This window comes from Chenopodium album, chromosome 19 (assembly GCF_948465745.1).
Source record: "Chenopodium album chromosome 19, dcCheAlbu1.1, whole genome shotgun sequence".
NCBI classification, from domain to species: Eukaryota; Viridiplantae; Streptophyta; class Magnoliopsida; order Caryophyllales; family Amaranthaceae; genus Chenopodium; species Chenopodium album.
Window position 1 is genome coordinate 42,191,777 of NC_137852.1, and position 71,368 is coordinate 42,263,144.

The window sequence follows — 71,368 nt, forward strand, 5'->3', positions numbered from 1 at the left end:
ATTGGAGCTTAACTGAACTGAAAATAAGCTGAAGTGAACAGGCCCTAAGCCCATTATTACCTCGGTAACGCTCACATTCAAGTTCATTTAATTTAACTAATGAACTTTTTTTTTCTTCCTTTTTTTAATACTCTGTAAAACTATTTACAAATATTGAAAAACATAAATTCTTATATGTTAGTGTTATAGACAGGGTTGTTCACATTAGGTTAACCGTACTGTCAAGCTTTTACGGTACGGTTAACCGCTAGAGCTGTTACGTAAAAACATGAACCGTAACCGTACCGTACCGTTTAAGAACGGTTAACCATTTCTTAGCGGTACAGTTACCGGTTAATCGCTAACCAATAAATAAATTATAAATCAATACTTTTTGCCCTTTCAAGTGTTTCAGCTCTAATACTAATTTTGATATAAACAAGAATAATTTCTAATTAGTTCATTACAAATAAAAAAAGATTATTTTTGGGTTAACTAACTTAATTATATTTCTCTTTCTTGAAAAAAAATATATAAAAATATATATATATTTTTTATTTAAACGGTTAACCATCGGAGATGGTTAACCGTTTACTCAAAAGTGTAACCGTAACCGTAACCGTTAACCGTTATATTTAACGATTCAATTAACTGTGACCGTTCATTTTTAACAGTACGGTTAATTAACCTATAAAATGAGTCGATTAAACCTGTTAACGGTTATGATTTTTTTGCACACTCCTAGTTATAGGGAATACTTTGTCAGTGTTAATGGATTACGAGTACTTCACTAGTGTCAGACCCTGTTTACTTCACCTTATTTATGCTGAACTGAAATTATTTTTACTCAACTGAAATTATTTTTACTGAATTGAAATTAATTATATTGAACTGAAATTATTTTTAATGAATATTACTGATATTTATTGAATTGAAATTATTTTTACTGAATATTAAAAGTATTTTTTTAAGGTGAAGTGAACATATTTAAGGGTTATTTTGTCAGTATTATAGAGGTTACTCAGTCAATGTTAGAGGAGTTACTCAATTAACATTGCAAGGGTTACTCTATTCTTTTATTAGGGACTACACAGTGTGGGCGACCGCAAACACACTAATTAGAAAAATAATCTCAATGCAGCAAATTCAACTTTTTTTGAACTTGATGAGCCAGCTAAATGAGCTAACTAAACTAGCAAACGGTGAAACGGCGGTCATTGGGTCAGCTTCCACATTTCCAGCTTACTATTCTTTTTCTTGCAACTTAGGAATTTCTCTTTTTTTGCTTTCTCTTTCTTCTTTTTTTTTTTTTTTTTTTTTTTTTTTGTTAAATAAAAAATAATATTATTGAATTTCAAATGTCAAACAATTGGAAAATTCCATGGTCTTCAAACCATTTATTCTAATCACTTGAGGCATGAAAACTACATAGTATCATCCAACTGTATATAGATTCATCATTCATAGAGTTGATTAAAATCTCAGCAACCCAGAATATGTCAAAAGTCAAATTTGGCCATCTTATTATAAATATTATATTATCCCCTTTCATTTTATTATTACATCATAGTTTTTTATTTTAATTTTCCTCCAAAAAAATAATCTTTCCTGAAATCTTCAACTCACTTACTCACATTGGTATAAAAAGTCTCTATTTTGTAGAAAAATACACACAAAATCAGCTCAAAACTAGCCTTTTGTGTATATTAACTGGGCAACATTTTCTGGGGGTGTCCCAAATTTTTCTGGGTATTAATTATTTCTACAAAAAATCAAATCTTTTTATCTGGGTTTTGTTCAGATTGCCAAAAAAATTAGTCCCATTAAAAACATTTCGACTTTTATATTTTTCCCTCCATTTTTTTTGGAAGTAAGAAAAAATGGAGGCAACAAGTGCAGCAGAGTTATACAGAGTAGCAAGTGCAAGAATAGGGAGAAATTCATCAGCAGTTTGGAGAAATAGTGGAAGAGAAGTATTTTCGACATCGACTCGAGATGAAGATGATGAAGAAGCATTAAAATGGGCTGCAATTGAGAGATTACCAACTTATAATCGAGTTAGGAAAGGTATTTTGACTGATATTTCTGGTCCTGCAAGAGAAATTGATGTTAATAGACTTGGTTTTGATGAAAAAAGAGAGCTCTTAGAAAGGCTTGTTAAAACTGCTGAAGAAGATAATGAGAACTTCTTGCTTAGGCTCAGACAACGTATTGATAGGTATGTGTGGTTTATTGATCTCTCGTCTCTGTATTTCTTTTCGGGTGTCCTTGTGTGCGTGTTACTTTCTTTCTCGGATTTTATGTTGAGGTCTCATGAACAAGTTTACGTGTTAGTGAAAGTATTGTCGCACATTTCATGTTACTAACATTACATTTTACTGTGCGCGGGTTATTTTCTTTTCTGAATTTTATGTTGAGGTGTCATGAACAAGTTACGTGTCAGTGAAAGTATTGTCGCACATTTCATGTTACTAACATTTCATATTACTAATTGTATCATTGTGACACTTGAATTTTTGCATTATACAAAGTCTGTTGAGTAATGTCTATTTTGGGGTGACAAAAGTTTTGAATATGGCTATAAAAGTTGATTTTGGTTTTTTTAATAACAATTTTTGGACTAATGAAGATTTTGCGTATCATGGTAAATAATTTTTTAATATCATGCAGATTTCGATGTATCCTTGATTGTTGATTCTCTCAATGATATTCATCTACCTTGATACTCTATCTTACAATTCCACATCATCTTAGCTTTGCAATCTTTTATTGGTTGCCTAATTTGCTGTATTCATGTATATTACACGCATTGTAGCAATATAATGGATCACATAGTAAAAGAAAATGAAAAAAATGAAATTCATAAACGTGACATGTCAATTTAAAGGAGGGTAAAAAGGCAAATGATGTTTACCATATTCGATCATAGCATCATACGAATAATAACTAAATTAGTGAACATTCACATTTTTTGTCCAATGTAAGAACTTAAAATAGTTTAGGTTAGTGAGAATATCGTATTCTGATTGAGAGGTTAAGCATTTTATATTAATGTGATTGTTGGGCCTTGCAAATAAATTGTGTATCACTCAAGTAATTAAGTTGATTCAATTCATCGTTAACGACCCCATCTTTGGCTTATTGTAAGAATATAATGAATGATTGTCATAAACCAATTGAAATTGTCTGATGGGTCAATTCATAAAAGATTTTAAAATAATGTGACAAGATCAGATGTGACATTAAATTGACTTTTCGGTATTTTTATGCTTAGTGTTCTTTCCTTGCGTTGGTTAAGAATCCAAGAATAATTGACTACACTACCAGTAAATTAAGAGTTGCAACTGAGGAAAAAAGGCATGGGCCTTGGTATATATGGTTCAGTACTCCAGTATAACCCGACCTGATCCGAACCAAAACAGATAAATCATGTACTGCCTAGTGAGCCTAGGCTGCAAGCTTGATTGGGTCTAGGGTCTTTGAGATAGGCATGGCATTACATGGGCTAGCAACCTATGCTGGCCCATTGGCATAAATAGCACTCCATGATCGTTTTATTTAACCGGTTGCATCATATGCATGCTACAACTAAGGTTATTAATTTGACTTATTAACTCATTTAGAGCTCTCTCAAATGAGCACACGAGTTAGAAATATTAGCCTTGGGCGCCATTGCATTTTATTTTGAACTCTTCTCTTTTATGGTCAATACTATGTACTTCATCACCCTTGTATTTATTTGTAAAATTTCCTATTACATGTTGAATGTTAAGTTATACATAAATGTGTATCTTAAATACTTAATTTAAAGGACGACACCACTGACCTATAGACTTGGACCATAGGCATCACAATTAGACCCGACACAACCCAATGCGATTGACTAGACGACTATCAAGTCTCAGGCTTATGTGAATTTCTCTAGTGTACAAATTATATTATTGTTGCAATTTTGGTTTGTGTGTAACTATTACTTCAACAAGTAATAAATTGTAGTCCTTTTTGAGAAAGAATATCATAATGTTTTATGTTAAAAAGACTTTTTTTTAAAGTTCATGTTTAAGTTGACTTGTTTAGAGTTATTGCTAAGTATGAATCATACATTTTCTGTAATCAGAGTTGGAATTGAAATCCCCACAATTGAAGTAAGATATGAGAATTTGAATGTTGATGCACAAGTTTTAGTGGGAAGCAGAGGTTTGCCTTCTGTATTGAATTTCTTCACCAATACAATTGAGGTAACTAATTGTTTCTTGATCATTAATTAGGTTGAGATTTTTTCTTTCTTTTTTATATTTATAATTTTAATCTTCTGAATTTTTTTATTTTCTCTTTTAGTTGATTATGTAGTAATTTGTGTGCCATTTTTCATGGGAATGTCTTCCAGGGTTTCTTGAATCTTCTCCACATTCTACCAAACAGGAGAAAACCATTCACAATTCTTCATAATGTCAGTGGACATATTAAGCCTGGCAGGTAAAGATGATTTGCATGCTCATCTTAAGTTGAAAGTAGTTATAAATCGTTCGAATTTAATTTACTCCCATTGTCACTTGATAATAGGCCACATTTGATTGAGGGTCATTTTTGTAGAATTATAATGTGATACCAAATATACTTTCACTTTGATTGGAATTATGACATAGAGGCATCATTAAGGGTAATATGGGAAAGTCCTAAGGTTTAACTCATCATATTTAGGAATTTCCGTGTAATGGAACAACCTAAAGTATAAATGTGGCTTATTATTTAGGGACGATCTCATATCAAAATTCTTTGCAGGTTGACATTACTTCTAGGCCCTCCTGGCTCCGGAAAGACTACTTTGCTGCTAGCATTGGCTGGTAAACTTGCCAAAGATCTTAAGGTTAGACTTAGCAGTAATATTGTATATCCCACTAATGGCTTCTAGCTCTTAATTTTTATTTTCCTTCTCAAAATTTTTAGCTAAATTTGTCTGTAAATTCATGGAACTGTAGTTTTCGGGAAATGTCACCTATAACGGACACACAATGAACGAGTTTGTTCCACAAAGGAGTTCAGCATATATCAGTCAACATGATCTTCACATTGGAGAGATGACAGTCAGAGAAACTTTAGCCTTTTCAGCTAGAGTTCAAGGAGTTGGAACAAATTATGGTTAGTTATGACGCTAGCAATGATAATTTTTCATAACAGCTTGGTGGCAGCAGAACTAATAAGTAAAACTGGAATGTGTTTGATGTATACAGATATGCTGGTAGAATTGTCAAGAAGAGAAAAGGAAGCCAATATTAAGCCAGATGCTGATATTGATGTCTACATGAAGGTAAGAAGTTTAACATGGACCTCATTTTTACAAAAACATGGGAAAAGTTTCTTTTCTTTTGCTACAATCACCTTGTAAAAACTTGTTTAGCAACAAAAACACAGCAAACAGTTCTTATTAGGATTCTGCTTTCTTAAGTTGTGTTATTTTTATCATTAGGCAGCAGCTATTGAGGGGCAGGAGGCGAGTGTAGTCACTGAATACATTCTCAAGGTAATAGCTCAGTCTTAGCATTTTTCTAATACAGTGGTAATTTTCATTGAGTTGATCAAAAACATCAAAATCTGATCATTTGGGTTCTTTCTGCTTAAACAGATTTTGGGACTTGATATCTGTGCTGATACTATGGTGGGAAATGAAATGATAAGGGGTATTTCTGGTGGACAAAGAAAACGACTTACCACCGGTATGAGCAAAGACTATTCAGCATTCACCACTAATTATTGATTGTCTCCTACTCTCCTTGATGATCTGTGATTTTGTCATTGTTTTTTTTGTCTTCTGCTACATATGAGTAAGTTGGCTTTTATAATTTGATGATACAGGAGAAATGCTGGTTGGGCCAGCAAAAGCACTTTTCATGGATGAAATATCGACTGGTTTGGATAGTTCTACAACATATCAGATTGTCAATTCAATCAGGCAATCTATCCATATTCTGAAAGGAACCGCTCTCATTTCGCTCCTCCAGCCTGCTCCTGAGACATATGACCTCTTTGATGATATAATACTTGTTGCTGATGGACAAATTGTGTATCAAGGTCCTCGAGAATATGTTCTAGAGTTCTTTGAATTCATGGGCTTCAAGTGTCCTCAGAGAAAGGGAGTTGCTGACTTTTTACAAGAAGTAATATAATTCTTCCTGTGACATGATTTAAGCATTGGATTTATTTATACCATTTAAAACTGCTTTTTACTAAACACTTTTGTTAGTTAAAGAGAAGAAGGCCTTATTCTGATTCAGGGATCTTTTTCATTTTCAACAGGTTACATCAAGGAAAGATCAAGAGCAATATTGGTGTCGTGAGACTGAACCATATACCTTTGTGACTGTTAAGGAGTTTGCAGAAGCTTTTCAATCATTCCATGTTGGCAGAAAACTTGCCAGTGAGCTTTCCGTTCCATTCGACAAGTCAAAAAGCCATCCTGCAGCCTTAACAACAGAGACATTTGGCCTTGGTAAAAGTGAATTGTTTAAAGCATGCATGTCTAGAGAAGCTTTGTTGATGAAGAGAAACAAATTTGTGTACATCTTTAAGGCCTTTCAAGTAAGTAACTACACAACAGAATGACATATGATATCTAGCTACACTTTTACTTTTGTTTGGAAGTTCCACTTCTATTTCAGTTTGCTTCACAAGTTTTCATTTGCATGATTTATTAACTTAGCTGATTAAGTGATCCTTGTCTTTACAGCTCGTTCTGACGGCACTAATCACCGCAACATTGTTCTTGAGGTCTCATATGCATAGAAGAAATGTTCAAGATGGAATGATTTTCATGGGTGCACTCTTCTTTGCTCAAATTCAAATCCTTTTCAATGGGTTTGCTGAGATGGCATTAGCGATTGTGAAGCTCCCAGTCTTCTATAAACAAAGAGACTTGCGATTTTATCCTGCTTGGGCATATGCCATACCCTCATGGGTTCTCAAAATACCAATAGCTATTATAGAAACAGCCATTTGGATAGTAATAACTTACTATGTCATTGGCTATGACTCCAATGTGGGAAGGTGTTTTAAACAGTATCTCATCCTCTTAGGTGTTCACCAGATGGCTTCGGCGCTGTTTAGATTTAATGCAGGAGTTGGAAGAAACATGATTTTGGCTAACACATTTGGCACTGGTGCTCTGGTTACTCTTATTGTGTTGGGTGGATTCATTATATCTCGAAGTATGTTTTTTTTATGGGTTTATAAATTATTTATGTTTAGTTGGTGATTATATCATGAGGCTGAAAACTGAACATTCAATTATTCTGTGTTTTTTTTTATCTTAGAAAATGTAAAGAAATGGTGGATATGGGGCTACTGGATATCTCCACTGATGTACGGGCAGAATGCACTTAACGTAAATGAATTCCTAGGCCATAGTTGGAGCGATTCATCTTTAGGAATACAGGTCTTGAGGTCTCGTGGGGTGTATACCCATGCATATTGGTATTGGATTGGACTTGCAGCACTTGTAGGATACGTGTTGCTGTTGAATCTGTTCTATACATGGACTTTAACATATTTGAATCGTAAGTTCTTTCGTCTCTTTATCTTTCAGGCTTTGTATTTTCACTTGAAAACACTTATCTGAACTTTCTTCGTAGTGAACTTATTGGCGCTAGTTTGAACTTGTGTGAACTTAAGTTAGCTGATGAACTTGGATTGTGCTTATTTATATATAATATCCTGTAATCCTATTGTTTTTTAAGCTAAAAGAACAGAACCAATTTCACAAGATACATGTGATTGTGAATTATATGTGATAAATATGATTTCTTGACTGCAGCTCTTGGGAAACCTCAAGCTATGTTATCTGAAGAGGATTTGGTAGAAAAACAAGCTAATTTAACTGGTCGAGCTATTGAGCTGTCTTCCAGCAAAAGGAGATCCTCACGTTCACGTTAGTCCAATACCTTAATATAATTTATTATTTATAGAATTATGTATGTATCTGATTTTATTGACTCTAACTCAATCTTTTTATGTTTTTCTATTATACAGAAAGGAGAGTAGAGATTCAAGAACAAGCTAATGAAAACTCAAAAAGAGGGATGGTTTTGCCTTTTGAACCTCTTTCTGTTACCTTCGATGAAATCAGATATTCAGTAGACATGCCTCCTGTAATCTTTCTCACTTTTACAACATTATGAGAATGTTTCCCTCACTTATATTGTGATTTTGATCTTCCCCGTCTAATTGTTGACAAATACATGTATATTGATCTTTTCAGGAAATGAAAGCACAAGGTGTCATTGAGGATAAACTAGAACTCCTAAAGGGCGTGAGTGGTGCTTTTAGACCAGGAGTGTTGACAGCACTTATGGGTGTTAGTGGTGCTGGAAAGACCACCCTTATGGATGTGCTAGCGGGGAGGAAAACTGGTGGATATATTGAAGGAGATGTCAGGATATCAGGGTACCTAAAGAAGCAAGAAACCTTTGCCCGAGTCTCTGGATACTGTGAGCAGGCTGATATTCACTCTCCTCATCTCACACTTCATGAGTCCTTGATATTTTCTGCCTGGCTTCGGTTGTCCTCTGAAGTAGATGCATCAAAAAGAGAGGTAACTTTTATTTATCATATGGAAAATCTAAGGCCTTGTTCCCTTCACATGACTTTTACAAAACTGAAAATATTTGTACCTATTAAAACTGATTGTTTCGAAATATAATTATTTTAAAGCTGAAAAGAATGGAACTTAACATAGAAAAATATATGTGGATATATTCTGAGGTTAGATTAAGGATTCTTATGTATATGAATAATGATAATAATGTTAGTGAAATATAAATGCCTGAAGATGAAAGTATTTTGCAGATGTTTGTAGAGGAGGTCATGGAACTTGTAGAGCTAGACACTCTAAGGAATGCACTTGTAGGACTTCCAGGAGTAGACGGTCTCTCAACTGAGCAGAGAAAGAGGCTTACGATTGCAGTAGAGCTTGTTGCCAACCCATCTATAATCTTCATGGATGAGCCAACTTCGGGGCTTGATGCTAGAGCTGCTGCCATTGTAATGAGGACTGTCAGAAATACAGTTAATACAGGACGAACAGTGGTTTGCACAATCCATCAGCCTAGCATTGACATATTTGATGCTTTTGATGAGGTTTGATCCTAAAAGAACTGAAAACTTTTATTCCATTATAGTATAAGAAACCAAGGAGACTCAAAATTTTCTATTAAATTTTTGCAGTTGCTACTGCTCAAGCGAGGTGGACAGCAGATATATTTTGGTCAATTAGGCCGCCATGGTGTCCAACTTATCAAATACTTTGAGGTAAGGGAATTAAAAACTTGTCTCTAATTGCAAAATAGTATGGCACAAGGGACTTTTCTGCTTATATTGATCTAACGAGTCATATTTGTTGCATAAAGGCGATCAATGGTGTTCAAAAGATCAAAGAGGGCTATAATCCAGCAACTTGGATGTTGGAGGTAACATCAATGGCTCAAGAAACTGCACTTGGTGTTGACTTTGCTCAAATATACAAGAATTCCGATATTTATAGGTAACATATCTGAATAGCACAATTTTGATTATGTTATAATTTTCAATCTGCTAAAAATGTTACTTGTATTTCAGGAGAAGCAAGGCATTGATAACAGAACTTAGTGTACCAGCTCCAGGATCAAAGGACTTGTACTTCCCTACTCAATACTCGCAATCGTTCATATCCCAGTTTATGGCTTGTTTGTGGAAACTACATTGTTCATATTGGCGAAACACCATGTACACCGCAATGAGGCTCCTTTTTGCATCATTTGTGGGAGTTATGTTTGGATCCATTTTTTGGAAGATCGGGAGTAACAGGTACTTAATTGATGATTCTTTTGTCCCTAGATAATAAGCCACAATTCTATTTTAGATCAACCAAAAACAATAGTCCTCGTACTAAATAAAATTAACTTAAAACTTTCCAATGTTACACATACTCTCTTGATATGTGCTTAACAATCCGAAAGAAAGATTGTCTTGTCCTCGATTTTTTCCATTTCTGTACTCGTATACTGGCTAATTCAGTAGGGAGCATTTTCAGTACATACAAGTATAAGTTACTGCTTTGCTATAGCTAATACTTGCTAATATTACAGGGAAACTCAACAAAGCCTTTTCAATGCAATGGGTTCTATGTATACCGCCGTTCTTTTTCTTGGTATTCAGAATTCCTCAGGAGTTCAGCCAGTTGTGTTCGTTGAAAGGACAGTTTTTTACCGAGAAAGAGCAGCAGGAATGTATGCTGCTTTGCCTTATGCCTTTGCACAGGTACAACTAGAACTTCTGTTTCTTTATTCTTGGTTTGTGATTAGTACCTACTAAACTAATGATACTAAACCTCTGCTAATCATGTTTCGAAACTGGTAATACAGGTTATCATTGAGCTTCCATACACATTCTGCCAAACAATCTTCTATGGTGTGATAGTATATGCTATGATGGGATTCGAGTGGACTGTAGCCAAGTTCTTTTGGTACATTTTCTTCATGTTCTTCACCTTGCTTTACTTCACATACTACGGCATGATGTGTGTTGGTCTGACCCCTAATGCAAGCGTGTCTGCTATCATTTCCTCTGCCTTCTACGGAGTTTGGAATCTTTTCTCTGGTTTTCTTATACCAAGACCTGTAAGTTCACTTTAATACATACATTATGTCAGCGATTATTATCAAATCAAGTCCATTTTATATCATACTTTTGTAATATCTTACAAAAATTTTCCTTTCCTATAGAGAATGCCGGTATGGTGGAGATGGTATTATTGGGGATGCCCCATAGCGTGGAGCTTGTATGGACTGTTGGTCTCACAATTTGGTGACTATGACGGTATAGGTGACCGCCTCCAAGACGTTCCTGGAAATCCTACAGTGAAGGAATTTTTGCACAGCTATTTTGGTTATAAGCGCGACTTTTTGGGACCTGTTGCTGGTGTAATCCTAGGGATCAATGTTCTGTTTGCTGTGGTTTATGCATATTCTCTTAAGGCCTTCAACTTCCAGAGAAGATAACACTATTTTTCGAGGCTGCTTACATACAGTGTAATTGTATCATAAGTAGAATTGTTCATATATAATTTGGCTTGCTTTTACATACTAGAATATAGATTAATTGTAGTTAAGGCTTAAGATCAGTAACTGTGTACAAGCTTTTGTTAAATATTATTAGATTTATGCAACCAAAGAAATAGGCCATTAATATCACTAGGCTCACTAGCAGTAATCAATATTTTCGTATGTGCGGTTACAAATTTATTAACTCTGTTTCTCGTTATGTGTAACAATGAAATGTTTTTTATGTCTTGCGCAACTAGAGCAACTAATAAGAATCAAATGTCTCAATATCACAATGTGAAGCTCCCACCCTAACTACGCAAATTTTCATGTGGTTAACCGCACTGTGTGATCGGGGCTAGTTATCTAGGAGTTAGTCAAGGTAACCTGATCGGTCAAGGGTTACTCTCACTGTCTCACACATAAAACGCGTTAACCGACTGAGTTGCCATAGAATAAATAAGTAACTTTCGCCACACGGTGGGGCCAACCATACAGAAAAACACCATACATAATCCTGATACACTCCGTAACAAATTATCCTCGATTTAGCAAAAATTCTTGGTATAATTAATTACCCTCGATTTAGTAAAATTCTTGGTATAATTAATTACCCTCGATTTAGTAAAATTCTTGGTATATTTGCTTCTGGAATCCTGTAACTAGTGGGTTTAATACTTCAATTTTTTCCAAACGAATAATCTTTACCATTCACATGACAAACTTCACAATTTCCAAAAATATTCATATTTAATATTTCCAAATCACTGATTTCAGTACAATACAATACATTGATTAAAAGAATAAATGAATTAATTAACTATCACTAAAAAACATTTGATCACTAAAATATTTCTAAGATGTAGCAGTGCATTCAGCAGGAAGACCTTCAGGAAACCTTGGAAGATCAGCACAATAATTATAAACCATGTAATTCTTTTGGGCCCACCTCATTCTTTCCAAACTTGCTGAATCCAACTCTTGGGTCAACCACTCTGACCCGGATTTGGGTACTGAACCCGACCCGCATGAAGATGATCCGGAAGCCCAAACACAAGCATCAGCTTTAAAGTTTCTATATGAAGCAGTAAATGGGGCTTGGGCCCAATCGGTCTTGACCCGCCCACCTTGAGTGGCCCAATCTTCAGCATTCCACAAACTAGAGTAAATCCTCATTGGTTGATTCTTAGGGAATGGGATTCCCTTTGATTCCATATTCTTGTGTTCTCTAATTGGAGTTCCATCAACTAGGAATACTATTCTTTGGGGATTCCAAAGAATTGAGTAAGTGTGGAAATCTTTAGTGGGGTCGAACCATAAGTGGAACTGTTTTTCGCGGTTACCTTTTCCTTGTGCAAACACATTAGTATGAAGAGTGTAAGGCTGTCCACTAACATTACCTAAAAACTCGAAATCTATCTCGTCATGGGTAGGCCCCATCGACGATAGATAGTAAGCCGTAACAGTACCAGCAGAGTTACCAGGTACGAGTTTTAACTGCATATCGATTTTACCAAATAGGTACTCGTTTTTAGATTGAAAACCCGAACCCGAGGATTTGTCTAGGGAGAGGGTGAGGTCGTCCCCGTTGCCAAGGACCTTACCTCGACCATCTCCCCAAGTAATGGTAAACTCATTGTTAAAGTTGGCCTTAGAAGAGGCAATAAAAGTGGCTAAGAAAAGTGTAATGTAAAGAAGCTTTGAGAATGCCATATTTTTTTTGTGACAATGTTTTTTTTAGTGGGGTAAATTGTTTATGATATTTGAAATGAGGATGATGAAATTTAGTTGAAGAAGTGGGAGTTATATATAGGGGTGTATAATTGATAGGAAAGTTGTGAAGAAGTGAGTAGATTTGGTAAGTGAAGAATGAGCTGTAGGATTAGGTGAGTGTAGTAATGGCTAGCAAGCTGGATTTTGGTACATCAGTCAAGCACTCAAACAGCTTGCAAACAGCTTTTAATTTAATTAATTGTTAACGCGGATCTAAGGATTTCAAATTAAAAAATAAGTACAGTACTTCGTAATTTGGTACCTTAATTTATGTTAAAGTCTATGAAATTAATTGTTTTACAAAAAGAGTATGGGTATATATTATAAGAGGTGTTAATTCGGATCATCAGTTGAGTTTACGTGGAGAAGTCGTATAATAATGATTTTGAGTCATATTGAAATATCATGCCTATGTAGATTAGATTTTAAACAATAATGATTTTGAGACAAATTGAACAATTCACATGTATTTTGATCTTATAATAGTTTATACGAGTATTATTTTAATCTAAGCTCTTTAACGTTAACCACTAAAGTCAAAATGTAACCATAGAAAAGCGACAAAAGAATTAGTAGCATTTTGTATTAAATATCATTTGATAGGGTAATATTAATACTTCCACTTCTGTTTTTTACATGAATCATAAAATTTTTTTATTCCTTGCTTCATATAATTTATTATCTTACATTTATTAATATTTGAAGTGCATTATCAAGAACAGGATAAAAGTATTTCAACTCAAAATACATAGGGTGAACATAATAGTCATGTATCAAGTCATGCATGAGGCTTAATGGGTATTGAGTATTGTTATAAATGCTTTTGTTCTCTTCGATTGGAATGTGAGGGTCAATTTCTAATTTGTTAAAAATTGTTATTAATAATTTGATACAATAGTTTTAACCATGTTAAACAGATAAAGGGTCTCTTTTTAATGGTAACGAGGATATTGATCAAACATCGCCCTCATTGTAAGTGACTTGGCTCGCTAATTAAAGGCTAATCAACCCTTTTTAACTTTTTAAGGACTAATAGATCTATAATACGGGATACAAAATTATCTACTGAGTTAAGTATCGGTTGGTGTATAATAATCTTGTGGGATTGTAAAGTGATTAAAATAGTAAATGATGATATTTTGATGAGTTCTTATCCTCTTAAATTAATCAATAAAAATCTAATTATAGAAAATTAAAAAGGGAAATCTGAGATGGAGTGGAAAGTGTGGTGTGGCAGCTTAGTAGATTGTTAGCTGGGAAAAGTGCAAAAGCATAACGAGTGCATACTAAACTGTTAGCAGGATTTTGGGGCACTAGGAACCTAGGAAAAAAGACCACTGCATGAATCTAACAGCTTGCAAACTGCAAAGTATCCATCAACAAAAAGTTTTATACCCTTCTAACATTTCCATAATTTTGGGCCACCAATATTTTGAGGCTATGTGTGGCTGGTCTATGTTATTTTAATTTGGTAAGTAAAATTTTGATCGGACCTCAACTCTTATGGTTTGTTTGATCTAATGTGTGTAGGCCAGACAGTTGAGAATTAAGAAGAAGTAAGGGAATCCTTAACTCCTAGCATCATCATTTGATAGGATTCGAACCTCTGACGATTTTAAGATAAGAAAAAAAAATACCAAATGAGCTAATACTTTGTGAATATGTGTAACTATATGTCTGGCTGGTCTACTTGCACATGCTTATAATATTCATTTTGAATGTATGTAGATGTTTCAGTTCTAAAAATTGGGTCGAGTATATTTAGACGGGTTGGATCTAATTTGGGTTTAAATCATGTTAAGTGATTATGCCCATGCAATTTAAAATTTAAATTGGTCACTTTTGGGTTAGGTTGAGTTTAGTTAGATCGGATCAATTTTTGACACTTCTAATTGCATGTACTGTGACGACAATTTAAAATTCAAAGTCTTCTCGCAAAGTACAAAAATATTTGTGACCAATGGAAGGTTTTTGTAACAACAATTTTCATTTCTCCTAAAGTATAGCCTTACGCATAGTAGATCAAGTGGGCGGAGTTTATGCCAGTCTCCATGCATGGTGACATTATCAAATCGTTTCACGGGCTTTGCGTCCAAGATTGTATAAACCAAAGTCACGATCTTTAAGTGTCATCCTTTTTCAACTCTAATTATTGTCTTTTATAAAACTCCGCAACATAAATCTCATCTAGACAATGATATGGTATGAAAGTATCATACGCTATACTATACCAAGCTTTGCTTGGTGGGGAACTTGCCCAAATTCACAAATTCGAGCTAACCGACTATGTTTGCTTGGGAGTAGGAGATTTCCTTTTCTCCCCATCTATTTTCAAGCGTTGACCTGTGCAATCAAAATGTAGGGATTTATAGGTACTACGTAGCGGAAATAACATGAATCATATTCATACAGTACCTAATCCAAGGATCTAATGCATAACACATAAAGAAAAAAAAATTGTACCTTTGAAGCGTGATTCCACGTGCGATCGAGCAAGAACAAAGGGAGATAAAGAACCTCAAGCGTGATTCCTCTACTTGGTCCACGGGCACAGATTAAGACCTCCACTAATGCTAGTTAGTTGCAATTGAAACCTTCAATTGACCTTCTATGGAGAAGAGCGACATACTAACCAAGAACCACCACACACGCCACCAAGGGGTGGCCGGCCGTGAGTCCAAAAGGGGGGAGGAGTGAGAGCCGTGAATGTGAGAGAGGATTAGGGTTTTGGGATTGGTTGCCTTGATGTCAAAATTCACAGTGTGTGAATTATGACTACTCTCTGCAAACCCTAGGCATGGATCTTATTTATAGATCTCATCTCTAAATAAGAGCCCATGTCAAAAGCCCAAAACCTAATTCCAATCTAACTATGCTAGCCCAATCCAATTCATGATTAGTTAATTGCTCATGAGGCCCATTAATGGGCCTCTTACTTGCTTAACCCAATACCCTTGTGTGTGACCAATATAGGATCCATTCTAAAGGGCTTTGGACTATTTGACTAGCCTAAAGATCATCTCTCATAGTCTAGCAACAGAGGATGACGCCCCAATAGAATGAACTTATTATCTCCATAATAGTGATCCTTGATATATCTAGTAATTGCACTTATCGAATACATAACTCCTTCACAAAAGACTCTACCTTAAACTGTTCTCAAATATTGAACAAATAGAACTAAGATATCACAATATGAGAATAACATTTGTATATTTTACTAATAAGAATTTGATTTACACCACATAGATTATACATTAATCAACTACAAAGAATAAAGAATTTAATCCAATATTTGGTTTTTTGGGGTGACTAACTAAATGTGTTTAAGATGTAGCAGTGCATTCAGCAGGAAGACCTTCAGGAAACCTTTGAACATCAGCACAATAATTGTAAACCATGTAGTTTTTCTGGGCCCACCTCATTCTTTCCAAACTAGCTGAATCCAACTCTTGGGTCAACCACTCTGACCCGGATTTGGGTACTGAGCCCGACCCGCATGAAGAAGACCCGGAAGCCCAAACACAAGCATCAGCTTTAAAGTTTCTATATGAAGCTGTAAATGGGGCTTGGGCCCAATCGGTCTTGACCCGCCCACCTTGAGTGGCCCAATCTTCAGCATTCCACAAACTAGAGTAAATTCTCATTGGTTGATTCTTAGGGAATGGGATTCCCTTTGATTCCATATTCTTGTGTTCTCTAATTGGAGTTCCATCAACTAGGAACACTATTCTTTGGGGATTCCAAAGAATTGAGTAAGTGTGGAAATCTTTAGTAGGGTCGAATCATAAGTGGAACTGTTTTTCACGATTACCTTTCCCTTGTGCAAACACATTGGTATGGAGAGTGTAAGGTTCGCCACTAACATTACCTAAAAACTCGAAATCTATCTCGTCGTGGGTAGGCCCCATCGACGATAGATAGTAAGCCGTGACAGTACCAGCAGAATTACCAGGGACGAGTTTTAACTGCATGTCAATCTTACCAAACAAATACTCGTTGGTAGATTGAAAACCCGAACCAGAGGCTTTATCGAGGGAGAGGGTTAGATCATCCCCATTATTTAAGATCTTAGCTCGACCATCGCCCCATGTAATGGCAAAGTCGTTGTTGAAATTGGCTTTAGAAGTGGCAATGAGAGTAGCTAGAAGAAAAAAGGCTAAGACAATTGAGTGTGATAATGCCATACTATATTATGTTTTTTGTTGTGTATATTTTGTTATGTTTTTGTTTGTGTTGGTTGATGAATTTGAATGAAGAATAAAGGGGTTTTATAGTAGTAGAAGCTTATACATGTTACATGTAAAATTAGGAAGGTTCTTATGAAATGCATACATACAAAAAAAAGTGTTAAGATAGTGAGCTGGAAAAAAGCGTAAAGGAGTGAGTTGGTGAAAGGCTGGATTTAGAAAATGATGTGAGTCCAAAAAAGGCCAAATCTAGCAATATTATTATAAAGAAAATAAATTGGGTAACGCGGATTTGGGTATCTTATAAAATAAGTCAGATCACAAGCAATAATTCGTACACCGCCATGTTTTTAGTAGAATGTTTGTGGTAGATACATGTCTTAAGGAGTAAGAATTACATTTAAAAAGAATGATATAGGAACATCATTATGGATTCGCATATGCAATTACTGATACAATACTGGGGTAGCAAGTGGATGGCTATAACAAGTGTTTGGGTTAACGTTGTGCGTTTAAGTGTTCTGAGCATGGAGTATTAGATTAGGCTTTGATTTAGTGGTAAAGGTTTGACTTTGTAACTTAGTCGTAGTAGAATCAAATTATACTGGAGGTAATGTCGATTCCTCCTAGCTTTGATATTTGGGGGAAGGATCTCTTATTCTTCTCCTTCATTTTTAAGTGTCTAACTCGTAAATATTGAACCGAAAAACCGTAAAGTTTGAGCTCTACTCAATGCATTACTCTCCTTAACTTAAAAATATACTATACTTCCTTTTCATTATATACTCATTACTCTTTCTGTTTAAAATAAAAGAGTTTAAATGTATTAAATATTTTGGAACGGAGTAGGGCATGTTCTCATTGACTGAACTCAGCTGAACTGAACTGAACTGAATTGAAATGAATATTTTATAAGAGAAGGAAATTAGGAGCTTAACTGAACTGAACTGAACTGAACCGAGCTGAACTGAACTGAATTGAGTTGAACTGAACTGAACTCAGCTGAGCTGAACTGAACTGAACTGAATTTCAACGTAAGAGAACAGGCCCTAAGGGTTTGTTCACATTTACTGAACTGAACTAAACTGAATTTATTGGAGCTGAAATGAACTGGTTGGAGCCGAACTGAACTGAATAGAGCTTAAATGAATATTTTATGAGAGAAGGAAATTAGGAGCTAAACTGAACTGAACTGAACTGATTGAAGTTGAAGTAAACTGAAATTAAGCTGTAGAGAACAAGCCCTAAGTACCTCCATTTCACAATGCTCTTAACATGTCAATTGTTTAAAATTTATTAATGTAAGAATTTGTACTCCATAACACTAATTACTACCTCTGTTACATATTATTTGCAACAATTTGACATAAACTAGAGAGGGAAAAATGTCCAATCGTTGCAAATAATATGTAACGGAGGTAGTATATGTTTATCCGATGTTTTAGAAACATTATATGTCTAAGACAAATTTTACAAGATAACAATACTATATGCGGAGTACTTCGTAGGAGAATATTTTTCCTTACATATTGCAATCTATCTATCTATCTATTAACTTATGTTAAAAGCGAATAATCAATGACACTTGTTATAATGTGCTGAAAAATTTTCCCACCATTTTCGTTTTTTTATTAAAGTAAACTATTTATATCTTATGATATTTTCTTTCCAATTTGACAATCGTATTCTATATATACCTAAATAAAATATTTTTGCATATCTTTTATAACTTCATACAGAGTATTATTATAATATATACTACCTCCGTTTTTTTTTAGTTGACACGTTTTGACTTTAGCACTATTCATACACTCCCCTTTGATCGTGTTTTGTGCTTTATACGTAATGAGAAATATAGTCATGTTGGATCTTGTTAGATTCGTCACGATATATAGTTTCAAAATATCAACTTTTCATAATTTTGCGTATCATCAATTAAAGATATGAATGGTAGAAAGTTGTGCATTAGCAAACGTGACTAAAGAAACGTGTCAACTAAAAAGAAACGGAGGAAATATTATGATTAAAAATATTTAACAATGGGATTTTAATCTAGTAAGGAGTAATATAATGAAATCAAGATAATACTCGAGTTCCTTCTCCCATGCATAGATCCGCGTATTCAACTTTATTTGTCGAGAATATAAAAAATAAATATGGTTGGGTTGGTTGCAACCTTATTGACCCCATATTTTTTAGATACGGTTTTCCACTTGCATCTTTGTGCCCCAAATTCCAGCTATCTCTTACCATTTCCCTATCTTTTTTCTCCTTTCCAATCACATTCCAGCTAACAACTTCACCAGCTCACTCTCCACTCACTCAACAACCTACTCACTTCACTACTACTAAAAACTTCCCTTTCAAACAACCCTATATATAACTCCCTCTTCTCTAACTAAATTTCATCATTCATTCAAATACCATAAACATTTATCCCACAAAAAAAAAAACATTGTCACAAAAAAAATATGGCATCCTCAAAACTTCTTTACATTACTCTTTTCTTAGCCACTTTTATTGCCACTTCTAAGGCCAACTTTAACAATGAGTTTACCATTACTTGGGGAGATGGTCGAGGTAAGGTCCTCGGCAACGGGGACGACCTCACCCTCTCCCTAGACAAATCCTCGGGTTCGGGTTTTCAATCTAAAAACGAGTACCTATTTGGTAAAATCGATATGCAGTTAAAACTCGTACCTGGTAACTCTGCTGGTACTGTTACGGCTTACTATCTATCGTCGATGGGGCCTACCCATGACGAGATAGATTTCGAGTTTTTAGGGAATGTTAGTGGGCAGCCTTACACTCTTCATACCAATGTGTTTGCACAAGGGAAAGGTAACCGCGAAAAACAGTTCCACTTGTGGTTCGACCCTACTAAAGATTTCCACACTTACTCAATTCTTTGGAATCCCCAAAGAATAGTTTTCTTAGTTGATGGAACTCCAATTAGAGAACACAAGAATATGGAATCAAAGGGAATCCCATTCCCTAAGAATCAACCAATGAGAATTTACTCTAGTTTGTGGAATGCTGAAGATTGGGCCACCCAAGGTGGGCGGGTCAAGACTGATTGGGCCCAAGCCCCATTTACAGCTTCTTACAGGGGCTTTAAAGCTGATGCTTGTGTTTGGGCTTCCGGGTCATCTTCATGCGGGTCGGGCTCAGTACCCAAATCCGGGTCAGAGTGGTTGACCCAAGAGTTGGATTCAGCTAGTTTGGAAAGAATGAGGTGGGCCCAAAAGAATTACATGGTTTATAATTATTGTGCTGATCTTCCTAGGTTTCCTGAAGGCCTTCCTGCTGAATGCACTGCTACTTCTTAAATGTGTTTTGTTACACTTGATAAGAAGTTAATTCATTATTCTTTGATTCTTTCTAGATGATTGTAACTTTGATTCTTAGTAATATGATTAATGAAATATTCTCAAGTTGAGATGATTTTACTGTGATATTTAAATTATTTTGGTCTAAACTATAACAAATGGTTAATTGATCTAAACTTTAACTTGACCATGCAACTTATTTAACGTGTTATAACATAAGGTTATTTGAACTACACCCGGCCTGAATGACTACGTTTGAGTACGGACTTTAATGTCCAAGACTTGACTCACTTGACTACTTGAGGTATTATAAAAGTTGAACGTCTTTATTCAAAAGGAAACTTGGTTTGAGGGAAAGCTATCATATATGGAAGAGTATGGAATAATAAAAAATAAATTGATTAAAAGGAAATCTAAGGACAAAGAAACAAAGGAATATCAATGCACGTGGTTTCTGGTATGTGAGAATGTGACCCATATTCTGCTCACTATTCCTTCTTTGTGTCCTTAAGCCAATCTAAAGAATGTTTTGTAGATGCAGTGGTAATATTAAATACGAATATTGTACTATAATGAGAATATGAGATTGATATATGGGATCTATATTTGATTATTTGACCTTACATTCTTATAATATTGATTTTGTACACAACTTATCCTAATCACATGACCCAAGTTGATATGAATTGAAACTATGTTAAACCAATTGAATATAATGTGTAACATAATATTTTGATCTATATAAATTGATCGAAAATGAATATAAACTGAGTACGACTCATATCGACTTAAATTTAATTGACTTGAAACAGAGTACTTACACTATAAGTCTATAATTGAATATGAAACAGTCCAAAAACACATCCTTTGAAGATATAAATGAAGAAATTCTCTACTAGTGTACTTAGATGGTATTACCATGGTAAAGTACCAAAATACTCATACTCCCTCCGTTCCTAAATTACATTCCTCTTTGGAAATTTACACGGGTATTAAGGAGGGAAGAATAAGACAAATAACAATAATTAGATAATGCAATGGAAAATACAAATATTGAATAGTCATTACTCATAACATGCCATCAATCCTTTGCAAAAAAAAAGGACCAATCACATGCTCCTAATTGAAAATTTTTAACCAATCATATTCATTGTAATTTGGCACAAGGATTGCGAGTGAGATTAGGAAAGGATGAGTGAGAAAACATTAAATATAAAACAGAAAAAGAGAGTTGATTTATTAAAAAAAAATTACCAAAAATAGAAAGGAGGAATGTAATTTTAGAATACCAAAAATAGAAAGGAGGAATGTAATTTAGGGACGGAGGGAGTACTTTTTTTTTATTACTATGTAATACCATCAAACACAAACTTTGTCGGAATCAAGAGAATTCTTTATTACTATTACGATAATAACATTAAAGTATAATTTTATACCAACAAGTGCTATTTTTTATTTTACTTTTTATTTTTTTTTTTTTTTGTGAGAGAGAGAATACCAACAAGTGTTATTAGAGCTATTAATTACTCAAGGTTGAGAAATGCTCATATAAATGACCTTGTCGATTAAAATTAAAATAATAATAATAATAAAAATAAAAATAAAAATAAAAATAAAAAAGAAAAAGACCTTGTCACTTCTTATTATGACTTTAGTATTAATAACTTTGGTATTCATACCTACGGAGTACATGCTACTAGCTATCACCAGATCCTATTGCTTTTTGTCCAGTCACACGAACATATGATGATATATTTAATTTCTAACAACATTTAGTTTAAAGGTCTCTTCTACGTAGTTTCTGACTTTAAATTTCCTACATGTATGAATTATGATGTATCTTAACCAAAATTACTTTATTTAAAATCTGCTAAACTTGTGAGCACTTCATAACTTTTTTTGAATGAACCATATTAATTTAAGTTATTAAAATTTTCTTAGAGTAAATAATTTAAAGTCAAACAAATTAGAACGAAATTAAATAAGTAAAGTAATGTCATTAAAAATAAAAAATAAAAAAAAAATAATAAAAAAAAAGTAAACCAATTTCACACCGCCTAAGTGAAGCCAAGAGATATAGTTGGATCCTACATTGCTTTCTCATTTTATTTTAATTTAAACATTTGACATAATTACATAAATTCAGCTATTAATATTTAATGTAAAAAGCATTGAAATGCTCCTGACATCAAGGGCTTCATTTTGGACGGTTGGATCGTTGTTTTGAGCTCTAGTTGGGTTAGAATCGTCTTCAGACAGAACTGAACTCTACTCTTTTGCTCTCTAATTTCGATCCCTTATTGTTTGTTGTTGGTGGTGGGTTGTTAAATCTTGTGTACACTGATGTGAGTTTATTTTACCTAAATTATCTATAAGAGAAGGTAGGGTGGAGTCCTTAAATGGTCCCGTGGTTTTTATCCTTCACATCGAAGGGTTTTCCGCGTATTATCTGTGTGTGTTGATTATTGTTGTTTATTCCGATTATTGTTGTTGATTTGCTACTGCTTAACTGTTGTCTTGATTGTGTGAGAATTTGGTTTCATTGGATTGAATTTAGGTTGATTGCCATTGTGTGACATAGAGGGTGTCGTAGTGACCCCCTCCCGATCCCTACAGTCACGAGATAGAGTTGGATCCTCACTGATTTCTCAATTTATTTTAATATAACATTTTTACATTCATATATTAGTACATAAATTCAATTATTTTTATTAATTTACTCATACTTTGTTATTTATTTAATGTAAAAAGCATTGAAATACCATGACGGTGAGCCAATAGTAAACTACTCGTAGTAACGATGAAATCCACAATCATTGTCTAAGAGGTCATACTTCTTTTTTGCATAATCCCGCGTCAAAAAAGAACGAATAATATAAAAAAAATCACAAGTGTTTTATATATACACCTTAAAACATGAATTAAACACGGTTTTTATGTTCATGTCATTTTCTATTGCTTTTTTTTTTTGACAGCAGTGAAAAAGGGCAATCAGGCCCCTGGAAAACCAATAACTAAGATACTAAAACAATGGAAGTTAGGAATCAGGTCCCTAACTGTGCTTAAACTATCTCTAAACGAATGAGCTCCAGCGAGGTCTCCCTGTAACCATCTTGACAAACTGGTAGAAGAAGTCCTAAGCTGCAAATGCCAAATCTGCTGCCCTATAGCTGCTCTCATACCTGCAAGTACAGCACTCATACAGTTGCTAGACGAGCCAGCTTGAATCCAGTCCCTACCCTGCTGGTCCCTGTCGTCGTAACTCAGCAGCTTCCACTTCCAATTTGGCCTTCCCCTGCATCTCACCTTATTTAAAACCAAATTAACTTGAGAGCACTCCCTGTTTCCTGCAATTAGCTCAGCCTTCCCTGCTGCTTGGTGAAGAAGTCCGCTACCAACCTTAGGCTCAAAACCAGGGGGGAAATCCTCTTGGGTGTTACAGCTGCTGTTGTGCCTATCCCTGGTGACAGTGTTGCGGCTGAAGCTCACCCTATTTTCCATTTGCTTAATTGTGCCCCACGCATTTGCTTGCTTGTTTCGAATAATTCCACCAAATAATTCCAGCTATTCCACCCACTTTGCAAGAACCTTCGTAGCATTCATCCACTCATTCATTCACTTCCTATATATAATCTCACTTCAAATTTAGAAAATATCAACCAACTCAAAAAAACAATACTAAAACATAAACACAAAATATGGCATCATCTACTCTTGTTTTAGTCACTCTTTTTCTAGCCACTTTTATTGCCACTTCTAGAGCTAACTTCAACAATGACTTTACCATTACTTGGGGAGATGGTCGAGGTAAGATCCTCGGTGATGGGGATGACCTTACCCTCTCCCTCGACAAATCCTCCGGGTCAGGGTTTCAATCCAATGACGAGTACCTTTTTGGTAAAATCGATATGCAGTTGAAACTTGTTCCTGGTAACTCTGCTGGTACTGTCACTGCTTACTATCTATCGTCGATGGGTAATACCCACGACGAAATAGATTTTGAGTTTTTGGGAAATGTTAGTGGAGAGCCTTACACTCTCCATACCAATGTGTTTGCACAAGGGAAAGGTAACCGCGAAAAACAGTTCCACCTATGGTTCGACCCTACTAAGGATTTCCACACTTACTCGATCCTATGGAACCCTCAGAGGATTGTTTTCTCGGTTGATGGGATTCCTATTAGAGAACACAAGAACATGGAATCACAAGGGATCCCATTCCCTAAGAATCAACCAATGAGGATTTACTCTAGCTTGTGGAATGCTGATGATTGGGCTACACAAGGCGGGCGAGTCAAGACCGATTGGACTCAAGCCCCGTTTACTGCATCATACAGGAAGTTCAATGCTGATGCTTGTGTTTGGGCATCTGGTTCATCTTCGTGTGGGTCGGGTTCTTCGCCCTCATCGAGCTCCGATTGGTTGACCGAAGAGCTGGATTCAGCTAGCATGGAAAGGATGAAATGGGTGCAGAAGAATTACATGGTCTATAACTATTGTGCTGATGTTCAGAGGTTTCCTGAAGGGCTTCCTACTGAATGCACTATTTCATCCTAAATGCATTTACACTTTTTGTTTTGTTACTAAATTCTTTATTCTTAATTCTTTGTAGCAAATTGATGTACACCCAAAAGTTCATATATTGTAGAATTGATTTACAACATATTGTGCTTGTAATTCTATATGGAACACTATCAAAGTGAAATTTTAAAGACCTCTATATGTAACTAAGCAACTTATTTCCCCTCAAGTCGTGAAAAGTAAGTTCAGAAAAAGTTTAGATAAGTATAAATAAGTTTAGATTGATTTTCTAATAATACATGGTTATAAAGAGTTTAATACACAACAAAATATGATCTAATTAGTTTAATTAAAGTAGAGAAAACCATGTAAATAGAACGTGAACTACATTTCAGCTCGCATTTTCTGTATTCTTCGCTTAACTAATATAAAGATAGTTGTCACATTATCTCATCCTCGTCTTATTAGACAGAAGTACTTATAAAGATTCGATTAAGGTGAGGTCAACTCAAAAAATGGCTCAACAAGATGGGCTGTGCGCTGTGCCTGACCATACTAAGTAAATGAGGCTAAATTTTCCACAAAATGTAGCCAATACTAATGGCAAGATCAATTGGGTACTGAATACTGAATGAACCAAAGGAAACGGTTTCGCAATGAAGCTCGTTGCATCATCAATACAAAAGCGTTGTTTAAAATGAAATTTATCTCCTTCAAGATACAAAAGAGATGCTTGATCACGTAGATCATACATACTCCATAGTACAGAGTAGTACATACCACAATGAGGATGAACTAACAAACAAAATTAATGAGATTAACAAACATTGTATAAGCAGCAAAACCATAGAACATTTTGTACCACAATTTGTAGTACGAGTAAAGTCTTGTATTAAGAATCATGAGGAAGCTCAAAGAATATGGCTCCATCCCCTACAAGTCGTGTTTATGAAGCGTAAAGCATCCTTCATAAAGCGAACCAACATTGCCAAACTACCAACTACAAAAATTTAACCTTACAACGAGGTGAGATACTAAACTCGATGCCTAAAATATAAATCAGCCATAAAACTAGAGTAGAACAGGAATGAAAATGTCAACTTACTGCCGCATAGGTACAGTTGGACAATCACCTCGATGACTTCTCCGATCTCAACAGGACTAACTACGAAACTACGACAATATGAATCTGAAAGGAACTAACTATTCGTCGTCACCATCTTAGCTAAATTTCCAAACCATCCAAAAAGCTCTGCAACTCTCGCAACCCTTCAGCGGAAATGCTCCTTTGGACTCTAGGCCTTGGGGCAATCAAGTTAGGGGGTGGCTCAGGCCGAAAACAAACTACCACGACAGAAAGATTATCCCCACTTTTCCTCTTCAAAGCCTCATCAACAAGATCCTTGCTGCACATCACAGGGTCATTGTGCTCTTGAAGTCTTCGCCGTGCAAAATCAATAGCATTCTGGCTTCTAAAAACATCCCACAATCCATCACATCCTATGATAAGGAACTCATCCTCTTGAGTCAACTCGATTGTTATAAGCTCAGGCTCAGCAGTTAAGGGCCCACCATCACCACCCTTTAATCCTTCCATATGCCAGTCTCCAAGAGCACGGGCAACATTGAGTTGGCCGTTCAGGTAGCCATCATCAACATAGCCTCCACATGCTTCAATTCGTTTCAGCTCCCGAGAGCAGTGCGGTTTATGATCCCTTGACATTTCAACTGCTTTGCCCCTCCGACATAATACAGCTCGACAATCACCAGCATTAGCCACAACCAATGACCTGTGGTAAATCGAAAAATGAGTTCAACATTCAGGCATCTTGTTTTGAACCAAATACTGCAACACATGCAAAGATATTGTTTTGAACTTAAATTCGCTTAGATTAAGCTTTTGTCAGCTCATGTGCTTAGAACAAAAGAACAGACAACATTTAAAACTATGGCATATACAACATTTAAAACTGAACCATTCAACTGCCTGGCTAAATTCAATTGTATGAAAATTAAAACACAAGATTAAAAATCCAAGCAAGGAAAAGAACTGTAAACATGAAGCCCTTCCTCCATCCTAAAACATCCTTTGCATTTTTCCTATTTGCGATGTCCCAACATAAACTTCATTATAATGTTGAGTTAAAAGTGACAACTGAAATATTATTTATTGCCTCCTCTCTCCAACATATCAGCCCTTTTTCACTCTCCATCCTAACTCTTGGTACCTATCCAATTCCCTTCTTTCAGTATTACTCTATATCTTCATGCCAAACTAAAGCGTAACGGGGTAACTTTCAACAATTTCCTTTCATTTAGAAACCCAACTCAAATATCACGGGCTTTTGAGTCTCCAATTAGCCAACCGGATAAAATTCATAAAAAGGAGAATCCTCATTTTTAAAAAATGGCAACATAAGAGCTATGTTACTCGGACTCGGGTACCAATATCCGACACGGGTACGTGTCCAAGTATCCGACTCGGCTATTTTGTGAAAAAATTCTATGATTTTCAGCTAAAATGAAGTGTCCATGTGTCATACCCATGTCCGAGGGTCGAGGGTCCGACACGGGTACTTGAGGTAAAATGAAGAGTCCGAGTAACATAGCATAAGAGAACCTCTGCCAATAACTACTCTAGTCATTAATGACAATAACATGATGTTTATTTGGTACTTTTAAACCTTGTGTTTGTAAATTATTTTACCAACATGAAGTCTAAAATACATACCAACTTGTTGGTACTTTTACACCTTGGGTTGGTATAATATTTTTTACCAACATGAGGTCTAAAAGTACTAATCTGCATTTGTTATTGTCATTAACGACAAGAGTAGTTATTGATTTAGAATCCCTCGACAACATAAACACATTTCATACAACTAACTCCAAATGAGATATGAGCCCATTATCAGACAGATTTAGGATTTTGTTGCTCATAGGCTACAATTGCCCAACTTATTTTTTCCACTCTGATTCTAGGCTCATTTATGGAATATTTTTGTGTCATTATGGAAGGGCTGTAAATCAGTAAATTACCTTCAATCACTATCCACTGTAATCTCTCTCCTAATATCAGACGAAAAGAGGAAGTTAAAATCTTTAGGCCCAAATTAAAGGTCCAAAAAGTTGTTCTAACCATAAGTATTATCCTGAGTCCTTATACTTTATATCTCAAATGAAGTCCTATCATATCAACAACTCCATTGATTTTCTATCCAACAGCTTATCGACAACATTTTAAAGTACCTTCTACCCAACCCAAATGACATACTTTGATGACAGGAACAAAGGCTCTTAATATATAATTCATATTACTCAAAAGTCAAAACCTGTATACTACGTACTTCGTATATGTTTTCCTATAAAAGACTAGCATAGATTACATGAAACAAAACCAAAAACAATAAAGAAAATAGGTCCACATATCACTCAGAGTTGCATAAAATACCCTCAAGCTACTGTACTATCTTTAAATACCTAAGTAAACTCAAGGCCAAGTAATATAAGTACAGCCAAAGTCTCCAAACAAAGGAGTGCTGGGATAGGCCAGCAAGGGGTAGGCTAAATAAACAACTTGCTCACCAGTATCAAAAGGCAGATGGAAACTCAAACAGAGTTAACAATCCAGCTACTATACATCACAGCCAAAAACAACAGAGGGACAATTAGAATGCCGGATGAAAAACAGAGAATTTTCAGCCAGTGGTATACCAAATATATGCTGAGAGAGGATAACGAATAAACAGACCAACCTGCCAACAACAAGAGCAGCCAATGCAGTTGTACCAGAGGCAAGCCCTGAATCCAATGTGCATGCTTCAGCAAAGGCATTGTCAGTCTGCAAAAATGCTGAGCTGATGACCCTTTCCATTTCACTGGGAAATTCTGTGTCCTCAAAAATGAACCGGGGCAGATGGCAACAGGCGAAATCAGCAGCATGCTTGCCCCCGTGACCATCAAAAACCTATTATGTTAAGATTTAGATTAAAAACGATCATTAAAAAAATCTATGTTACTCGGACACGGATTAAGTGTACTTGGATACGAGTGTCCAAGTATCAGACTCGGCCATTTTGCAGAAAAAAATCTAGGTTTTAGTTAAAAATGAAGTATCCAAGTAGAGTGTCATGTCGGATACGACACGATACGACACTCCACTTTTGAGGTAAATGAGGTTGTAGAATTAACAGTAAAAAACAACAAACATCAAGGCATACCACTCAAACTTACAAGTAAATTTCGACTTGCATGTACAAAATAATTTAGCATGATTCGTTTTTGAAATAGACCCGACCCAACCTAACCAAATTACCCGAAATAACACCTCTACATACAAGTACCACTAGTACACACAATAAATAAATAAAATAAAATAACTCACAGCTCTGCATCCCACTACAAAATTGTCTACAACAGCAAATGGATTGCTAAATTATAATCATTATATAAACTAAAGAACTGTCCTACAAATTATGAACACCTAGGCTCCAACTTTCTGCACCACAGCATCTAGGTTTGCAGGAAGGAAATACATCACACGTAATTCAAAAATAAAAGAAGATATATAGTTGGATTTGTACCCCATAAAAGGCATGTGGTCCTTCGCCAGTATGCTGAAGCCCATAATGAAGCATAAAATCATCAAGACATACATATACATCCTCCATATTTGAGCGAAATCCAATATCTGTCCATGCTCCAGAACGAACAATAGGAAGGAACTCAGACTCACAATCACCAATCAGGGGCTCAACAGGAATGTCTGGCATTTTCACCTGCTAAATTTCTAATTAGAAACTTTCGAACACATAGAATAATACGTGAAAGAAAAGTTTCTTCTACTGAAAAATCTAAGGAATATAATACATGAGAGAATAATTGAAAATGTGGTCCTGCTTCAGCACCCCCACCCCCAACACACACACACACACACAAAAAAAATGGAAATTCTAATTTTGTATTCATTGTGCATTAGTGCCGTACAAAACATCAAAGGGTAAGGAAAATAAACTGACAGAACCCATTACGATTGAACCAAGTCAAGTGCAGAAACCTAAAACAGCAAAAGAGACCGTGCAACAAAAATAAATAGACAAGAGCATAAGCAACTTATAACACAAAAAGAGAGCATATACTGTATATAACAAAAACAAATAGACATGAGCATAGGCACCAAAAGTGCTTCTGTCTCTTAGATGGCCTATAACAGCTATTCTTAAAAGCACGGCTTCAGAAAGAAAAAACACCCACCAATAACAATATCTACAGCCAAAATGGAACAAATAAAACACAGAAGAATCCCCACATATTTCTACCTTAAAAATTGCAGTCCGTCACTTACCCTAGCTTATGGGCATATATTTTTTTCTCCAAAACCATCCATAAATCTTATGATAAAAAAAGACCACAGCATCAATCCCTCAACTCTATGATCAACAACCCATAGTCACATGGTGCCTGAAAATAGGAACTAGATTACCTTAACACTAAGAGACCATTAATGCATTCTTCCCTGTTTAAAGAATTTCTTAGTATTCATTATATATTTGGTAGAGTAACACAATAGCATGGTCCAGCTTACATAGGCTTAAAATGCAAGACTTAAATTAGGCCTTAGATTGGAAGTGCGCAAAGAACCAAGCCCTGAGCCACAACATACACAGCCTGTTGTAATCCAACATAACACATGTCCATCTAGGCAACAAGTCTACATAATAGCTTCAGCACTCCTTTACAATTACTTCATCACAAAGTTACTCAGCTAAAAATAACAAGGAACAGAGATATACGCCCAAAATTTGAAATGATGACACCAAATAAATACTTACAGGCTAACACCAGCAATGAGCCTATGATTATACCCAAAATATACATTGATCTTGCACCCTAATTTTCAAAAATGAGGGATTAATTACAGCAGGCTTAAAATCATGATGAGCCCAAGAGAGGATGTAAGAAAAGGTCTAACAATTCTGAAAGACTACAGGATTACTAAAGGTAAACTAAACTTGGCTGTGCACAGAAGACTAGCATCTGGCATCAATCTAATACTGAAAAAACTGACTTCCTTTTTCCTATGGCTAGACTAAGCTGTAATGCCTAGATCCGTGAAAATGATTTCAAACAAAAAGATGACTTGTAACACTAGAACTGTGATGCCAGTTGTTTAACTAAATGAACACAAACAGGCAGCCATAACCCAATATTTAAGAGTCAAGTTTCATGCTGGAGCTAGTCTAAGAACCACATGCTGCAGGGGAAAAAAGTATGCCCTATGTAATGCACATGAAGGACTAGTACCAAGAAAAGTCGTGCAATTTCAGTTCGATAATCATCAATAACTCATTTAATTAATCCGTTATAAGACTCATATTGGACATATCCTGCATTGGATGTTCTCACTAAATATCTACATAAATCCAAACAATAGGTAGAGAGATAGGAAGTACTTCATTTATGAATAAACTCCACACTCATTAAACAACTAGAGTCCAGTAACTTGCTGAATGCTAATGATGAATTATCATCTCAATTATTATGCATAACTTGAATCAACCAAACCAACCAACCTAACACGAGATCTAACCCCCCCCCCCCCCCTTCTACAAGGTCTACAACCCATCCCCCTACATGATCACTCCTAAATTTCCACATTACTCGAATCTAAAGAAGCAACAAGTCAACTACTCTTAAAATTCCGTGTTACTTGAATCTAAAGAAGCAACAAGCCAATTACACTAAAATTCCATTTAACTTGAATCCAAAAAAAACCACAAGCCAATCAATCACCATAAATTTTCGACTTTTCGGTTGCATCAAGTAAGACTAGCCCCTAATTCTCCAACCATATTCAATTTTTAGCATACAACACTCTTGTACAAACACAATTTCATCAAATCAACAGCAATTCAGTCACAAAACAAAATCTAACAAATCTAGAATAAAACTCAATAACCAAAATTTAAACAGCAATATACATAAACATAAGCTAAATTATCTAAAATTTATTAAAACTCCCTAGATTGATAAGCTTACAAGAGAAGGGTGTCGCAAAAGCGTCTTCTTTCGCAACGCCGAAGATCGAGTAGCACTGAAGCATTGCCGATACGCAGTTGCAAGAGGCTTCGGCGGCAAACCCTCGCTTGAGCTGCCATTTTCACCACAACCATTAACCTTATTAAATTCCTCCATTTGACATACCATCACACATTCTCCAATTTTCTCTAAAACGAAATTAACAACAAACCCTAACCCTAGTTTCTTCAATCCCCAATTATATAACTCCTCCTTCAATAAAAACTCAAATTCAATTCAATTCAACACTCAAAGATCACGCCTTTCTCAAATTCTTGGAACAATGAATGAAGATAATTCTCCAATTTTGCTAGATCTAAACCCTAATTTTACAAGACGTCGGAAAAATCAGATGGAAACCCTAAATGTGAAATTTTGGCATATAAATCAAATTAAAGAAAATAGCATAATTCGGGGGAGATTGAATTGAATTGGGATTGGATTAAATTTATGGTAGGATTCTGTGAACGAAATCAAAGATTTGAAATTTTAGGGAAGTTTTGGGGAATACGTGTCTAATAAAGGAACGGTCTTAAATTCGTGTAAAGGGTTTTAAGGGTGAGGATTTTTTGGGTTTTTTTTAATTGGAAAGATAAGGTTAATCTCAATACAAAATCTATGAAAAATGTCGGTTTATCCATGCAATCATAGATGCATTGTCATTAATTTACTTACGTTTTAAGTATGATGATCCAAAAAAATCTTGATCATTATCAAGAAAAAAAAAAACTTTGTACATGGAGTACATGAGTTTAAGAAAAAAATATTTATAATATTTCATACGGTATTTTTTGGATTGTATATGTAGATAGATACAATGTATGATTTTTTATCGGTCTTGTAAATATATTTTGAAAGTAATTATAATATGATAACTTGATAAATACCTTATGTAGATGTAATGTAATCATGGTTTAGGAGTTAAACACAAACACTTAATTTATTTATACGTAGTAATTAATTTATTTTCATTTCATATGTGATTATGATTTAAGAGGTTTAAAATACAATTCATTTTCTTTCAAAGTAATTGGTCATAATACTTCGTAGACTATCTATATAAAGTTAATAGAAAATGGTTACGACCTCAATATAAGTATTTGAGAAATGGCCTCATTTGAAGTTTTACCTTATTATTTGATAGATGGTATAGGGTAATATTTATTTTTTAAAAATATATAAATTGTAAAACACAATCAAAGTTAATTTTTACATCAAGAGAGCTACAACCCGTCAAAAAAAAAAAAAAAAAAAAGAGAGCTACAAGGTGGATGATGAAAAAAATGAATAATTAGTAGTTAGAACAATAAGGAATGATATGTGTATCTTTAAGATTGTTAACCGCTGATTGCAATCCATTTCAAAATTTACGAATCTTGAATTTTGTACTTAACCTTTCTCATTTTGTTATCTTTTATTCAATATTTCTTATACGAGTCACGCCAATCAAATTCGAAGGTTTAGTCAAGACTCCTTTGGTTATGTTAATGTACAATCTAATGGCTGATGATTTATATTACTGGTACATAAATAACATTCACAATATGTGGATGAATTATAGAAGTAGATTTATGAAGACTTAATTTTTTTTCTTTTTTTTTTCACCACAAAACACATCAAAATTCAAATTAATCCATAGATTTATTAAGAGAACATTGAATCTTAATTTTTAAGCCGTTTAATTTAATATGGACTATTCCATCATATGGAGTACAAAACTAAACCTTTAGAACCTTCCATTTTTCTTTTCTTTACAATGACAAAGACATGCCCAAATATCGTGGAGGTTTAAAGCATTATTCACAATTTCACACTATTGCATGTATTATACGCAATCCAAGTTCATTACGTTTTCATCAAACAAAGGAAATAAAGTTCATTACGTTACACCTTTATGTTAGAATTAGACCTTTAAAACAAAGGACAAACCAACCCTCTATTTTGGAAGCAGTTGATTGACGGTAAACTAATTAAGAAGAAAAATTGAAACTTCTTCTAGAAAAGTAATCGAGTAAGTTAATTGCCTTTGCTTCTTCCTTTGTTAATTGGTTTAATAAGTAAGTATAAACCAACAAGATGGGTGTTCAATTGGCTCAAGAAGTTCCAAAATTGTTGGGCCACCTTTGGGAATTGACCATTACACAAGTTTTGTCATTAAATTCTAATTAAAGAACATGCTCAACATGAGCCCCTTGATTTATAGTACAATGAATCCAAACTACCGTAATTAGCCGAGGGATGTTAATGAGCCGAGACTATTAGACTAAGCTTGAGGTAGTTTGGGCTCTCATAACACTTCATTTGAATTTGAGAGGAGTCTCAAATTTTTATAAGCTTAAATTCTCATGTCTAACACATCTAAAAACTTGAATTATAACCATTGTACTTTAAAGGTTGTAATTACTTAGCTTCCTTTGTTTTTTAAAAGTGTCATTTTGATAGGTGTTAAGTTTTAAGAGCGTAAATTAAATTAAGTGAAAATTTGGATAAGTGGTATTTGTTGGGAATCAAAAAATTAGAAAAAAAAAATTAAACTAAGTAATAATAATGTATTGTGCCGTGCTTATATCCTATCCTATATATAAAGTGAAAGAGGGTTTTGGTAATTAGTTTCGCATCCAAAATATCCCTCTCATTTAAAAAAAAAAAAAAAAAAAAAAAAAAAAAAAAAAAAAAAACCTACCATCTACCATTTGAAAAACAGAGAATATATAGATATGCTTGATAGATTCACACGCACGAAGAGATCGTGCATCTGTAAATTTGTTATAAGCCCTCTCTACTTCTCCTAAAAAAAAAATATGCCGTGCTTTTTTCATGTTAGGATGTTGAGTTTGGACTTGACCCGTTTCCATATTTAGTTTGGACCATTGGATCCACTCTCTTTTTGTACTAGTATTTTATTGGATCACTCATAAACATCCTCTTGCTTGTAAGTACTATACTTCCAAATAGAAGTACAACCACATTCCTTGCAGTACCTTTCACTTTCCTATAAATACAACAAAGTTCGTACATAGTTGATCAAAACTTCAAAAGGCTTACAAATTTGAGAGAAAAGTAAGATGAATTTATCAACGTATTGCTGCCACAATCCATTGCCTCCAAGTTCACCCCTTGATCGTACTTCATCATCATCTTCGCCTTCAAAGAAATATTTCTCTTATACTACAAGGTAATTATATCAATTTTGAATTGTTTTATTGCTAAGTTTAGCCCAATACCCGAGTTTCACCTAGACATATAGCCGATATAGGTTTTGAAACTCGGGTTTTGAGCTACAAATATCATTTGTTAAGCTCTAAGTGTGGACCGTTGGGTCCACTCTCATTATTTTAAATTATACAAAATGAATTTTTTTTAAATATTTAATAAATGAGTTTACTAAAATACCCTTGTTGAAAGCGAATTATTTTTAAACCATGACTAAGATTAATTGTATTGATTGATTTTTTGATTAGGAAAGGTAATGAGAAGTCATCATGGAGGAGCCAAAAGTTGATGGCAATTGCAACTACCATAGTGATTGGTCTAGAAGTAGGAGATATTTTAAGTAACGACAACGGAAATTATTCGATGGCTAGTGAACTTGAAATCGAATCTCATTTACTCATATCAAAGAACGATAAGAAAAGAAGTGTTACAAGATGGAGTGACAAAAGAATGTGCCCACCATGGAACATTAATTCATTGGAAACAATTGTACCTGAAAATTTACCTAGGCCATCTTTCCATAGAAAATGGGAGGGAGTTTCTTTATCTCCTAAATCTGCTCCTTCGGTTAAACTTTTTGTTATTAAGCCAAGGAAAAATTGTTTTTCATTGTGAAAAAAGAACATGTACTATACATTCTCTCTTGTACATATATATGCAACAAAATGTATGCTAGTTTGGCTTATAACGTGTTTACATGTACGCGTATATTGTATATTTGTATATATATATTCTTTTGGATGAATTCATGAATTTAAGTATGTAACTATCTCAATTCACGAATTTCTATCGGATTACATTGTTGATACATTGCTAGTGTGTGTAACTTTTAGTCCGTCGTGCACCTAGAGATGGAAACGACTAAGGTGGCTTGAGGATTGGTTAGGCACTCCATGAAAATGGCCCGACTCATTGTCTATTTTTTATGTGTCGTATTGCCGGGATGTGCTCTTTGTTTATGAAATTCAACACGAGCTCAGCTGCACAACATGATTAGTATTTTTTTTTACTCATTTTAGGTATTATCCACTTAAACACGAGACACACTAACACAATACAAGTACACCAAAGAAGTATATGACGTTGTGTTTCGATGTTGTTATGGCTGAATATTTTTATTTTATTTTAACGTAATCTATTTTAAGCATGATCCACTTAAGCACGAGATACACTAACAAAACACTCGTGCATGAACTACTCATACAATAATACAAGTATACATTGAAATAGATCAAGTAGAATACTTTGTAGTAGTTAGTACAGAAATTGGCTGATCTAAGAAAAGGGTGTACTACAAAGTAGTACAAGTTTGGAAACTTGTTGGACAGATTTTGGACATGACGACAAATTCTCAAAGAAACAAAACAAGTGGTTCGTTGTTGGGGTCGGCTAGTCGCTCACAACCTCCTAAGGCTCCTATGAATATAATCTTGATTAATTAATTTGATCCTATGATTCAAAATTAAGACCTCAATTCAGTTGTAGATTAAGGATTTCTACTAGCGGTGACACTATGAACGTAGTAGATAATTAAAAAAAAAAAAACCCAAACAAGTAGTAACCTGTAATACAATATTTTAGGTAGCATTTCAAAATTCATATTGTATATATTCTTGTTTCAATTCAAGACTCTCTCTCTTCATCTTATACTCTCTCCTCAAACCTTCTCTTTCTTTATCTAAATTTAAAGACGATTCGTGTAAAGAAATGCAGACCGGCTAATGACGAGTTAGAAAGGGAATTATGCTTATGTTCAAGCATGAAAACTACTACTCCCTCGGTTCCTTAGAAGGAACTTAGAAATTTTGAGGTAAAGTATAAAATAGGCCCTAACGTTTGGTAAAAGTTTGGTTTTAGTTCCTTACGTTAGAAAAGTTTGGTTTTGGTCCTCTACCACCACTTTTTGTGGTCACTTTAATGACTGAACCCTTAACATTAGGGAACTTTGATACTGAATGTACCAAACATTAGAGACTTTTTTTGTTTTTTATACTATTTTTTTAGGGACTACATAAATGTCACATGGAATTTTTAACAGCAAAATAAACTGAAATTCCAATTGCTATTAATAAATATGTTAATAAATCATACACACCTTTTAATGAGCGCTGCCCAGTTAATATAGCATATTAACGAAATATGTTAATATAGTGGCAAAGTTGCAATTATGATAGGTTGCTGCTATTATTTTATTATTCTTCTATTCATGTGCTGAGATGGCAGATAACGTCGCTGTACGGAAAAAAGTAAACGTGTTTTTCAATTCTGTTAGGCCTGAAATTTCGGATTGTAATCCAAAATTAAACCCCGTTCTGTAAAAGTGTTTCTTCTTCCTCTCTCAGCTATCGTTTTAGGGCTTTAGCGAATTGGGGTGACTTCGAAAGCTCTGGTGGATTTGAATAGTTGCAGCATCGAACTCGTATCAAGTGTTCTGCGGTTATTTGGTATCGAAGATCGAACCACTGACTCCATGAATCGACATCATTAGTATCACTCATAACCTCTAGGTCCTACAATTACACATGAAATTAACCACACAACCACAATTCATCCAGGAACAAGGCCAAAATATGCAAACAATACATTCAAATACCGACTAAAATCCACTGGAGCAATAACATTGTCAGATACCAATTCAATTAATTCAATGTCTAGTACCAATTACATAAACACAACTAATACAAATAAACATGCAATTACCACTATCAATCAACAAATTCTTTAACTACAAATGGTTGCATAAACAATATCACCAGCAACAGATTACATTATAATCAGCTGCAAAAACAGTAAAACCCCTAGCTTAACAATGCACCCTCGTCGCAACGCCCAATAATCAGTCCACAAAACCGTAATTTGTTAACACTAGAAGTCGAATTTAGGTTACTCGACCACAATTGATGCTTTATTCACTAGAGGTTATGAGAATCGTTCTGTTGAGGCTAATGAGGAGAGGTTTGGAGCTGCTTAATGGGACTGCTTGCAATGGAGGAGTTAACGTCTGTTTGTTGCTTGTTAAAGGTCCAGAGGCTACTTTACACATATACCCTTACTAAAGACGCGGAAATGTCGAGCGTTTCTCGTTAATATGCTATATTAACAGAGATTTTCTCCCTTTTAATTGCTACTCTATATGTTATAATCTACTTCGTATAATGCAACGTTATTAATCATCAATTAACCTATACTAAAAGCGAACCTAAAATGACACTTGTCACAATGTCATTAACAATTTTCCCGCCCATTTTACTTTCCGTTTTTACGAAGATTCTTTAAAGGAAATCATTTTATAATAATGAAAAATATCTTTCTTCCAATTAAAATTCTTAACAATAATAACTATCCATATAAACCCAACTAATATATTTTTATATTTACTTTTGAATTAATATTATGAATATAATTTTTTTTAAAAAAATTCAATACAATAATAATTCTTTAAAAAATTTAAAACAACCGTGCATTGCACGGGATTTAATCTAGTTATAATAAAAATTTGTAAATTTTGATTTCCAAAACGTGTTGTTACTCTAGTGACCAAAAATGCATCAAAATGGAATGAAAATGAGGGGATCTTGGGAGGTCCATTCTCCTCCATCGTCTCCTTCTTATGCTGATGTTTCTGGGTTTAATTGGCTTTGCATTTTGGTGGGGTAAAGTCAACTTCTTGTTTGCTACGATTATGATTGTTTTTTCTTTCAGAAGAGATTCGGTGCTGTTAATTCTTGTGATTGCAGAAAAAGGGTATGATTTCTAGCTCTCTGAAATTCATTTTTAATTGGCTATATATGCTTGAATTTTCGAGATTAGAACTCAATTTTAGGGAATTGTGGAACTAACAGTTGTCTATGTGTGAATACTGGTGAAAGAATTAGTTTGAGGTTCATATTGTTATGGCTGAATTTGGTTAAAAGTTTGTGGATAGATAATTTGATTGTGTTGAAAAATTGGCCTAATGAGTACTTACTTGGGTGTGAACAAGATTGGGAACAACATAAGGAAGAGTCCGTTGCACCAACCTAATTTATTTCAATATTCTACACGGAATAATCAAATTTGGTTCATGTTAGCCGACCCCACTTATGGGATTAAGGCTTTGATTGATTGACTATGGAGATATTGGTTTAATGAGTTTTGTGACATAGTAGTTACATACTTTGATGTTCTCATGTATTATGTAGCTAGGTAAGCTAGCAGCATTCCAATTCTTTAGGGTATATTTGCTCTTCACTCTCAACTTAATCGTCTTCTTATATTGCATTCTTAGTTTATTTGGCTATAAGTCTAAATGGAGGTAAATTGGTTTTAGTTATATATTGTTGCAACAATTCTAGCAACAAAATAGTTTTTTGTTGGAAGAATCTCCTTCATATGCATCTGACTTGTGGAATTTAATTTGGAAAGCTAAGGTGCTTCCTAGAGTCCAGCTTTTTGTGTGGGGAGTATGTCTAGAAGCAATCCCAACTAGGAAAGGACACTTCCTAACTCCGAAGCTTGATGTTGTATATGTAATGCTGATGAGGAAAATGGCTATTCTTATAATAAAAGACTGCACTTTACTCCAAAGAGTGTGGAGTACTAGCGATTTTACGAGCTTTGTGTCAATTTGATGTAGTTCAGTGTTCAAGTGGCGGCTGGGAACTGAGGAATTGGAGGTCTTCTTGACAACCTGCTGGGCATCTTGGGGAGCTTGTTGTAGGTTCATTATGCAAGAGCTGTTGGAGCCTGATAAATTTACATGTATGCAGTGAAGGCACGCAAAGAAACAAAAGATGCAGCACAAAAACAAAGCTCAACCGCTGTAGGTTTGGGCATCATCTAATGTAAATTGTAATGCACAGTTGGTGAGGTACTAGCTGCAGGCCTGCAGCTTTGATACCGCTTCTGGCAACTTGGGAGATTAGTATAGCAGAAGCAAAGGCGGCTTTTTGGGGTCCTCAAGTGGCTTCCAACCTCGGCCTTTAGGAAGTCATTGTGGAGACTGAGTGTCTACCAGTCACTCAAGCTCTTAAACGATCCAGCTACTTTCGTTTAGTTCTTAATGAAATCATGGAAAAATTGAGTTTCTAAGGACTCAACTTCATGATGCTCTTTCCCGAGGATAAGATGATAAGAGTCTGGTCTCTTCAAACTAAGACTGGCCGGTATGCCTTTATGATCTTTTTTTCAATCTTTTTCTCTCAATTGTGCTGGGTTTAATCTTAGGTTGATGTTATTATTACTCGTATTAGGGAAGCTTTTGGGTTAAAATGTCAATTATATTCGGTTAATTAGTTGTGTAAGTCTTTTTTGATGTTAATTGATATATATAGTTACTCACTCGAGGAGCATGACCGTAATGTGAAACTTAATCATGATGATTTGTTTGATGCTAATGAGAAGAGATTGAGCAGTGTTATTTGCTAATCAGAAATTGCCTCAATTACAGTGGGTTTTATGGTTCTAGTCTTCTAGATCAATACTTATGTTGAAGAAATTATCGAGACCTTCTCGTATATGCTCTATGATTATGGAGAGAAATTAATGGGTAATGATATCAATAAGAACCTAAAACAAGATTCAAATGTTATAAAACAGAGAAGTCCACTTCTAACAAATAATTGGAAATTCTGTTTACTGTAAACCTTATGTGCAAAATGTATTACAGCTTACTTGAAGATACTATTTCACAGGGACACAATTCTCATTCAGGTTGGAGTTGTTTTCTTCCTTGGTGACTGCAATAAAATCACTATGTGTCACATTCCGCTTTTATTTTACATCTTCCATAAACAGTTCATGTAAACTGCCTTCAATTCATGGGAGGTCAGGTCAGGCTGTTGGTTATGCTGCAGCTGATGCTGTTCTGGTATGTCAGATTTCATCATAGACTTGCAAATCATTGGGTAAATTCTGAATACATATAATAAACTTGAATTAAGTTTTGATGTTTTTTAACAGGCTGCAATGGCTATTGCTACCTAGGGAAATCAACACGTCCTGGTTATGGCGGTTTTGGCATGCTCTCACATTCTTCATTAATTATTTTTCCTTGTTTATATATAGCACTGACATCATGTTGTCCTGCTCCTGATTTCAGTACATCAATCCCTGAAGCTATATAAGATAGCACCAGTTAGGTAAATTGCTGTTGAAATTCCTACTGCTCTAGCTTGGTTGCTGCTGTTGCTGATAAAATGTTTATGATCAGATCTTAATAACAGTTTTCAAAGTTATATCTTGGAATTTTGGAGGATATGTTCTTGATGCTGCCCTCAGTCCGCTCTAGCTACTCTTGGCGAAGTATTTGGGGCTCAAAATCTCTTGTTCTCGAGGGGATTCTTTGGAGGGTTGGGAATGGTGATAAAATCAGTATTTCGGATGACCCTTGGTTATTTGATGATGGGTCTCGTTTTGTTACTCGTGTGTGTGGTTGCTGAATTAATTAACGTGGAAGACAAGAGCTGGAATCTTGAGAAAATTGATGGCCTGTTTAATGAGAGGGACAAAAATCTGATCCTTGGAATTCCTATTAGTGATTGTCTCCCTGATGATTCACTCTCTCGGGCTTGGTCAAAAAATGGGTGTTACAAAGTTCGCTCAGGCTATCTTCTTGGGAAATCATGTAATTTTGATAACTTTAATAAGTTTTGGGTCGATATCTGGCAGGCGAATGTAACTCCTAAAGTTTGCCATTTTTTGTGGAAATGCTGCTCATATTCACTTACTACCAGAAGTATTCTTGAGGCTAGGCATTTGACTGATGACTCTCATTGCCCATGGTGTCCAACTGAGTGTATTCGTGCTGTGATATCCTGTCCGAGCACTCATAATTTATGGCAGAAAAGTGGATGTGAGGATGCTTTGTGTTTTGGGGATGTTGAAAGCTTTGGTGAGGTGCTGAATGTTTGGTCAGAAAAGTTGTCTGAAAATGTCAGACAAAGATGTCTCTTCTTAGCCTGGTTCAGCTGGTTCCGATGGAATAAATGGGTTTTTGTGCACCAATGTGAACCTGATGAGGTTATTCTTGACAGGCATAGGAGACTGGTGGTTGATTTTAGCAATTACACAAAGCATATTTACAGCACGGTCACTGCAAAGCAGCCTGTTAGCAGGGGTCTGTGGTCTCCTCCACCCCCTGAAGTGGTTAAGATTAACATGGATGCCTCAACTTGGGAGGATGGTTGGATCAGTGTAAGTGCTGTGGCTCGTGACAGCTTTGAGGCTATTATATATGTTTGTTGCGGTCAGGAGGGTTCCTCTGGTAGCAGAGTGCAGGGCTGCTCTTTTTGGGATCAGGAAGGTGAAGGAATTTGGGTTCAGCAATATCATCCTTGATACGGTCTTGCAACTGATGGTTTTAAAGCTGCAGAAGTGCTCTTTTAATCTTCTGATGGTTGATAGCGTTCTGGAAGACATTGTCTCGTCTTGTAATAGCTTTGTTTCAGTTTTTTGGTCTCGTGTGAAGAGAGATAGTGCCTTGCGGAGTTGAACAATGTTGGGTGAATCAGGTTCCTAATGAGATTTCCCCATACATATTGTTGCCCTGTTTGACGATATTTCTAATTAATTAAATGCACCATCCCCTTTCAAAAAAAAAAAAAAAAAAAAGGCGGTGTACGATAGTCGTTACCAATATTATTCTTCATAGTATTAAAAAAAAAAAAAAAAAAAAAAAAAAAAAAAGATGAATATGAATATATGATGAATGAGCAACCATTGGAAAAAAGCAACCATTGAAAAGATTCTCAATAGCATGTCTATTTTATTTTTAGATAAAATCAAATAAGCTTACATTACATAATTAAATACATGAATAAGAATAAAATTTAAAAAACGCAAATTGTTGCAAGATTACTAAAGAATAGCTACTGTTGAAGTAGAGGCTCGACAATAGGGGCATGACTTGTTGGTTGATAGCCACTTGAAGATGCAATGGCAATGAAATACATGGTTGCAACGAACCAATCTGACGACATCCAGCCCTTCCGACATCGTATCGAGGCAAATCGAGCATGTATCATTATCACCCGCTTCCATGACTATTGTAGGACAGATCTTTTCGAAAATTATTGGTAGCATAAGCTGTAAATGCTTTCTGGGAAATTCTAAGTTACCATCTCGAAATACATCGATATATAACGGCGTGAGTATATCAACATCTTGTTTCTCTAATTTTAGTTGAGGAAGATAAGGGTCGCTATCATCCCGATAAACATCAAGCGATTGGTTTCCGTCGTAATCATAATCATCGACATAACAATCATCATCGTGTTCATGTACTTGTTGTTGTTCGTGTTGATATGCCATTAAATTAATATCGAGTACAAAAATAGGCCTCGCTTCATCGTAGTCATGACGCCTACAAAAATCGAAGGAACTCTTGAAATAATCCGTGATTTGTTGAGCAACTGCTTAGAGGTACAACTCAACCCTCGAATTTTAGAAAAGACTTGTTTGGCTTAATTAAAATATTCTTTTTTAAAAAGGACTGACAATTTGAAGTATACATACACGGGACTACCAAAACCAGATGACGATGACAAATTGAGGATGAACAACCCACGCCGTGTGGAGCCATTATCTATCCTTATCGTAGGAGAATCATATGAGAACATAAGTTGAAAAAATCGAACATCACTTAATTTTGCTTCGAATAAACCCATCACACAAATAATAATTCTGATTCTAGTATAAAAATTTAGACAAAAAAATATTGGTGAAAACAACTTAAATAATAACTCTGATTCTAAAAATAGACTAGTATAAAAATTTAGACAAAAAAATATGGGTGAAAACAACTTAATCTTTGCATTTATAATGAATAGAAATCCTAACTTGTCTAAAACTCCTAAGAAAATAAACTTTTTTTTTTTTTGGAATAGCCTAACAAAATAAACTTAACATAAATACAATATTTACATAAATATAACCAAACAACTCTAACATAAATGCACTTTTGCCCGCTTATTTTTTTGGAAAAATTGCAAAAAATAATACAACATTTGGTCGATTCTATTTAAATAATGTAACCTTTGGATTATTTCCGAATATTAACATTTGGGGGTGTTCATTTTAAACAAGACAAAATACTTGTAACCTGATAAATCGGTTGCACATGACACATGTATTTATGTAACTGGTCTAAATATTAAATTTTTTATATAAATAAATTTTTTTTTATTTTTAATAATTGATAAGACTGTTTAACATTTAATTATGCCTAATTATAACATTACTTATGATTTAGTATTTTTAAGCAAATTATAAATTTCCTTCAAAAAAAAAACAAATTATATATATATATATATATAATCTCAACATCCCCCTCCCCCATCAACCACCAGGCCACCACCACGTCTTCCACCACCCAGACAACTCTTTTCCCCCACACGCATCAACTCCTTGGCGGTCGACCTACCCTCTAATATTTTCCTCCTTACCCCGACCTCACCCTTACCCCGTCGCGCCACCACAGCCGACGAACCAAACCCCAACCAAATTTTTTTTTTGGTATTTTGAAGTTTGATTTAAATTTTGATTGTTTTGGGTTAGGTTTTGATTATAGAGAGGAATTGTTTGTGTTTTTTTTTTGTGGTAATTAGTGGGGGGCTTTTCGCTACTGTTGGTGCGAAGACCGGGAACGACAACGGTTTGTGGGAGTTTGGTTGTAGTCTGCTGACTGCGATTTGTGGGAGTTTGGTTGCGGTTCATATTCGCTGGTGTTAGTGGTGGAGGTTGGCTACGAATCGGGGCTGCTGAAGGTGGTGTGTGTCGGGGTACTAGGAGGTTGGTGGGCCGGCGGTGGGTGAGAAGGATACCGGCCAACTGCGGGAGGCGAATTGCGTGCAGGGTATAGGGAGAGGGAATGGTGGCATGATGGTGGGGATTGGGAAGGTGGTGATAGGGTGGTGGTTTTTTTTTTTTTTTTTTTTTTTTTTTTTTTTTTTTTTTTTTTACTTTTTTATTTTTACAATATTAATAATAATAAAAGTAATCTTTATTATTTTATATCTTTTAAACATTAAAACATTAACTAAATTTTTAAAAATCTATACCTAGTATTTAAAAACTCTAACCAAGAAAGACATATGTTCACATCATAATATCATATTACACTTTTCTATTTTCTTCTCTAACCAAAGTGCCACATGTCTTTTAACATACACTTTCTTTAATTATTTATTCCATTAAACTTATACTTTGGCCTTGTTTAGTAATTGGCTGTTGGCTGCTGGCTGCTGGCTATTTAACTTGGCTTGTTTGACTGGCTGTTAGTATTGGTTGTTTGTAGTGGTTGTTTGACTATTTATTGTATGTAAACATGTTTGGTAAAATCAGCTGTTAGATATTGGCTGTAACTATGAAAAACAACCTTAAAGGGCATTATTATGTATTCTTATACATTTATTATCAGTATTATTAATTATTAATTAATACAAAATATTAACTAATAATTTATAATTACTTATTATTAATTATAAACTACTAGTTATTAAGTACTAATTACTAATTATTAAGCACTTATTATTAATTACATATTACTAACAATTGTTAATTACTAGTTATTAATAATTAAGTACTAATAATTACTAATTATGGAGTACTAACTATTAATTTTTAAGTACTTATAACTACCAATTTACTAATTATTAAACAATAATTATTAATTACTAATTATAAATTATTAATTACTAATTTTTTATTACTAATTACTAATTATAAATTATTAATTCAAAAAAAAAATTATAAATTATTAATTAATAAGTATTGATTATGAATTACTAATTATAAATCATTAACTATTGATTATTGATTATTAATTACTAATTATATATTATTAATTACTGATTACTTATTATTAATTACTATTTACTAATTATTAATAATTAATTATTAATTAATGATTATTAATTATAGATTAATAATTAATAATTATTAATTAATGATTATTAATTATTAATTATAGATTAATAATTATTAATTATTAATTACTGATTATCAATTATCAATTATCAATTACTAATAACTGATTATTAATTATTAATTACTAATTATTGATTGATAATTATTAATTATTAATTATTAATTTAATTATTAATTATTAATTATTAATTATTATTAATTATTAGTTATTAATTATGAATTATGAATTATGAGTTATTAGTTATTAATTATTAATTAAGGATAAAAAGTAATTTGTTTAATGAAAAGCCAAAAGCCAAAACCAAAAAGCTAGTAACACTAGCTTTTTTTTTTTTGGCGGAAAAGCCGGCTTTTTCACCTAGCTGAAAAGCTATTTACCAACTATTTTGGCTGTTTGACCAAAAGAAAAAGCCAAAAGCCATAAGCCAACCAAAAAGCCAACTAAAAGCCAATTACCAAACAAGGCCTTTATCTTCCATGTACACTTCATCCATTCATCTTCATCTTCCCTATTCAATTCAACATTTTCCTCTTCTATCTTTAATTTTAGAGAAATTTGTGAAAAAGGATCTGTTAAGTGAAAAGCTATTAAAAATGACCTTTTAAATTGTATTATATCTATAGGGGGTACTTGGATGAGTTTTCTTGGTGGTCGATGCCAAAGCTCCTACATTGACTTTCACGTGTTAGTCCGGTGAGTTAAAAAATAAAAAACAATTTCCCCCAAAATTACAGAAAGAGAAAAGGGGAAAAATGAAAGGGGTAGTTCGAGAAAGGAGGGAAATTTAGGGGGTGAAAAAATATATATATATAAATAACTCATGTGATTAACACGTGAAATCAATGGCAGAGCTCTGCCATTGACGACCAAGAAAACTCACCCAAGTATCCCTAAAAACATAACACAATTTAAAAGTTCATTTTTCACAACTTTTAACTTAAAATGATCTTTTATAAAAAGTCGACCACTTAAAAGGTCATTTTTCACAAATCTCTCTAAATTTTTTTTTTCCCATCTTCTTTCCAATTACACATTATACCTCTGAATGACTTATTGATATTTCCTAACTCATCTCTCAATGCAATTTTCTAGGAATAACCTGTGAATTGCACGGGCCAAAAGACTAGTTAAATTAAATTAACAAAACCAATTAAATGATGACACGTGTCAAGGTAACCTCTAAAATCAGGTTACCAACCGATTTTGCCTGTTTAAAATGAACACCCCAAAAGGTTGTAATATTCCGAAATAATCCAAAGATTATATTATTAAAAAAGAACCGACCAATGGTTGTATTATTGTTTGTAATTTTATCTATTTTTTTTGTGCCGTATTGCTGGGATGTGCTCTTTATTTATGAAATATCAACACAAGCCTAGCACAACATGAATAGTATTCTTTATTTAACTCATTTTAGCCATTGTCCACTTAAGCACGAGACACACTAATACGACACAATTAAGTGCACCAAAGAAGTATATATGTTGTGTTTGGATACACGGGGCAGGGCAATCGGGGTACCCGCCCAGAGCTCCAGATTTGAAGCCTAGTTTGCTGCTAGATTGATAAGGCCTAAATTATTAAAGGTATCAAAATTAATTTCCAATCTTTAACTAAGCAAAGAGGTGGTGTATTGGCTAAGGATTGTTTGTTTTTCCTAGAATTTTGTAGCACCGGTTCGAAACCCATTAGCCATATCTTTTTTCCCAACAAGAGTCCTTTCCTTTTTATTTTACAAATTTTTTTTGCACTACATTTTTGAGCATTTATATATATGTCTAATACTTTATATTTTCGTATGACTCTATTTTATCAATTTATTATTATTATTATTATTATTATTATTATTATTTGGTAATAAGATTTTAAGATTATATCATATTCACATTAATAATAGATTATTATGAAGTATTCTTTGTATGAAGTTGATTATAAATTTTTACTTCCTTTGTTCATTTTTAATCACAATATTTCGCAACGTTGGGGATTTCACGTTTTTCATTGCAATGCACATGTTATAACTTACATAACTCAAGATGTATTATATATAAAAGTAAATATTATGTACAAATTTTTGTATATGGCTGGCCACATAGTACGACAGGGGTTACTTGTAGGTTGTTACTGGTTTTGTCAGGGGTTACTTGTATGTGTTACTTGTATTCTGGGGTTACTTTTATGGGTGTTACTGGTTTTGATTAGGGGTTACTTATAAGGTGTTACTGGTTTTGTCATGAGTTATTTATATGTGTTATCTGTATGGGTGTTACTGATTTTGGTCTTGTAGGGTGTTACTGGCTTGGTAGGGGGATTTGGTCTAGAGTTACTTGTAGGAGTTACTCATAATACAAGTAACCCCACGATACAGGTAACCCATACAAGTAACCTCATGATACAAATAACACCACAAATAACACCTTACAAGTAACTCATACAAACCCCAAAATACAAGTAACCCTAAAATACAAGTAACCCCTGTCGCACCATGTGGATTGTCACACTGAAAAACCTCTGAATATTATGAAAGTATATTTAGAAGAAAATCTAACAAGATGTCACATGTATATATAATTATTCAAACCTATAAATCAAGAAATGATCAAAAGAGTGTACGTAATGAGATTGAAATCGAAATGTTGGATTTTTTTTTTTAAAAAAAAAGATGAATGTAATATAGTTTAATAAAAAGTACTCTTCATATGCAATCAATTTTTAGTGCATATGTATATATGATTAAATTTATAGGGCCCCTAATTTTTATTATGAATATATATAGGCCTCACAAAAGTCAGAAACGGCCCTGGTTATGGCCGGAATAATTTTATTTTGTTTTAACGTAATCCATTTTTGGCATGATCCATGTTATGACGGATGTGAGGGAGAAACAAAATAAGAATTTATTAACAAGAACACACAGATTTACGTGGTTCACCAATTATCAAATTGGCTACCTCCACGGATAGACGAGAGAACAACTTTTATTGATCTTTTATTGATCTTGAGGATCTTTTCCAGATTATATATTACAAAGTGATATTGAATATCCCCATTCAATATCCCCATGAATATATCCCATGATTATTCTCGATGAGTATCACCATATGAAATATTACCTATGGAATGAATGAATAAATATGACTAATCCTAAGGGGTATTTATAGACCTCCTAACCTTGGAGCCCAAGTTAAACTTTACCAAGCTTGGTGCCCAAGTATTACCAAGATTGGTGCCCAAGGTAGTCATATTCATGTGTCATATAATCTTATTCAAGACATAATTTAACAATCCATTTAAGCACAAAGTAGTACAAGTTTGGAAACTTGTTGGACGGAATTAGTTTGTAATAATTAGTTTTAATATTGACCCATTATTTTTAATGACCAATCTTGTCCATCCATTCACTTGAGTTAACTATTTAATAACAAATGAAAAAAAAAAAAAAAAATTCTAGATTTTGATTCAAACGAAACAGTTTTTCGATCGGTTTCTAAAACAAATAACTTAAATTTGCCGTTGATACCTATACCTGCAATTTCTAAGTTCAAAGGATTCTTCAATATCCATTAAAAACCAACATTTGATTTTAGATTATCAATAATACTTCTAATCCGTAGTACTCTACTCCCTAAAAAAAAAAAAAATGAGTATGAATATATGATGAGAAAGAATTGAATCATCCTACATAGTAGTCGTTACCAATATCATACTTCGTATGGAGTAGTATTTACCAAAAAAAAAAAAAAAAGAAAAAAAAAAGAAAAAAAGATGAGTATGAATATATGATGAATGAGCAACCATTGAAAAGGTTCAAATAAGCTTACATTACATAATTAAATACATGAATAAGAATAAAAATAAAATTAAAAAAACGCAAATTGTTGTAAGATTACTAAAGAATAGATACTGTTGAAGTAGAGGTTCGACAATAGGGGCATGACTGGTTGGTTGATAGCCACTTGAAGATGCAATGGCAATGAAATACATGGTTGCAACGAACCAACCTCACGACATCCAGCCCTTCCGACATCGTATCGAGGCAAATCGCGCATGTATCATTATCACCCGCTTCCATGACTATTGTAGGACAGATTCTTTCGAAAATTACTGGTAGCATAAACTGTACACGAATTCCGGCATACTCTAAGTCACCATCTCGAAATACATCGATATACAACGCGGTCAGGATATCAGCATCTAGTTTGTCAAATTCCTGTTCAGGAAGATAAAGGCTACAATCATCCCGATAATAAACATCAAGTGATTGATTTCCTTGGTCATCATCATAATCGTTAACATAACAATCATCATCATAACAATAATCGTCGTGTTGGTGTACTTGTTGTTGTTGGATTAAGTTAATATCGAGTACAAAAATAGGCCTCGCATCATCGTATTTACGATGCCTACAAAAATCAAAGCAACTCTTGAAATAATCCGTGATTTGTTGAGCAAGTAACTGCTTAGAGGTACAACTCAACCCTTGAATTTTAGAAAAGACTTGTTTGGCTAAATTAAAATAGTCTTTTTTGAAAAGGGCTGACAATTTGAAAAATACATAAACTGGACTTCCAAAACCAGATGACGATGACGATGACAAATTGAGGATGAACAACCCACGCCGTGTGGACCCATTATCTATTCTTATCGTAGGAGAATCATATGCGGGCAAAACTTGGAAAAATCGAACATCACCTAATTTTGCTTCAAATAAACCCATCACACAAATAATAATTCTGATTTCTGAAAACAGGCTATGTCGTATAAAAATTTAGAAGGATATATAATGTTAAACTCAAAAATATATAGGTGAAAACAACTTAATATTTTCATTGATAATGAATAGGAAACCTAACTTGCTTAAAACTCTTAACAAGATAAACTTAACATAAATATAATATTAACATAAATATAACCAAACGACTCTAACATAAATGCAGAATTGTCTGCTTTTTTTTTTTTTAAAACTCATTTTAGGGCATTGTCCACTTAAGCACGAGACACACTAACACGAAACAATTAAGTGCACCAAAGAAGTATATACGTTGTGTTGGGATACTGTTGTTATGGCCGGAATAATTTTATTTTGTTTTAACGTAATCATTTTAGGCAAATTCCAATTAAGCATAGAGAACATTCTACAACTATACGCTTATGATATTCGTTACCAATATTTTACTTTCATATTTGCATATCCTAATAAGAGATTGAGTTGCTGCGGTTAAAAGTGTGTGGCGAAGATTAGGTGTAAACACAAATTCTGCTAAAAACCCAGTTGATGCTAAGGCTTTCCATCAACTTTGGAAGATGTACCGCTTATCGTGCTGAGGCTATGGCACTCAAACGAGGCATTGAGCTAGCACGTAATCTACAAATAAGCAAGCTTGTTTGATAATCTAGCATGTGTGCAAGCTATGAATTCAGATGCTCAAGGTAGTGCGTGGTGACTGGTGAGTGTACTCACTTCATTCATAAATTCATGTCGCTCTTTAATAAATGAATCCGATTGGGAAGTGAAGGTGGTCCATGTTTTTCACGAGAGAAATCAAGCTGCTGATTGGCTAGCTAATCGGGGAGTGACTCAATCAACTGGTCTTATCATCTTAGGTAATGCTCCTATGGAGCTTAGTAGGATTTTGGAGGAAGATGTAAGAGGAGTGGGTTTCCCACGCCTCATTACCCCTGCCTAAGCTAGCTGATTGGTTTAGTTTTGTTTCTGTTGTTTTCTTTTATAAAAAAAAGATGAATATGAGTACAAAAACTTTTGTATACACGCGTTTTACACTAATTTTACTGTATAGCGAGTATAAGGGTAGCTTTTACCTAATTTTAGGGTAATTTTTTGCTTTTTTTGGGTAACTTTTAACATAATACAATTTTTTATATAAATAGGCAATAAGAAAAGTTTTATAATGGTAATTTAATTACATTTAATCACAAATAATTGATTTTTAGTTATTTAAAATGTGATTCTTTACTAATAATTTTTATTTGTATTGGATTACTTTTATGCATATATGGGTAACTTTTATTTATTTTAGGGGTAACTTTTGATCAATCTAGTCTATCTTTATAGTGGATGTACAATAATTATTATACACTTGATTTTTTTAAAAGTTTGTGTTGCCGGGATGTGCTCTTTGTTTATGAAATATCAACACAAGCCTAGCACAACATGAATAGTATTCTTTATTTAACTCATTTTAGGCATTGTCTACTTAGGCACGAGACACACTAACACAACACAATTAAGTGCACCAAAGAAGTATATACGTTGTGTTAGGATACATGGGGTAGGGCAATCGGGTCACCCGCCCAGAGCCCCAAATTTGAAGCCTAGTTTGCTGCTAAATTGTTAAGGCCTAAATTATTAAAGGTATCAAAATTAATTTCCAGATATCTTTAACTAAGCAAAGTAGAGGTGGTTTTTTTGGCTAAGGATTGTTTGTTTTTCCTAGAATTTTGTAGCACCGGTTCGAAACCCATTAGCCATATTCTTATTTCCCAATAAGAGTCCTTTCCTTTTTATTTTACAAATTTTTTTGCACTACATTTTTGAGCATTTATCACTACAAAAAAAAAAAAAAAAAAAAAAAAAAAAAAAAAAAAAAAAAAACCCAATATAGCATCAACTAAAATTTGTTGCTATTCACCAAAAATCTGTTGCCAATCAACTCTATTTAACAATGGGTTGGAAACAAAAATTTGTTGTTGCTAAAAGGATTGTTGCCATGGGATTTTGGAAACCAGTTGCAAAGCAATTTTGTTGCATTATTGCATTAATTTAAAGGAAATTTTGACAATTACCACCTTCTGTTATGTCCATTTTAGCAATTACCACCTTCTATTTTTTATTTTGAAAATTACCACCTTCTATTTTCAAAAACATCAAAAGTTACCACCTTCTTGACTCCCAACTACCACATGACGTCATTTTGGGCTCATTCTTTCCCTTTCCTCCCTATTTCTTCACATTTCTCATTCTTAACTCGATTCTCATCCCCCCTCTCACTTTTTTTCCCCCAAACAATCAAAAACACTTCAATTCACTCCTCCAAATCAGAATTAACGAACAATTATTGATGGTTTGGGGTAAAAAAAAGTGAAAGGGGAGATGAGAATCCAAATAGGAATGAGAAATGTGAGGGAAATAGGGAGAAAAAGGAAATAATGGGCCCAAAATGACGTCACGTGGTAGTTGGGGGGCAAGAAGGTGGTAATTTTTTATGTTTTTGAAAATAGAAGGTGGTAATTTTCAAATAAAAAAATAGAAGGTGGTAATTGCTAAAATGGACATAACAGAAGGTGATAATTGTCAAAATTTCCTAATTTAAATATAGTATGATTGTTGTTGTTTTAGGTGCATTCGTTGCCAAATTTGGCAACAGATTACCATTGGTTGTTGCTAAAATTAGCAACAAATTATTAATGTTAGTTCCTAAAATAGCAACAAATTAGTAATGTTGGTTCCTAAAAATAAGCAACAAATTATTAAAGTTGATTCATAAAAATAGCTACAAATCATTAATATTGGTTGCTATCAACACTACGAGACAAAAACCCAATCCCTATTAGGAATTCGGTTCAACCCGATCTCGGCCTTTACTAATATGAAATCTCACCCAGGTTAGGTTAACTCGGCTCGACTTTGCGTGTAAGGCTCTTTGAATCCCCAGTCTCAAGAATCGCATTTGGTAGGAGTCGAACTTGCGACTTCAAAGTCAGATTGTGAATCTCTTACCAACTATACCAAGTACTATTTGTTTACTTCTATGCATATAATTTATAATAAGTGAACAAAATATTAGAGACGAAATTGAAAATTTTGTCTCCAAATTAGGGAAAAAATAAAAAAATCCGTCTCTAAATTAGAGACGAAATTGAAATCCGTCTCTATTTGATGTCATTTTAGCAACAAATAATTTTATACATTACAGCAAAAAGTGACTTACATATAAATTAACAACAATATATATGTAACACAACTCGTTTCCAATGGCAACAAACAAAATAATGTGTTATCAATTAGCAACAATAATTTAGAAGAACTGTTTCTAATAGAAACAATTCAAAAATTCATTGTATTTGTTTGTTTCTAAATCAAGACAAATAAAATATTTGTTGTCATAATTTGTTACTATTTGGCAACAAGAGAAAAATATGATGTCGTCTAGTAACAACTAGTAAGACAATTTGTTTTAAAAAGCAACAAATCAAAAATATGTAGCCATTGTTTATTAAAAACTAAAGCATATAAAATGTCGCTTTTAATTAGGCAATGAAAAAATTTTGATTCGTTGCTATTTAGCAACATTTTAAAAATATGTTGCCAAATTTAGTTGCTAAAAAGCTTTTATTTTTGTAGTGTATATGTCTAATACTTTCATATTTTTGTATGACTTTATTTTATCAAGTTATTATTATTATATGTTAATAAGATTTTAAGATTATATCATATTCACATTAATATTAGATTATTATGAAGTATTCTTTGTATGAAGTTGATTATTAATTTTTACTTCCTTTGTTCATTTATAATCACAATATTTCACAACGTTGGGGATTTCACATTTTTCATGCCAATGCACATGTTATAACTTACATAACTCAAGATATATTATATATAAAAGTTAATATTATGTACAAATTTTTGTATGTGGCTGGCCACATGATGTGGCAGGGGTTACTTGTAGGGTGTTACTGGTTTTGTCAGGGGTTACTTGTAGGTGTTACTTGTATTCTGTGGTTACTTTTATGGGTGTTACTGGTTTTGATTAGGGGTTACTTATAAGGTGTTACTGGTTTTGTCATGGGTTATTTGTAGGTGTTACTTGTATAATGGGGATTCTTGTATGGGTGTTACTAATTTTGGTCTTGTAGGGTGTTATTGGTTTGGTAGGGGGATTTGGTCTGGAGTTACTTGTAGGAGTTACTCATAATACAAGTAACCCCACGATACAGGTAACCCATACAAGTAACTTCATAATACAAATAACACCTTACAAGTAACTCATACAAACCCCAAAATACAAGTAACCCTAAAATACAAGTAACCCCTGCCGCACCATGTGGCCTGCCACACTGAAAAACCTCTGAATATTATGAAAGTATATTTAGAAGAAAATCTAACAAGATGTCACATGTATATATAATTATTCAAACCTATAAATCAAGAAATGATCAAAAGAGTGTACATAATGAGATTGAAATCGAAATGTTGGAAATGTTCTCGAGGGGATTCTTTGGAGGGTTGGGAATGGTGATAAAATCAGTATTTCGGATGACCCTTGGTTATTTGATGATGGGTCTCGTTTTGTCACTCGTGTGTGTGGTTGCTGAATTAGTTAATGTGGAAGACAAGAGCTGGAATCTTGAGAAAATTGATGGCCTGTTTAATGAGAGGGACAAAAATCTGATCCTTGGAATTCCTATTAGTGATTGTCTCCCTGATGATTCACTATCTCGGGCTTGGTCAAAAAATGGGTGTTACGAAGTTCGCTCAGACTATCTTCTTGGGAAATCATGTAATTTTGATAACTTTAATAAGTTTTGGGTCGATATCTGGCAGGCGAATGTAACTCCTAAAGTTTACATTTTACGTGAAATTGCTGCTCACATTCACTTCCTACCAGAAGTATTCTTGAGGCTAGGCATTTGACTGATGACTCTCATTGCCCATGGTGTCCAACTGAGTGTATTCGTGCTGTGATATCCTGTTCGAGCACTCATAATTTATGGCAGAAAATGGATGTGAGGATGCTTTGTGTTTTTGGGGATGTTGAAAGCTTTGGTGAGGTGCTGAATGTTTGGTCAGAAAAGTTGTCTGAAAATGTCAGACAAAGATGTCTCTTCTTATCCTGGTTCATCTGGTTCCGACAGAATAAATGGGTTTTTAAGCACCAATGTGAACCTGATGAGGTTATTCTTGACAGGCATAGGAGACTAATGGTTGATTTAAGCAATTACACAAAGCGTATTTACAGCATGGTCACTGCAAAGCAGCCTGTTAGCAGGGGTCTGTGGTCTTCTCCACCCCCTGAAGTGGTTAAGATAACATGGATGCCTCAACTCCGGAGGATGGTTGGATTAGTGTGAGTGCTGTGGCTCGTGACAGCTTTGAGGCTGTTATGTTTGTTGCGGTCAGGAGGGTTCAGGCTAGCTGGGAACCTGTGGTAGCAGAGTGCAGGGCTGCTCTTTTTGGGATCAGGAAGGTGAAGGAATTTGGGTTCAGCAATTTCATCCTTGAATCGGTCTTGCAACTGATGGTTTTAAAGCTGCAGAAGTGCTCTTTTAATCTCTCTATGGTTGATAGGGTTGTGAAGAGAGATAGAAACTTTGTTGCCCATCATCTCGCTACGATAATGCCTTGCGGAGTTGAACCACAAAGGGTATATTGTAGAATAGAGAATATTCTACTACTATACACTTATATTTTTTTTTTTTTTTTTTTTGAAAACCCGTTAAGGTGTCATTATATTGATAATTTGTCAATCAATACATACGGAGAAACCTCACAAGTATGGTTCTCCCAAATTTGCTCTATACCAAAAGGAGTTAAACGGGCTAAATTATGAGCAACTACATTACCCTCCCGTTTAACATGACACCAAACAACGGAATTAAGAGAGGTACAAGAAGTAAAAATATCATCTAGGATATTATCAAGATCGGTGAAGTAAGTCGAGGCATTGGACAATCTGTTGATGAGCACCTGGCAGTCACCTTCAATTATAATATCATGCAGGTTGTGGCTTTTAGCGAGTTTAATTGCCATGGCAGCAGCTTTACCTTCAGCAATGAGCGGCGGCCAATGAGCTCTAACACGTCGAGTTGCTGCAAAGAGGACCTCCCCTCTCCAATCTCTGGCCACAACTCCTAATCCCACCCACCCTTCAACACTGAGAGAAGCATCACAGTTGAGCTTAATGGTACCTTCGGGAGGGGCTTTCCAGATTTTAGGACTACTGCTGGGTTTCTTCTTGACACACCCGTAGACCTTCTTAGCATAGGAGTTACAATCAGCTGCTAGGCGATAAACTCGATCAATAAAAAAGATGTATATGATGAATGAGCAATCATTAAAAACGGGGTTCTCAATAGCATGTCTATTATATGTTAAGATTAAATCAAATAATCTTACATTACATAATTAAATACATGAATAAGAATAAAAATAAAATTAAAAAAACGCAAATTGTTGCAAGATTACTAAAGAATAGATACTGTTGAAGTAGAGGTTCGACAATAGGGGCATGACTGGTTGGTTGATAGCCACTTGAAGATGCAATGGCAATGAAATACATGGTTGCAACGAACCAACCTCACGACATCCAGCCCTTCCGACATCGTATCGAGGCAAATCGAGCATGTATCATTATCACCCGCTTCCATGACTATTGTAGGACAGATTCTTTCGAAAATTACTGGTAGCATAAACTGTACATGAATTCCGGCAAACTCTAAGTCACCATCTCGAAATACATCGATATACAACGCGGTCAGGATATCAACATCTAGTTTGTCAAATTTCAGTCGAGGAAGATAAAGGCTACAATCATCCCGATAATAAACATCAAGTGATTGATTTCCTTGGTCATCATCATAATCGTTAACATAAAAATCATCATCATAACAATAATCAGCGTGTTGGTGTACTTGTTGTTGTTGGATTAAATTAATATCGAGTACAAAAATAGGCCTCGCATCATCGTATTTACGATGCCTACAAAACTCAAAGCAACTCTTGAAATAATCCGTGATTTGTTGAGCAAGTAACTGTTTTGAGGTACAACTCAACCCTTGAATTTTAGAAAAGACTTGTTTGGCTAAATTAAAATAGTCTTTTTTGAAAAGGGCTGACAATTTGAAAAATACATAAACGGGACTTCCAAAACCAGATGACGATGACGATGACAAATTGAGGATGAACAACCCACGCCGTGTGGAGCCATTATCTATCCTTATCGTAGGACAATCATATGCGGGCAAAAGTTGAAAAAATCGAACACCACCTAATTTTGCTTCAAATAAACCCATCACACAAATAATAATTCTGATTTCTGAAAACACCAAAAAAAAAAATGTATGAAATTGTATTCCTACCTTGCTCTTGTGTTTTTTGCTACCGCTCTGAAAGCTTGAACTAACTCCGAGATTCGACGCAGGAATTACAGTCGAAGGATTGGTGAATCAAGTCTAACCCTAGTTTCTTCAATCCCCAATCATATAACTTCTCCTCCAATGAAAACTCAAATTCAATTGAATTCAACACTCAAAGATCACGCCTTTCTTAAATTCTTGGTAAGGCATTGGTTGCCTGAGTACGAAAAAAAGACCGAATACGAATAACCTCAGATTTTGGTTCTCCTTCGTAATTAGAACAAAAGTTAAGAAAAATCCCTCATCCTTAGTATTTATATAGCGGCTGATTAAGTATTAGGGTTTTATTTTTGAACTCTTTTGGGCTCTTTGTTGGGCTTGGATCTACTTCGTCATATGCTAACTGTTATTGGATATGGGCTTGTATGTTTTGCCTTTGTAAATGTCTTTGTATACATGGACAAACCATGGAGTAGTAAAAAAACCGGCTATTGTTGTTCTTTTAAATATACTACTAAAATCCATTGTTTCTTTTTTGGTTGAATTTTCTATAATCTGAAGCAAGTTGTGCAGTGAATTGTGACAAGATGTTACATGTTACTAAAAGCTAAAACAACGCACATGTTACTGTTTCTCGAAAAGAATAGTGCCGTTTCAAATTTAGCAAATCATTATAGAGTTGTCCATTATTTGGATAAAAACCGAAATCTAATACAAATCGAATTATTAATTCACATCGGATCCAAACTTTAAATCAAATCGGATTGAAATTTTTTGAAAATTTGAATTTTCGGATAAGATCGAAATGTGAAACCATGCTTTTACAAATAAGGATACATTTGCAGCAAAAAAACAAATAAGGATACATTATATTATTAATCATGTAAAATTTTGTTAAAATTACATTAATATAAATTATGTTTTTGATATTTGTGTTAATCATAATAGATTAAGAACCATGAATTTAAGACAAGGCTTTTTATAATTGCATTTTTTTTTTAAGAGAGCATTTTTATTTTTATTATCAATTAACTCCCTAAAAATTTACAATGTATTTTAATTAGGATTTTCGGATCGGATTCAAATAATCAAATTTTAATTCGGATTAGATTTATGAGAAATTCGGATCTTTGGATTTAAATACTAAGTGGAGGGACTAAAATTAAAGCGAGAAAAGAAAAAGGTTGAATTGAAGAAAGGAAATGAAGATGAATTGTTTAATAAAAGAGTTAACAAAGATAGTATAAATTACCCGTCAAAAAAAAATAGTATAAATTAAAAATATAAAAATGTAAGGTGACACGTGGCATATTGGGTTAAAAAGAAGATAGGGAGGTGTAATATGATGAAAACATGTGTCTTTCTCGGTTTGAGCTTTTAAATACTAAAGTATAATATAGATATATTAAAACATATTAGGGTCATTTTGAAAGGGTCTCACCTAAAATTAAAACCGCCTTGAGTTAATCAATAGTTAACACCTTTTAAAGAAAAGTCATAATTGTAACAAATGACACCAATAAAATTTGGTGGCTCAAATAATATTGAAATTTGGTAGAATGAGAGGGCAAACTTGGCGGTATAAGGCAATTGAGAGCTTGCAGATGGTTATAGTTTGTTGTTTTACAGAATGTTTGAGAACCAACCAATTCAGAGTTTTAATAATGTGGTAGCCTTGGTGTTTTCAGGTGTGGGCAGTTGTAGACATGGAGGTGTTGGCTCTCAACATACCTAGTAATTTTACAAAAGCGTCCAATGAAAAGTGCCAATCAACAAGTTCAGTTCAAAGTTGTCCCTAAAACTTAAATCGAAGGGGTAAAGCCTAACTACATTACAAAATTACCAGAAAACAGCCCGGAGCTTCATGGAGCTGTAACGGGTCAAAATATTAATCTTACTAATTTTGGGAGAATAACAAGTCATTTGACTCACTTCCAGAGCTTCACAAACTTGTCATGACTAGCAGAAGCCACCAAACCTGTTACGCTAGATACAGCTAGCGCAGCAATGAGCCCGTCATGTGCTGATATGGTCATAGTCTTGTTCTCTGACATGTTCCAAAGCTCCATAGACTACAAAAACCCACACAGGATAATAATTATGTTAGATTTAAAACCATTAGGAGGATATAAAGAAAATCCCACTTCTCATGAAATGCTGTTTCTGGCTAATCATTAGCAGAGTTAGGGGGCATTATGCCCACAAATATTATGAATAAACAATCTATTTTGTTGACTAGCTTCAAAAATTCGTATATACTTTTTGGTTCAGTAATAATTGCCAAGAAATATAGTTTATGCTAATGAGGAGTGCTAAACCTGGATTCAATCCACTATGGTTTAGACACTTCTTTATTTGTTATCTCCCATCCATCAGAGAATGATGTTAGAGTTTAGACACTTGCCTGGTAACATCCAACCACCAGTAAAGAAGAGTATGTAGGATGGAAAGCACATGAGTAAAACTTGTTTCCATTGCAGCTCAGCTCGTGCACACAATCACCTTCATTTCCTAAGCCAAGACTCCAGACTCTAACAGAGTCCTCACTGACAGAAGCCAAGAATTCACCAGAGGGATCCCAGCATACAGAATGAATCTGTTTTGTGTGCCCCTACAACGAGAATCATGCAGTTTAAGCTTCACATGCCACGATATGCAAAGAAAAACAACGCAAATATTTGATGTCTGCAGCATAGTATAATACACATCAAACTATGCATAAACACACAAGCTATCCCTTTTGTAACTCTAAAAAGGGAAATTAAAATTTAATAATTGGGACCATGGAATAACTTTCATTAAAAATTATGCAGTCCATCTTACTGCACTTAATTACGAAATAGCAACCACCATTGAAGTCTTAATGTTCAATCATTTTGCAATCTAAAACATAAAGGCCAACCTGTAATCTGTGCAGACAAGCTTGCGTCTCCACATCAAGTATAGATATAATATTATCTGCAGCAGCAGCAAGATATCTTCCATGACAAGGCTGAAATCTTATCTGGGTGCTGCCACCCTGCATAAAATATAATGTGAAAGAGTTGTCATTATTATAATCTTAATCATTTCCTACTGATGTTCGCTGCTTTGCTTTCCTTCTGTTTCTGTTTCGTTGGAAGAGTATGTAGCAAATTAGCAACAATAATAATATGAGTCTATGAGAGGGGTAAAACATTGATAACCCTCCATCCTATAATAATTGTTTACTTTACCCTTGAATAATCAAAAGTTGTCAAGTTAAGCATTATACCACGAATATAAATGGGTAATAGTCAAAACTTGCATGTAAATGACATTGTAGGTCAAATCACAAATACATGATGTTCCCTCAAATTTTACGACAACTGCAAACTACAATAGACAGAAGGGGTATCAAATTTGAGGGTTCAACAGTATTTCACCTTAAAGACCCTGGCACAGCTTCCGTTGTTTACACTCCAATAGCGGATTTCACCATCCCCATCGCATGAGCCGATGAGATCATCTTTATTAGGGTGGAAGTCTAGAGACATTACAGTGGCAGAATGTCCCATAAAATTACGAAGCGAATAGCCAGGCTGGGAAAATACAATACCCATCAGTGTAATACACAGTATAAGACAAATGTCAGATCTGCAAACAAAACACGATCCAAGGACAAGGAAAGGGTAATACATAATACAGAGAATAACTAAGCATGCAACAATAAATCATAGACTATGTAAGCATGGCAGATAATGATACAAACAAATCCATCATTGTCATTTCAACCATTAACAAGCCAACAGGTCCATCTACGCTTCCTTAGATCATTCATAGTATTGCCAGTGAAAACTAAAATAAATGAGAATTTAGCATGTTTCAAAGACAAGGTATCTAAGTTACAAGGCAGTTTAACCTGCAGAACAACTACAGCTCTAACCAGATGACATGATTTAGTATCCCAATATGTATTCTGAGACAAAATATGGGTTTCATGTCACCTGCAAATTGTCAGAGCCCTAACATGAACTAATTTATGTTGAGGAAGCATTGTGTTCTAGTCAACAGCATAGATCGCCGGATGATTAATTTCTTGCAAATCCAACCATACATATAAATACATGCCAACAGCATGAAAATCAATTGGCGTTTAAAATATAGGATTAGGATACTTGTTAGATCAAGCAGAAAAAAAAACACATGGATAAATCAAATGAGGGGCCAAAACATAATATAACAATTTGCAGTGAGGACTGACGAGACAACAAGATGAAAACGTGCACTAACATTTTCCACATCCCAGACTCTGACAGATTTATCAAAGGATGAAGTTGCCAGGCGTGACATTGAAGGACTGAAGCGGACATCAGTTATCAATTTTGTATGCTCCTCAAGTGTAGTTTTAGGCTTCAATGAATCAGCATGCCACAGAACAGCCTATATGAAAATTTTAACATATTTCAGTAAAGTCAAATTCACTTGGTGATAAGCAACTTTTAACTCATAAAATATATGGCCCAACTTTATATAAATAATCACCTTCATATCATGTCCACCTGTGGCAAGGATTTTTCCATCTGACGAAAAGTGACAACAGACTACTTTGCCTGTACTCCCTCGAACAGAGCTTACTTCTGTGAACATAAACCCTAAAGCAATGACAGATTAGCAGAATATTAGATTCACCTCTGAGGCTCTGACTAATTGCCAGACTAACTTATAAGCAGACATTTAAATCTTGCCACTTGATTTGTTTAATTCAAGTGGATACTACTTCAAAGTTCAAACTATGCCAACTGATAGAATTTGTGCACCTACATTAGCCTGATCAAATCAAGATTTCATTATGAGACACTGAAAAAGGCAATAGAATTATACATGACACTACATAGTTGGCTAGCTGCTATACTTGCTAAGTGGGTATAACTTATTTTAAGATAACTATTAGTTTAATTTCTTAATTTGGCAATACATCATTTTCCAAAGGAAATGGAGTGCAAGCGATACTTCAAAAGGTTGGACAATTAATTTCTCAAAATAAAGAGCTAGCGTTATTACTTTAAAGAGACCAAATTATAAGGATGTTCTTGTTAGGGGTTTAGTGTGGAGACAGCTAATACATAGTATGACTCTATGATGGAAGAATAAGGAATTTGGGAGGCGTAGAAGAACTGCAAATATGATGATTGAGGCGTATGCGCAACTTGAACATCAAGCCTAACACCAAATAACACAATAAATAGCTCTAATGAACATAAGAGCTACAACTATGATGATGTTATTATGTTATGTTAATTGGAGCTTATGTTCTTATGTTTTAGTTTTGATGTTCTTTGGTTTTATGATTGATGTTCAACGAATGCACAGTGACGTCTCCACTATCCAATTACAGGTCCCACAGCCGACCCATGGCGATGAAAGCTAGCCACAGGTGTCATGGTGAGAGAAAAAGGCAACAGCAACATGCCGCCACAACAACTGTTGGGGTAGGCTATCCAAGTCCAACATGGAAAGAATAAGGAATAGAAGACTTCCATACAAGTGTGAGCACACTCCAAGCAGTATGAGGCCTTTTAAATAAGGCCCTAAAACACAAATATGTACAGCCTAGGGGCCCAAACTGTGAAGTTGAGGTGTGCGTGCAGTCTATCAAGGAAGGAGACCCAAGCCTAACAAGTTCTTGAGCCCATGAACAAATCCACATGAGAGTGGAAGTATTGTCTCACATTAAACAAATGTAAAAGTGAGGAGTGTAGGGATGTGTATGCTACATTGAACAAATAAAAAAGGTTATGTCTACGTTATAAGTCCAAGAAGGTTCCACTTTAAAAGTTCAAAACCATATGACAAGGAAAGGAGTAGCCCTTGTCCTTTGGAAGTGGACACAAGCTTCATATTTATACAACGTCGGATACACATAAGGCTACAGGTTTTAGTCTATTTGAGCTACACTTGATAAGCAATATTAGTGGTAAATCAACACAATATTCACAAATATAAGAGGGATGGAAAGCAAACAATGCTTGATTATTCATAATGTTGCCCTTTGAACTCTAGGCATAAGAGGTTTTCCGTGTAAAATTCATCTTGAGTTCTTTTATGTTCTTCGTTATTAATTTGTCTTGCATTACTATACTGTTTAATAGCACAATTTGTGAGCCCCTGATCCAATCAGTTACGATGATAATACAAATACTTCAGCTCATGTACTCAAGTCATATAAATATGGATAGCAAGAAATCAAGATCATGCACTTCCTAGAGATTTTAACTTGTTCCCAAGTGACATAAAATCAGAGTCGTGAGGGCTTGTTTAAATCTATATAAGAACTCAGCACTGAATCTTCCCTAAGTGGCTAAATTTTAAGGTAGCCATATGGAGATGAATAATTTTCATACAAGGCTGACACTCTGTTCAGATATGGGCTAGCAAGATATCAATGACCAGAATGAAGAAGCCATATTAATACAATAGAATTCAACATTATATGATATTTCACAATTAGATGTACGGGCATCAAGAAAGATGGAGGAAAGCCATCAGGAAATGCATGCCATTTGTTGTCTATCACAAGTTAGATTTTCAGCAACTACAAATAATTCCAGAGCTCATATCAGCTATTAAATCAAGCATTCAAATGCCTCTTTCATATTCCGAAACAGTGGAATGTGAAGTTTGCAAATCAATGATTCCAACGTACCTTTGGTTATGTCCACGCCACGACCAACTGAATCTCTGTGGTCTGCATCATCAGGCGATAAGAATGACTCCACATTGTCATCTAGAGACCCATCCTCCACAAAACGCTCCATATCAACCTGAAACTCCAGATGTTTGCCATCTTAGAGCTGGCGTGAAATGCCGATGAGAGGTTGTGCAATGCTTAAAATATTGCCTATCAGCAAAACAAAATTAAAAATTTGCTCACCAGCTGGTTTGATGGTGACGTAAGTTTTCCAGTTGCATCTGTGCCAAACATTAGTGCTGGCTTTGAAGTGCTGCCACCATGAGAGAAGGATGGCATTGACATCACATCTCCAGCTGTGTGAGTTGAGGGGGTTGAAGGAGCAGAACTTGGGGAAGGTCCAGCAGTATTTGCAGTACCAGAGCTATTTGCTGGTCCTGAAGACGACAGAGGCTGCTTTCTTTTTCTCCCATTCTGATTTTTTGAAGCCTTAATAAACAAAAATCACGTTAGGAATCCATACAATTACAAAGGAGTTAATTGACCATGCCACCATTATAATTTATGACATTGTCTTTCACATTGTAGCGTCTGTAATAATCATCATTGTTTACATCTGTTAGATCAAAAGATGAACTCACTTTCATTTATCTGAAAGAAAACACTTGCTAAGTAGTTTGTAAATCAAAGGTATTATATTCCTTCAAACTAAAAGTCAGTGCTACTGCTACAACAAGATTATCAAATCAAATATTGCATAAAATATAATAGTAATTTCCAACTATTACTGACACTTCTACTTGTACTAACAGCTCTGACTAAGCACGTAGAGTTATATCAACATTAGATTAGGAAAAACATTAGACCTGATCATTCCCTCGGAAGGAGTTGGATAAGCTACCATCCATGGTAATACTACTAGCTCCACCAATCTTGTCAGGCTGATGAAGAATATGATTTGAAACTTGAGAAGGTTGACCAGAAAGTCCATTCTGCTGAAGCTGTTGAAGCTGATGCTGGTGGAGACTGTTTTGTTGTTGCTGCTGTTGTTGTTGCTGCTGATGATGTTGTTGCAACTGAGCCATTTTCATCTAAAAAATAGTACAAGCGCGAAGAGTTAGATCCACAGAGACAAGCACTGGTTACACAACAACCTAAACTAAGACTTAAGGCATCCATTCCACCATAAGATGTTACATACTCCCTCTATCCCTTATTATTGCACTTTTGTATTTTTTCGGATCAAACTTCAAAACTATGACCACAAATTCTCATTGATGTATACTTCATAAGAAATAATTTGGTCATGTAGGATCATGTTGTTTCACCGTCTACTTTAAGAGTAACAAATTTTTATAATTTGTTTGCGATAATTGGAGATATTAATGTTTTAAGCTGTATCTGAAGACCACGGAAGTCATATGGAGCAAACAAATAGGGAGGGAGGGATTACTAAATTACAGACAACTAACTGGGTACACTATAAGCCTCTAGTGTCCAACATTAAACATGCTTCACTGACACACACTACTAGGCTTTGACAATTATTCAGCATACCTAGTCTTGTGAGCCCTTGCTCTTCATGATACAATTTTAATAACATTCACACTAGTAAAGCTACAAAAAATTGATCACCAGCTCACCCTGTTCTAGGATGGAGACTCATTAAGGGCAATATGGTTAATATCATTTGAGCTGAAATTTAAGAAGTGAAATGGTTTAGTAATATACTATCTCCGATTATTTTTAGTTGACGCGTATTACTATTTGGGAAGTTTTTTTTTAGTTGACACATTCTTTTATGGGAAGTTTCTTTTTAGTTGACTCCACTACAAACTTGATTAAATAAGCTAAGCACATGGTCTACCCACTTGCTTTAACGTTCGCTCTCCTCTCCTTAAAGTGTGTGCCTAAATTAATCGTGTCATCTATAGAGAAACGAAAGAAGTATTTGATACTGTTCCAAAAAATAAAAGTAACATATATAATATTTGAATAGCATTTCTAGTAATTTAATGTTATTTTAGTTTAGAACTCAAAACTTCCAAAATCAATACTTGAGAAAATCATTAGCTAGAACAGCTTGCTTGGCACAAATCCTACCAATCGACAAGAATCCAAGCAGAAGATGATCACCTTCAATAATATATCAGCATCTCCACGGGGAACAACAGGACAACCAGCTTGCAAGGGTGATCCGAGGTTTGGCACCATGTCTGCAGGGTTTGAAAATCCCTCCTTCCCAAAACTCATACTTCTGTTATTCAACAACATTCTAAGTCTTCTGCTTTCCATATCATTTGCTGAAGCTGATGTCAAATTCTGTTGGGCGAGCAAAAGTTGTTGCTGATGCTGTGGTGACAACATCTGAAGTTGGTGAAAGGGTTGAGAAGGTTGCATATATTTCTGCTGCTGGAGAAGCCCAGGTCGAAGATTATCCAGTCCCTAACAAGCGGACAATATGGTCATGAATCAATCAGAATGTTATTATAGGCTCCTTCACAGATACCAAATCAGCATGATAACTATGTACACACACTTACAATATACAACTACACACCGCAATAACTAGAAGTGTAATTATAAGGCTGGAGCAAATGTAACAATAACGGACAGCTCAAATTAATTTGAACTTAAAAAGACTTACTGTGAGTGGCCATCCTTTCAATGTTAAATTATTACCACTTTGGTTTGAACCTGATACAAGAGGTTAACGTAATACATGAGCCAAATAAACATGGAATAGGCCACCAGACCACAGCTACATGATCAAAGTAGAATAAAGTTGGAAACTGCCACCTTAAAGTAGGGCAGTATCCAAGTGGAATATATCATTTCAAGTATTATTAGAGCCAATAATACATTAGTTCGTTTCAAGGGTATCACAGACAATACCAGGAATACCTAGCAACGATGCTTCAGGTCCAGCAGCTCGAGGAGTCAAGCATGAATTCATTTCTGTCTTTATGTCCTGCTCAAAAACAGGAAATTACTGGACCATTTCAACTGCAGAGTGCTGCATAAGGCAGTATAGGAAGGAAACCGAGCAAGAAGACTTACTGCTACAGACCCCGGCTGCTGTTGATTCCGAGATGCCATCTGTTGAGACATACCACCAGCTGAACCATGCAAAACTTGCCTGCAAATAGAAAATTAACAGAATCTTATTATTGTCCAAAATACATTGAAGAATGACCAAGTAAACAGCTTTATGATAAAAATTTTAAGAGGGGCAAAATGAAAGGTCTTTCGCTTGACAAAGAACCAAAATCAAAGGTCAAAACCAGAGCAGCGAAGTCTAGAAAATAGCCAACAAAGAACTACAACATTACTTAGAATAACAAAATTGCAATGCTACCAAGTCGAACATCGATGGAATATGATGTTTGGATGCCAATCTACATAATTAGCACTCCATAAAAACAAGATCATGACAAAGTAAAGCTGGAATATTTAAACAGTCATCAAAAAGAAGAAGGAAAGAGAAGAAGACAGACCCTGAATGCTGGCCAGCAACAGCGGATTTCAGTATAGTGGCATGATTCTGATCCATGAGTTGGCTTACATTATCAGCAAAACGCTGCTGCAAGAAGTACATGTGTAGTTAGACTATCATAGAGAATCCACAACACTAAACATGATTATATAAAGGTACAACTTACTTTCATTGATGTGTCATCTAACGAGTCCCTTTGTTGGGGCAATTTTAAACGTTCCTCATACATTTTGGTCGCCATGGCATTTGCAGTGCCAGAATTTTGTCGAGCAGGAGGATCATTTCCTGCATGCTCGTTAGCATTGCCATTGAGATGAGCACCATCTCTTCTTTGGGATTGTTGTGGATGTTGTTGTTGTTGTTGTTGTTGCTGCTGCTGTTGTTGTTGTTGTTGCTGCTGCTGCTGCTGCTGCTGTTGCTGCTGCTGCTGTTGCTGTTGTTGTTGCTGCTGCTGTTGTTGCTGCTGTTGTTGCGGCTGTTGTTGCTGTTGCTGCTGTTGTTGTGCATGCCTCTGCATTAACATCTGTTGCATATGCAAATGCTGTTGTTGCTGTATATTAGTCGGTTGCTGACTCTGAGGATGTTGCTGCTGCTCCCTTGCTCTTAACAGTTGAGTCTACAATTTCAAGGACATATCAGAAGCTTCAAAGTCCACATTAAGATTTAAGTTCTAGTTGCACACTACAATGCAGATAGCATTACTCAAGAGGACAGCTGTAACACATTATAGAAAGGCGACATAAAAGTTTCCAGTAAAGAAGATTCATCTCATCAAAAATCTTAATGACATCAACATTTGAAATTCAACTGGCAAATATTAGTTTTTAAAGAGCAAACCATTGTAATGTGTAAATAGTAATACGCATTTTTGGTCTTGCTTCCCCAGAATTATCATCTTGGCAGTAGATATCAAACATTGCACCATAGGATCATACCACAAACAAAGATTTACTGAAAAGTTATCAGTATTGACCCTTTGCAATATGTGACAGTTACAGGAAGCTTAAACCAGATTTCTACGATAGCTTCCTAAATACAATAGTAGGTTCATTTCCAGATTGGCCGTCCGCCCATGCCATTCAAGCACATCAAGAAATAACACGAAATAGGGTAAACACATACTACAAGATGTAACATCACATACTACTTCTCAGACCAACCTCAATATATGAAGCAGCTACCTCGGAGTGTTTTTCGTTTGTTCTGGCAATAAATATATCCCAGAAGACGGACCACCACTCGAACAAAAATCCACCAGGTGCATCAATAGCTGCAAATACCATGTCTCAATTTTCAAAACTAAAGCGTTGAATGCTAAAATAAACCTAGCAACAATAACAGTAAATTTGCAAGAAATCATACCAACAGGATCAGATGAGACCTTTCCCTCAGTTTGAAAGGCTTGTGCAGTAGCCTTTAGATCCCTTTTAACTAAATAATCATGAATATACACATCTAACCTGATAATTACAAAATCTAGCAACATTATTTCTGTGATATTCCAAAAACACAAATGATGCAATAATTTAACCCTAAAACCATAATAACAAGCAAAAAAATTTAACATACACCCCATTAACCCACAAATCAACAGACATTAATTATGTGATTTTCCAATAATCCCACATTATATTTTGTTTTTAACCCAATTTAACTACAGAAATTATGCAATTCATCAACCCAAAAATCATAAAATCAAACAGAAAATTGCGCAAAATCAAAGAAATGAAGGCATGCATACTAAAGAGGCACCATTTTACACAGTTCCCAAGACTCTAAGACCATAAATGTCAGAAAGAAGGGAATTTGTGGGTTAAAGACTGTAAATTTGCAAAAAAATTAAACCCTAACTTTAAACCTAAACTGAAACAGTAGCAAAAAAAAATGTTCAGAAACAATGTGATGCAGAAACTGAACAAACGCAGAAAACTAAAAATAACCCAGAAGCTGAATCAAGAAGAGAAAGTGAATTTGTTCCTCAATTCTCATAAATTAATAATAAAAAAGAAGAGATTTTTGGTGAAAAAAACTAAAACCCAGAAAATTTAGAAATGCCCAGATACTAAATCCAGAAGAAAATGCAGAAAAACAAAAGAAAAAAAAAATGCCACATGCAAATTAGATAGTGAAAAACAAGGGAAAAAGAAGAAATTTGTTGATAAAAAGATGAGATTTTCGGTAAGAAAGCTTACATTTTATCAGCTTCCCAGTTAGTCTGAGACATTTTTGTTGAGAAATTACAAATTTAGTTGACAATGTCAGTTCTTCATTAAATAGTTAAACTCAAAGAAAGAACAACAACAATAAAGGGCAAAGCTTTTTCTATTGTCAGAAATAAATTGAAGTTTAGAGAGAGAAAGAAGAGAGAGAAAGATGGAAAATGGGGAGAAATCTATCTGAACTGAACAGAAAGAACAGAAGCAGAGGGCCTCTAATTTGGACAAATGAAGAATTTAGGAAAATTGTAAAAAAAAACAAAAAAAAAAGAATAATAAAATAAAATAAAAGTAGGAGGATGTTAATAATTAATGATATATTTATAGATTCTCATTGTTTCGGAAAAAATAGTGGCCCAAATGAGTAATTTCACTTGTTTTATATCTTAGGGGCTTCTGCTCTATTCTATTCCAATTTTTTGTCCTCACTCATTTTGATTTTTGTTTGACTGTTCAATAAAAAGGAGTGAACATTGATATACTCACTACTAGTACTAGTACAAGTTTTGCCCCTATGCGGCTATGCCTAATTGTCTATGCCATTTGAACTTTCAAAATATTTTTTTTCCCCAAAAAAAAAAAAAAAAATTGAAAAGTCCCTATGGTATTTAATTAGAACTTCTTCAAGTTAAGTCAATTCGATTACGTATGTGTTAATGTTTAAGAATAGAGGGATAGTTATAGAATCCCTCTACTCCCAAGCAAATGTAGATGGTTAAGAACCTACTTTGTGACTTCATGACTTACGCTTTCTATTCTATTAGTGATTAAAATGTTACTTTATGTTTTTACTTTGAATTTTACACTACACTATGAGACGAATACTGTTTAAAAAAAAAAAGACCACGATTTAGA

At 34.6% G+C, this 71,368-nt stretch overlaps 6 protein-coding genes and 4 pseudogenes across 10 annotated transcripts; 5 read left to right on the forward strand and 5 right to left on the reverse strand.

The window, feature by feature from the left end:
* Positions 1 to 1,331: 1,331 nt before the first annotated feature.
* On the forward strand, positions 1,332 to 11,198 carry LOC145595718 (pleiotropic drug resistance protein 1-like). Its single transcript, XM_081652136.1, has 22 exons — positions 1,332 to 2,197; positions 4,097 to 4,217; positions 4,367 to 4,455; positions 4,762 to 4,846; positions 4,959 to 5,118; positions 5,211 to 5,287; positions 5,447 to 5,500; positions 5,603 to 5,693; positions 5,833 to 6,134; positions 6,274 to 6,555; positions 6,704 to 7,181; positions 7,287 to 7,529; positions 7,787 to 7,900; positions 8,002 to 8,120; positions 8,231 to 8,563; positions 8,818 to 9,108; positions 9,196 to 9,279; positions 9,378 to 9,511; positions 9,586 to 9,813; positions 10,095 to 10,266; positions 10,371 to 10,625; positions 10,731 to 11,198. The coding sequence occupies exons 1-22, from the start codon at positions 1,860 to 1,862 to the stop codon at positions 11,004 to 11,006; spliced, it is 4,326 nt and encodes a 1,441-aa protein (XP_081508262.1). The 5' UTR covers positions 1,332 to 1,859; the 3' UTR covers positions 11,007 to 11,198.
* Positions 11,199 to 11,779: 581 nt separating this feature from the next.
* Positions 11,780 to 12,761, reverse strand: LOC145595719 (xyloglucan endotransglucosylase protein 7 pseudogene; annotated as a pseudogene).
* A 3,253-nt stretch (positions 12,762 to 16,014) lies between these two features.
* On the reverse strand, positions 16,015 to 17,067 carry LOC145595720 (putative xyloglucan endotransglucosylase/hydrolase protein 23 pseudogene; annotated as a pseudogene).
* A 2,347-nt stretch (positions 17,068 to 19,414) lies between these two features.
* LOC145595721 (putative xyloglucan endotransglucosylase/hydrolase protein 23 pseudogene) lies at positions 19,415 to 20,403 on the forward strand (annotated as a pseudogene).
* A 3,610-nt stretch (positions 20,404 to 24,013) lies between these two features.
* Positions 24,014 to 25,014, forward strand: LOC145595722 (putative xyloglucan endotransglucosylase/hydrolase protein 23 pseudogene; annotated as a pseudogene).
* Positions 25,015 to 25,707: 693 nt separating this feature from the next.
* LOC145593739 (putative protein phosphatase 2C 22) lies at positions 25,708 to 32,640 on the reverse strand. 2 transcript variants are annotated; one of them, XM_081650074.1, is made up of 4 exons: positions 31,899 to 32,640; positions 29,444 to 29,641; positions 28,616 to 28,827; positions 25,708 to 26,650 (listed from the first exon to the last, which is right to left on the reverse strand). In XM_081650074.1, exons 1-4 carry the CDS (start codon positions 32,064 to 32,066, stop codon positions 26,086 to 26,088), a joined length of 1,143 nt encoding a protein of 380 aa, XP_081506200.1. In that variant the 5' UTR covers positions 32,067 to 32,640; the 3' UTR covers positions 25,708 to 26,085. The 2 variants fall into 2 exon arrangements, with proteins under 2 accessions (XP_081506200.1, XP_081506201.1); XM_081650075.1 differs by having other exon boundaries at positions 29,444 to 29,638; positions 31,899 to 32,639.
* A 2,313-nt stretch (positions 32,641 to 34,953) lies between these two features.
* On the forward strand, positions 34,954 to 35,911 carry LOC145595724 (protein CHLOROPLAST VESICULATION-like). The gene is made up of 2 exons (XM_081652139.1): positions 34,954 to 35,112; positions 35,399 to 35,911. Exons 1-2 carry the CDS (start codon positions 35,003 to 35,005, stop codon positions 35,763 to 35,765), a joined length of 477 nt encoding a protein of 158 aa, XP_081508265.1. The 5' UTR covers positions 34,954 to 35,002; the 3' UTR covers positions 35,766 to 35,911.
* Positions 35,912 to 39,889: 3,978 nt separating this feature from the next.
* Positions 39,890 to 42,711, forward strand: LOC145595725 (uncharacterized). The gene is made up of 4 exons (XM_081652141.1): positions 39,890 to 40,294; positions 40,823 to 40,998; positions 41,091 to 41,269; positions 41,341 to 42,711. Exon 4 carries the CDS (start codon positions 41,487 to 41,489, stop codon positions 42,465 to 42,467), a length of 981 nt encoding a protein of 326 aa, XP_081508267.1. The 5' UTR covers positions 39,890 to 40,294; positions 40,823 to 40,998; positions 41,091 to 41,269; positions 41,341 to 41,486; the 3' UTR covers positions 42,468 to 42,711.
* A 14,424-nt stretch (positions 42,712 to 57,135) lies between these two features.
* On the reverse strand, positions 57,136 to 58,158 carry LOC145595726 (uncharacterized). Its single transcript, XM_081652142.1, has one exon. It carries the CDS (start codon positions 58,087 to 58,089, stop codon positions 57,262 to 57,264), a length of 828 nt encoding a protein of 275 aa, XP_081508268.1. The 5' UTR covers positions 58,090 to 58,158; the 3' UTR covers positions 57,136 to 57,261.
* A 1,653-nt stretch (positions 58,159 to 59,811) lies between these two features.
* Positions 59,812 to 70,762, reverse strand: LOC145593740 (transcriptional corepressor LEUNIG-like). 4 transcript variants are annotated; one of them, XM_081650077.1, is made up of 18 exons: positions 70,490 to 70,762; positions 69,660 to 69,757; positions 69,458 to 69,582; positions 68,464 to 68,913; positions 68,299 to 68,384; positions 67,862 to 67,940; positions 67,706 to 67,772; positions 67,449 to 67,498; positions 66,938 to 67,246; positions 65,668 to 65,892; positions 65,045 to 65,290; positions 64,817 to 64,934; positions 62,656 to 62,765; positions 62,404 to 62,553; positions 61,557 to 61,712; positions 61,055 to 61,171; positions 60,557 to 60,763; positions 59,812 to 60,224 (listed from the first exon to the last, which is right to left on the reverse strand). In XM_081650077.1, the coding sequence occupies exons 1-18, from the start codon at positions 70,519 to 70,521 to the stop codon at positions 60,081 to 60,083; spliced, it is 2,769 nt and encodes a 922-aa protein (XP_081506203.1). In that variant the 5' UTR covers positions 70,522 to 70,762; the 3' UTR covers positions 59,812 to 60,080. The 4 variants fall into 4 exon arrangements, with proteins under 4 accessions (XP_081506203.1, XP_081506202.1, XP_081506205.1 ...); XM_081650076.1 differs by having other exon boundaries at positions 59,813 to 60,224; positions 67,697 to 67,772; positions 70,490 to 70,761; XM_081650079.1 differs by having other exon boundaries at positions 59,814 to 60,224; positions 67,697 to 67,772; positions 68,299 to 68,381; positions 69,458 to 69,567; positions 70,490 to 70,761.
* Positions 70,763 to 71,368: the final 606 nt, after the last annotated feature.

Coding starts and splice junctions, on each gene's coding strand:
- LOC145595718 (XM_081652136.1), top strand. CDS start 1,860: ATGGAGGCAACAAGTGCAGCAGAGTTATACAGAGTAGCAAGTGCAAGA. Junction 7,901..8,001: donor AAGGAGATCCTCACGTTCAC/GTTAGTCCAATA, acceptor TCTATTATACAG/AAAGGAGAGTAGAGATTCAA. Junction 10,626..10,730: donor GTTTTCTTATACCAAGACCT/GTAAGTTCACTT, acceptor CCTTTCCTATAG/AGAATGCCGGTATGGTGGAG.
- LOC145593739 (XM_081650074.1), bottom strand. CDS start 32,066: ATGGTATGTCAAATGGAGGAATTTAATAAGGTTAATGGTTGTGGTGAA. Junction 29,642..31,898: donor TTTTGCGACACCCTTCTCTT/GTAAGCTTATCA, acceptor TTAGAAATTTAG/CAGGTGAAAATGCCAGACAT. Junction 26,651..28,615: donor GCTGCTCTTGTTGTTGGCAG/GTTGGTCTGTTT, acceptor GATTTACCACAG/GTCATTGGTTGTGGCTAATG.
- LOC145595724 (XM_081652139.1), top strand. CDS start 35,003: ATGAATTTATCAACGTATTGCTGCCACAATCCATTGCCTCCAAGTTCA. Junction 35,113..35,398: donor TATTTCTCTTATACTACAAG/GTAATTATATCA, acceptor TTTTTTGATTAG/GAAAGGTAATGAGAAGTCAT.
- LOC145595725 (XM_081652141.1), top strand. CDS start 41,487: ATGGTGATAAAATCAGTATTTCGGATGACCCTTGGTTATTTGATGATG.
- LOC145595726 (XM_081652142.1), bottom strand. CDS start 58,089: ATGGGTTTATTTGAAGCAAAATTAGGTGGTGTTCGATTTTTTCAACTT.
- LOC145593740 (XM_081650076.1), bottom strand. CDS start 70,521: ATGTCTCAGACTAACTGGGAAGCTGATAAAAT. Junction 67,773..67,861: donor AGCAGCCGGGGTCTGTAGCA/GTAAGTCTTCTT, acceptor GTTTTTGAGCAG/GACATAAAGACAGAAATGAA. Junction 60,764..61,054: donor CTTGTCTGCACAGATTACAG/GTTGGCCTTTAT, acceptor TTCTCGTTGTAG/GGGCACACAAAACAGATTCA.